The 72,089-nt window shown below is 33.1% G+C and overlaps 3 protein-coding genes and 2 pseudogenes across 3 annotated transcripts; 1 reads left to right on the top strand and 4 right to left on the bottom strand.

The window, feature by feature from the left end:
- Positions 1 to 18,940: 18,940 nt before the first annotated feature.
- On the bottom strand, positions 18,941 to 22,369 carry LOC120122108 (LAG1 longevity assurance homolog 2-like). Its single transcript, XM_039141347.1, has 6 exons — positions 22,247 to 22,369; positions 21,340 to 21,548; positions 20,324 to 20,479; positions 19,526 to 19,711; positions 19,255 to 19,433; positions 18,941 to 19,024 (listed from the first exon to the last, which is right to left on the bottom strand). Exons 1-6 carry the CDS (start codon positions 22,367 to 22,369, stop codon positions 19,002 to 19,004), a joined length of 876 nt encoding a protein of 291 aa, XP_038997278.1. The 3' UTR covers positions 18,941 to 19,001.
- A 2,187-nt stretch (positions 22,370 to 24,556) lies between these two features.
- On the bottom strand, positions 24,557 to 31,857 carry LOC120122112 (glycoprotein 3-alpha-L-fucosyltransferase A-like). Its single transcript, XM_039141350.1, has 7 exons — positions 31,380 to 31,857; positions 30,828 to 30,988; positions 26,886 to 27,127; positions 26,153 to 26,257; positions 25,756 to 25,912; positions 25,375 to 25,602; positions 24,557 to 25,127 (listed from the first exon to the last, which is right to left on the bottom strand). Exons 1-7 carry the CDS (start codon positions 31,767 to 31,769, stop codon positions 24,872 to 24,874), a joined length of 1,539 nt encoding a protein of 512 aa, XP_038997281.1. The 5' UTR covers positions 31,770 to 31,857; the 3' UTR covers positions 24,557 to 24,871.
- An 11,328-nt stretch (positions 31,858 to 43,185) lies between these two features.
- LOC120122147 (cold-regulated protein 27-like) lies at positions 43,186 to 43,759 on the bottom strand. The gene is made up of 2 exons (XM_039141376.1): positions 43,583 to 43,759; positions 43,186 to 43,488 (listed from the first exon to the last, which is right to left on the bottom strand). The coding sequence occupies exons 1-2, from the start codon at positions 43,751 to 43,753 to the stop codon at positions 43,186 to 43,188; spliced, it is 474 nt and encodes a 157-aa protein (XP_038997307.1). The 5' UTR covers positions 43,754 to 43,759.
- A 6,651-nt stretch (positions 43,760 to 50,410) lies between these two features.
- On the top strand, positions 50,411 to 53,902 carry LOC120121951 (annotated as a pseudogene).
- Positions 53,903 to 54,415: 513 nt separating this feature from the next.
- On the bottom strand, positions 54,416 to 58,922 carry LOC120121950 (annotated as a pseudogene).
- Between the last annotated feature and the right edge of the window lie 13,167 nt (positions 58,923 to 72,089).

The following is a 72,089-nucleotide window of genomic DNA, read 5'->3' on the forward strand; positions in this document are numbered from 1 at the left end:
AGTGTGAAATCAATTAATAAAACAGCTTGGAGCGTGGGGGGAATCGATACCCCATCATGGGGAATCGGTTCCCTAAATGTAAAATTCAAATATTTCGACCGTTAAATAGGGGGAATCGGTACCCCCTTGGGGGGAATCGGTTCCCTCCGAGCATTCTGTTTTTCTCGAAGCCAAACCATTCAGAGGGGAATCGGTACCCCTTGGGGGGGAATCGGTTCCCTCTGAGCAATCTGGAATTTTAGCTTTGAAATGGTTCGAAATATTTTGTAAAATATTTTTGAAATTATTTTAAGATTAAAACTAATTTTACACTTGAGTAAGGATTAAAAATGACATTTGAAAGATTTGGAGTAATATTTTGATATTCGAATAACTATATCGAATATACTTAGAAAATCTTTTGGAAAATATTAAAATTCATTTAACTTAATTTGTTATATCGAAATATCAAAATGTTTTCAAAGAAACATTAGAAGGTACAAGATCGGTAATTGAAATATTAGAACCTTATCTTGACACTCAAGTCAAAATGTTTAATCAGGTTAGATTCAAATATTATTATTTGTAACTTAGTTACATAATTTAAAAATGTTTTTTCTTCATTTTTTTCTTTATTTTTTATTTATGCAATTGTTATTATTTCAAGATAAACATGAGATATTCAGTACTCCACAAGCACAGAAAGCTTAGAGGCAAATGAATTTGGGTAAATAGTTAACTAAATTATTTAATTTATATTATTTAGTTATATTGTACATTTTTAAGTTATTTTTAAATTTAAATATTATTTTGCAACTGAGTGGTGGATAATATATGGAACATATGTTCCTGAGTTACAAATGTTAGCAATTAAAGTGCTTAGTCAAACAACTTCTGCATCAAATTGCAAACAAAATTGGAGCACATTTAGTTATATTCACACCAAGGCAAGAAATAGGTTGAAGTATAAAAGACTAGAGAAATTAGTGTTCACCTACTACAATGTGAGGCTTCATATTAGACATTAGAGAAAAATGAGCATCGATGATATAAACACTAGTTTTAATCCTATCAACCTTGATCATATCTTTGAAAATATTGATTCATTATCATAATGGCTTCAAGAGAAAGAGAATTCATTGTTAGATAGTGAAATTGCCGGTGTGTTGCCTGTGGATACCTCATATTATGAAACGAATGTTGATGAATATTAACAAAAAAAAATTGGCTTATTCAAGTTCTAGTGCAACACCAAGTCAAAGTGGTGATGGATTTAATGTTGGTAGTTTAAGTCCAATTGATGATGATGATAGTGGTGGTGGTGGTAGAGATGAAATTAGGTCTTTTAGTTGACATGAAAGAGAATATGGGGTTGGTACCACTAGTGGACATTTCCGTGATAGATTAGAATTTGGTGGAAATATATCTCCGGAATCTAGAAGATATAGAAGTGAACCTAAAGCTCCATCAAAAGGAAAGTGCAAGAAGCATACTTCTGTAAGCTTTTCATCTGGTAGAAGATCAAGTTCTAGTAACCATGGGCAGGGAAATTCATCTACTAGCACAAAAGGTTTTTATCCACCAGAACAATTTTCATATTTCCAACCTCCACATGGTTATCCACAACTATATGGCTATTATCCATCACTTTCTAATTATGGTGTGTCATATCAACCTAAAATTCATCCTCCGCCACCAATGTATCACCACTTCCACCTATCATGTATCCTTCTCAGATATATCCTCCATGTCAATTATATGAAAATCAATGTGAAAATGTTATTTTTTATATGTTTTTGGAAAAAGTCCAAGAGAATCAAGTCATGAAGGCTCTAAAAATGAAGGTGAAGGATTTGAACCTCCTCTTCATTCCACTAATTGGTGAAAATTAAATTCTTCTTCTACTATCTTTTGAAAGGTATTTTTTAAATAATTTTTGGGCAATGTTTTTAATTTTAATGATACTAAAACATTTATATATTCCTTCTCAATTTTAATGTTTGATGTACTATTGTCATTGTTGCAGTGAATTAGATTCTCTCATATATATTCTCAAATTATTGTACTTCAATAAGTACAAAGCCAAATTGATTCTATGCAATTCATTGAAATAATGTCACTCAATTTCCCAAATGTATCCAAAGACAGGTAAGTAATTTGTTCTTTTGTAGTTTTTAGATTACAATAAACATTTATTTCTTTAGTAACATCCAATTGTTGCATTGAAAACTTTCTGCAGTCCTACTCCATGTTGAACTCAATTTTAGAAACTATGAAACAAAATCAATAGTAGAAGAATCGAAAATTTGTATGGACATTTTGTAAAAAAGTGTTCTTTAACATTGATCTTAGCTTCAGATTAATTTTGTTGAGCTGATGTGCTCTTTTTTAAAAAATAAATTGCTCATGTTGGAGATAAAGTTTTTTATATGATTGGGAAGTTGTTGAGGTTTTATGTTGATTTCAGGCTAGCTTTGAAAAGAAAAGTATGATTAAGGATCAATGAATTAAATTAGTCATAATTTAAGGTTTCTTTACAAAAATGTATCTCAACATCAAGGTGGATTTTTGGTACACGACATCAAATCTAAGGTTTCTTAAAAGGAAGCGTTTAAGGTTCTCCAAGTTAATATGTACCTTTTTTAGGTATGAATTTTAATTATTTTAGTAATATTTTATTGATAGAAACTTACAAACTTATTAAGTATGATGTATTTTTAATATTTTCTATTTTTTATTTGTTATGACTTATGAGTTAATATAATATTCATAAGAAATTTATAAATAAATACAAAAATAATTAATTATGGTAAAAATTGTGTTTACGTACTAATAAAAGTCTATAAGTGTTAGAAAATACTCTAAAAATCATTAAAAGTGATTTTCTATATTATAATTATAATTATTATGTTTATAATAAGTTGTGCGAATTTCAAAAAAAAATTCACGTCCGCGATACCCGCAATGACCGCGATAGCATCCGTTATATACGATCACGATAAACGCAAAGCGACCGTAAACACGGCCACAACCGCAATTTGAATCCCTGATCGATACCATACACTCTCAGTATCGATACTAGAGGGGAAATATCGATAATCCTCCTCTTAGTATCAATACTCCATGCTAAAATTACCCATAGATCATCCCAGTTCATCCAATATTGATAATGTTCATCTAGTATCAATACTAAAACCCAAAACTACCTTATTTAAACTAGGAAAACACTCAAGAATCGTCCCAATGTTATTAGTTTAATCCCAAATCATGCTCCAAAGCTTAGAAAATTTACTTAGGGTCATAAAGTACCATAAAAATACGTTTACACAAAAATGTTATCTAGTTATAAAATTAAGAAAAACCCCCAAATATGTCATCACCCCAATCCCCAACAAAACATCATAATTATGAAAGCCTTAACACCATGAAGGATTAAAAATATACTACCTATTCTAGAATATGAAGCTCCTTTCTTAGCCACACTTACTACCTCTAGGATTTAGTTACTCAAGCCCCACAAAACCCCCCAAATATTGTCATCACCCAAATCCCCAACAAAACATCATGATTATGAAAGCCTTAATACCATAAAAGATTAGAAATATACTACCTTGATGCTACAATCTCGAAATAAAGCTCCTTTCTTAACCACACTTCATCTAAGATTTAGTTAGTCAACCACCACAAAACCCCCCAAATATTCTCATCACCCAAATTCCCAACAAAACAACATGATTATGAAAGCCTTAATACCATAAAAGATTAGAAATATACTACCTTGATGCTACAATCTCGAAATGAAGCTCCTTTCTTAACCACACTTACTTAATCTAGGATTTGGTTACTCAACCCTCACTTTCTCTGGCAATAAAGAACGCAGAGCTTTGAAACATAAAAAAAGTTGCTGAATGGATTAAGAATGAATTTGAAGCTTAAAAAAACATTAAAGATGCTTAAGAACTTACCTTTGAGCTATGACACTATGAGAGAAATAATGGAGAAGAACATGGGAGGAATGAAGAAGAAATAAGAAAGAGAATGTAGGGATGGGAAAACCCACGCCCAACTTGATATAAAACCATAAAGATCATCCTTGTTTTTAATAATTACACTTTTGGTTTCTCATATTTTATCTTATATGCAAAAATCTCATTTTTATGGCAAATCGGGCCCAATTCACATCTAATTAAGCCATAACTCGACCAAACGATTTTAATTACGAACTTCATGTGGTATACATACCTATCGGGTAAACCTATAACTACTAGGCCAAAATTTAGGGTGTTATAACTCTCTCTTCCTTAAAAGAAATTTCATTCTCAAAATTTACTTGGATCTAAAAGTGACCTATCCTTAGGTCAAACACTTAGGAGCCTCAAGGCTTCTAAACCCATATCAAGTTTGATTCTTAGGGAAAAAGTCCCCGTAACATGACATACAACTCAAAAACTTACAAAATTGGTCTAGGATTTTCCAAAGGACACTACCTGTATCAAACCTTAAGCAACAATCTTCGAGAGGCACAAAGCTAAAGAATCTTATTCTTGTTGTCTAACACTAAATGCTCAAAACGTTTCATAAGTACAAACACTTATGCACAACTCATCTACATCTGCTAAACCTTTCACTCGTTAACTCTACGCAATTGAGCTAACATAATGCACCACTCTATAGCCTTTTTTAGTTACCGAACATAGGTAACTCGCCATACTACGCGTCGAGATCCTATGAACACTTGTCATACATTGTCTCGATGTTGTATACTGAAGTTATGATGACAATTCCTTGTATTTTACATATCAGTCTAAAATGTTTTCGCTATACAACTCTGATTCAATATTCATTCATACTACTTAAATATTTCTCATTTTCTTGCAATTTACATATGCACTACTCACTCGGTCTTACATTTAAGGTAATTACAGCTGAAAATTGGCTACTTACTTAGCAAATCTAGCAACATCTACTTGCTCTCCTAGAGAGCACGTATCACATAGTGGACATCCCTCATAAATGTACTTTGACATAAATACTCTATGAATCTACGTCTTGTACCAAGGATCGCTTACTACCACAGTGTTATTTGATGATGGTTATCGATAGTCAATTGAAATTTAATGTACTTCATATACTATAGCCTCAAGCACTAAAATCCATGGTATTACACAATATTGCATACTATTAAGTATTCTATATTGCTCATTTTCATATTCCAACATCAAGACATCAATGATAAGGCTTGGTTCATATAGTTGAATTACTTAATGTTCCTACAAGAAGGCACATGGTGTAGTCAGAGGGTTCACTGCACCTCGAGACTCATACCCCTATATCAGCAACTAAAATGCCTTGATACTAGTTGAGATATATATTGATATTTCTGGCAAAAAAGATGGCATTCATATTGGCTAGAATAACTTGGGTATTTTTAACACTCTTATGGAGATATGTACCTCCAAGGCTAAACTTGGGAATTTGTAAATATCTATGGGATTGGTCACACGAACCCTCAACTAATAATGCATAATCATCTTTATAGTCTCATATCTAACTTTGATAACCAACAAGGATGCTCCCTTAGGAAACACAAGGGTGGAGGATTATGCAGCTAAATATTGTCTTAGAGTTGACCTTCATCTCAACAAGGAACAATCACTTATTCTCATACTTCTAGACCCACAACCCTGACATTAAAGCAAATCTTGAGCTAACAATTTCCCTTAGGTCAACTACTGAGCCTAACCTAAGCCCTCAAAAAATATTTAAGGTAAACATTGTCTATTTTACTAAGGCCCACCAACTAGGCACTTGGATCTTCTCGTTAGGTCATCTATATGAATACATATCCTACATAGTTTGCTTGACTCCAATAAGGAATATGCAAACTTGTGACTACTAACACAATATAAATAACTAGAATTGTTAAAAATATCTGACATCTCATCTGTATCATCAATATCCTTTCTACGTCTCGTGGAAATTTGAAAAACCAGATTGTGCGCAGTTAATTAAAAAATGGGTCGATTTCCTCCTCTTTTCTCCTGCCCGAGCATAGTACTGACACCTCTCTATGTTGAATATCTTCCATGCTAAACTATTAGGATCACTCCCCTAGGTCGAGTTATACATGCTCTAAGGATCCACATCTATAACACTTCCTAGAGAGTTTAAAGAACCTCCCTCGATGCTTCTTGCCATAATACCTACACTTTAAACATCCTAATACCCTATTGAGCTTCCAAAGCCTGACACATATGGTGGATCTCAAATTCTCCTACCAGACCCTGCATTTGACCTCTAACTTGACTAAAGTGATTGAGCTAACGTCACTCTACTCTATTCACTAGAATCTCAATCCTTCTTGGCCACTTGTTGAGATAATTCTACTGATACTGAGTTCATCATGCTCTAAGTGCCAATCTCATCTAATAAGCCCATCATCATGTTTTGCACCTTTTCCATAACCTTAGCCTACAGTGTTAACTTTAAAAACACTCTATGTAGGTTTACTGCCAACTACGTATAGATATTAATATGAAGACCCTCGAGGAGCTTTTGTACCTCAATGACTTAGTCGTAACCAGCTCTAGAGCATAATGACTCAATCAAATAAAATATTTAGCATACTCATACACAGAGCAATCTCCTTAAACTAGCTGGGAAAACTACACTCTTAATCCATCTATATATGCCTTACTAATATACTTGACTCTAAACTCACTTAGGAAATAATCCCATATAGGTACCTTTTGCTATAGAGCCATCTCTATAGTCTTCCACTAGTCGATAATATCACCTTGAGCAAAGCGGTGATGCACTCTAACCACTAATAAGCTAAAATCATATCATCATCGCATAAACCATAGAAGTCGATTGTTTTATACCTCCTCAGTCTCTCTACTAGGACTCTACCGGTACTAAAGTACTCTAGATGACTGATTGAACGATTTTTTTCTATGAATAACGTCCAATATCTCCATAAGAGTGGAACTTAAACCTTTAAAGAATGTCACCTTTACGACTTTCACGCCTAACAGAACCCCCTAATCATCTACCCAGGTAAAAACTCATCATCGACGTTATTTGAATGAGAGACATGACTCTCTAACCTATCTTTAAGACTATGCTCGGAACTATCAACAATTGCAAATTTTTACAACATAGACACAGAAATGAAACCCATTAGGATTCCATACTTATATAACTATTTTCTATACCTAGGGCATGTGTTAATTGAAACCTTATTATAACCAAGCCTTAGGTCCTAAGACCAACTCAAATTGACACTCTGATACCATTAAATGTAATATCATAATCCTGATTTAGCCTAAAGTGTCACATTGGGCTACCCAAGTAATCACTAAAATTTAAAACATGTTTATTTTAAAAAATATATATTAGTGGTACCAAAATAGACATACTAGACAATTATAAAACACTTTTATAAATAAAAACTCTGTGACACATAGTTTAAATCAAATAATACAACTCAAGTTTGATAATCCAAAAACATAAGTAAGGTTATATGAATACACATACCCACTAAACCTACAGTACAATACTCTAAAAGAGATGTTGAATATCCTATTGATGATAATGCTCCACAAATAAGTCAAGCTAATAACATATGAAACAAAATATATGAACCATGGGATTATAAAGCCTAGAAGTATAATCGCTAATCTAGAGCAAAATTACAAGTCTAATAAACACAAGCATGCTAGAAGAGATAGTACTAAGTAGTAGATACATGAATTGTCAAACTCAAGTGCTACCTACATAAGTTTAAACTATTTTATCGCTAAAATATGAGTCTCATTTTTCTCTTAATCCTATGCTAAAAGCCTCACAATGAGTACACCTTTATTGTGTCCCTAACCATAGTGATTATAACTGTTGCGTATTCTCTAAATATAACACATGACATACTGGTAGTATTTGGTCTCACCTAGCATTAGATACTAGACAATTGAGTGAATCCTGATATCATATAGCATTAGTAAATTTCTCACTAAGTTGTTAAATGATCTCTTGCCTCACATAACACCATGTAGATCATGGAGGGAGAACTTGGTATCACATAACATCGGCATAATTCTCGTTCCGCTAAAGCATTGGCTTAGTCTCATATAGCATCAAGCCAAGCTTTAAGGATATCTCTTGTAATATACTGATGTAACTATACATGCATGACTGAGGGCCCAAAGGCCACATACCACTAACAGTGCCCCACTAAGGAAACTAAAGTAGCCTAGCTCAACACACTAAAGTAGGGTTATCCTTTAACTAGTTACTATCTTGTTGATTCTACCATCTAGAACCTTATGTAAGGGTTTATTAGTCCATTACATATGTTAGTTGATTAAGCTGCTCAGTTCTTGTCATTTAACACTCGAAGAATTTTAGTCATTTCTATCTCTAAGGAGGTCTCTATGTGTTCCATGATTTTATGCCAATTATTATTTCTACTGTTCACTTGCTAAAGTATTTAGCTAGCCTTATACATGATTCCAGTGTATTCCTTGGTAGTTATACTCTAGTAACTCTCATCATGATTTCCCCAATTCACCCTTGAATTGGAGTGACAGTTGTACGTTCTCAGTTCATTGACTTTCTTGTAGTACATGATTCCTCTATTGAATAATGTAATTAGTTTGTCATACATTTCTCTGTACATCCTCTACAACGATTCTTCGTTCTTAGTTACTCGAAATGTGCTCGATTGAAGATACTTGGGAATATTACGTCTAATATGGTTACTTCGGTCATAACTTAATTCTAAGAGTGTTTCTATGCACCTTTAGCCATTTACGTCCCTCACGGACTAAGTCTCATCATTAGGGTCATCTATAATTGTTACGTACCTCAATAAGTTAACTTTAACCATCCAAAATAAGTATCATCGATACCTTTCTTGTAATATCAAAACCCTATAGTCAAGTATCAATACCCCCATGAGTATTGATACCAAAACATCTTCTATATGCCAATAATTAGCCCAATATCTATATGAGACACCCTCGTTATTGATACCAAAGGGACAATATAGATACTCTTCCCCTCATATCGGTACTCCATGCTAAAACTACCTAGAAATCATATAGTTCATCTAATATGGATAATGTTAATCCAATAGCGATATTAAACCCATAACTACCTTATTTAAGCTCAAGAAATACTCAAGAATCATCCCAAAGGTCTTAGTTTGATACCAAATCATGTTTTAAAGCTTAGGTAAGCTACTTAGGGTTATAAAGTATCATAAAAACACATGTTTTACACACAAAAAATGTCATCTAATCATGAAATCAAGTAAAACCCCTATATATGCACATCACCCAAATCCCCAACAAAACATCATGATTATGATATCCTTAACACTACAAAGGATTATAAATACACCATCTTGATGCTAGAATCTCAAAATGAAGCTCATTTTTTACCCACACTTACTTCATCTAGGATTTGGTTGTTCAACCCCACTTTCTCTAGCAAACAAAAAACCCAGAGCTTTGAATCATCAAAACAAAGTTGTTGGCGATATTAGAGATGAATTTGAAGCTTAAAATAAGCATGAAAAATATTTCATATCTTACCTTTGAGCTATGACACTTGGAGAAAAAGAATGGAGAAGAACATGAGAGGAATGAAGAAGAAATAAGGAAGAGAATGTAGAGATAGGAGAACCACATGTACAACTTTATATAAAACCCTAACATTATCCTTTGTAATACCCTAAACCTCGATTTAATAGTTTCGAGTTAACCCAAGTGGGCCATGGAATAAATACATTAGCATTGTAGAAAGTTTTGTACCAGAAGAACTTTGGTTTGGGCTTGAATTGGGCCCAATTGATGAAAAAGTACATTTTTATGCTATGACCAAAATTAGAAACGCCAAAAGAGAAATTATACCATTTATAATTTCAAAAAAATGAAATCCTTAATTGATTGATGAGTCACATCTGGGCATCCTTCACCTTTTTCCTCATCTTCTTTATTTTCTTCTTATCCCAAAGCTTTCACCTTTATCCTTAGTAAGCTATACAATAGTGACAACTTGTTGGACTTAAAATCCTAGTTTGACATTTTTAAAGGTAATAATTATAACCTCCATCTTCAAAGCTTCAATTCAAACCTCCAACCTCCTCATTCCATAAAGGTGTCCAAAATATGGGTTTAGTGCAGGTTTTAGAAATCTAGAGAAACCAAGTTGTTTTTAAAGGGATTAAAACCTCAATAAATGTTATAAACCTTTTTCTAAGCTTCCCAACAGCGTTAGTAACATTTGTGTTGATTTCTTGCTTAGTGAGATAAGTTGGAGAAAGCTCCAAAGCTAAAAGGAATGAGAAGCTTACTCTTGGTTGAACCTTAGGTGTTTCTAGCAATCTATACTTTCAAGGTAACACACTTCTAACTCTACTCTACCACATGTAGATCATTAGGTATGTTTTGGTAGGTTACATGAGTTATGAAGCATGTTCATGGTAGCTTGCATCTTTTGATGTTTTAACATGTTAAAAAGGTATTTTATGATCCCTTTAATCATAAATAAAGCTTAAATACTAGTTGGGAATCTCAGTATGGACTTTGGGGGTAGAAAGATAGCATTTTTTATGCCCAAAATAGGATATTTTTTGGCACAAGTATCGATATTGGAATAACAGTACCGATATTGTTCTTCAACTAGGGTAAAAATAAGAGAATTTGGGGAAGGGAGTATCGATACTCATTTAGAGAGTATCGATACTCATTTAGAGAGTATCGATATTGTAGGTCCAATTTCGATACGCACATTGTGGTATCGATACGGGGTACAAATCAGATTCCAAATATATTTTTGGTATTGGTACTTAAGAGAGTATCGATACCAAGGGTAGAGTATCGATACTCCCCGTAGTAGTATTGATTCTGAGGTATTTTTTAAAATATCAAACTTAATTTTGGTATCGATACTCATGTTAATATTGATACCCCAATGTTAGAATATCAATACTCAGCCAGGAGTATCGATATCACCCTATCTTATCAGTGTAGTATAGGCAGTCAGTATCGCTACCAAGAGGTGGGTATCGATACTCAAGGATCATTATTGATATTGAAGGGTCAATATCAATACCATCAGTCAGTTTTAGATAAATAATCCAATGATTAAGAGATTAGACTTGAGGGGCCCAATAACATCAAAATATCAATAGATAAAACTATAAGTGAGAATAATAATTAACTTTAAAATAACTAAAAACAATAGCAGTTAGGAATACATAAAACTAGCCTTTTTTTACACTCGAAAAATAGCTAGGACACTCGAGTCTCTTTAGCAAATACGATACTTAATTGGATATCCTAGTCAGTGCCAAGGCACTTTAGAAGTCGACTGGGCGCAGATGTCCCAAGACTTGATAGAGTAAGTTGGTCGAGTGTACATTTCCGATGCATTTTCAAATCTCACCTCAGATGCCCGAGGATATTTCAAAAAGGATAGAGGGGTACGTAAGCTCTGAGATACATAACCCTCACCTGCACCATGATGCCTACTAGTAGTTCATACAGTAGTTCCCATATTCATATACTTATGCCACTTGCATGTTCATCTAGTGAATGCCTATACTATAGTGCAGTTATTGGTGTGGCACTGAGCTCATAAATTAGCATTCAAAATGTGTTTTCGTGTGTAGGTTCCTAGGTGACCAGTAGCAGAGCATTATCGTCGACATCAGTTCAAGATCAACCGAGGCATTTAGAGTACGTCTTGAGTTATCCTTAGAGGGCATGTACAATTTATGGAACCTTTTGTATTCAGTCGTAATTATTTTTTATTTAAACTCAATATCATATTATTTTGGATATTTTGGGAGTTCCTCCATTCTTGTAAACTTATTACTATGTTTTATTTTATTTACCATAGATGGATTTTTATCAGATGATTTCGATAATTTATAACCAGATTTTAAAAGAAAATTTTTGGTTTAGCCACTTTGATGGTATTGTGTGACATTTTAATCCATTGATCTTTAGGTCATATTGGATTAAGGCATTACAACCTTAATTACACTTTTGGTCCCTCATATTTTACCTTATATGCAAAAATCTCATTTTTATGGCCAATCGGGCCCAATTCACATTCAATTAAGCCTCCACTGGGCCAAACGACTTTAATTACGAACTACACGTGGTCCACATACCTCTCAGGTAAACTTGAAATTACTAGCCCAAAATTTATGGTGTTACAGTTAAAATGATACTAAAGTATTATATTAATATTAAATATATAAAATAATATTATTTTGAGTATTTAAGCTTTAAAGTGAAACGTTCGAAAAATGACTTTCGACAAACCAGATTGTGAGTCATTTTCCAGAAAATATAAATGAAATTATGTTGACCAGAAAAATATTTTACATTGACCAACCCGCATTCTTCCAACCAAACATTGAAAAATGAGAAAAATGTTTTTCGAAAAAAAAATTACATGAAACAAGAAGACCCTAAATTTTTGTTTGTGATGATTAATTTGATAGCGGCCTATAATCAATATATATCAAAAGATACCTCTAATATTATATATATAAAAGTATGGTTACAACAAATAGAAATATAAAATATGAGATGCAAATTTCAAAAAAAAAATATGAGATGCATTGCTATTTGGATTCAAATCATTTAATTTCTTACCAAATTTATTCGGATCATAAAATTAATAAATGTTTGCTTTTTTGTGAATATAAATCAATTAAAGTAAGTTTGAATTTTATCGGACGTGAGATAATCTTACATGTGTAGTTTGATGGTTATTTTTCTAACAAATCTAGTAAGGGTGTTTTTCAAAAAACAATTAATGTGGATTTTTAATATAAAAATACCATAAATAAGAGCATGCTACAACACCAATGAGGCCAAGGATTTTGTGAAGCATGGGGAAGCTTGTCATGTTGTTACTTAATAGTCCAATTTCCACAGGCCCGTGAATAAAGCCCACAAAAATCCTACATCAATCCAAAATAATATATATATATATATATTGAATAGATAAAAATATATTTATATTGAAAAATCTATCAAATAAGCCCATCAAACCCAATTACGTTTTAAAATTTTATACTAGGAGGTCCAACAACGTCAATTATCCAAATTACTTACCCAACCCAATTATAACATACTCAATTATCCAAACCCATTTACCTATCAGCCAACTCACTAATCTACTCATACTCGATTATAACTTAACCCAAAAATTAGTGTTGATTTTTCATTTAAGGCAAAATAATAATAATAATAATAATAAGAATAAATTACATCATTCCTTACTTAATTTTATTATATCTCATATTATATTTATTTTACTTTTTTTTAATTTATTCACTGAACTTTTAAATAGTTCTTGTTTTGATCACTCTAAATATTTTATTATTATTTTTGTATGACAATATATTTTATTATTATTAAATATAAAATAATTTAAAATATAAAATAAAAACATAAGATAGTCGGACGCAACTGTTAGCTGTCGTCGATCGCCATAGGTGGTGATCCTTTGATCCTAAATTTCATGGTCGTTTCGTCTCGACGCCCTGAGTCTAAATCTGATCTCCATTTTGTCAGAACTTGCTCTAAGGTCCATGAATTGAATATCTAAAGTGAGAAAATCAAAATATTTCAATTTAGATTCACGAGTTTTGAGATATTTTTCAATGAAATAAACACTGGAGTCAAATTCAGGGGTTGAAGCGAACTGACCGATGAAATTTGTGATTGAACGATCATAATCTACGACGGTCGACAATGACCTACATGGCTTTCGGCCACCTTTCTATTTTATTTTATATTTTAAATTATTTTTATATTAAATAATAATAAAAACATATCATCTCATGTAAAAATAATTAATAATATAATTCAAAATGATCAAAATAGAAAATTCAAAAAAATAAATTTTAAAAAATAAAAATACAACAAATAAAATAAGAGAAATAGTAAAATTTATTGGGAAACGGTGTATTTTACCTTAATAATAATTTGACTTGAAATTTGAGTTGATGTGTACATAATTAAGTTTAGGGTAAAGTATAGTAATGATCACTGAACTTTTCTAAAGCTTGCAATATAGTCCTCCAACATTTAGTTCATTTGCAAGTACGTTTGCAATATGGTCATTGAACTTTTCAGGCGCCTGCATTTAGGTCCCCCAACTTTTAAAACTTGCATCATATTCCTCAATTTTATTTTAAACCCTAAATTCCTTTTCGATCTGGAATTTCCTTTTTCGCTTCTCTCTTCTCATTTCAGCGTAACTTTTCAGTCGGAGATACATTGGAAATTCTAATCTTACTTTGAATTTTGTGGAGGTGTTGACTTGAATAAGGGTTCATTGAGAGAAGACCCGACCAAGGGACTATCGGGACCATCAACGATTCAAGGTGTAATGTTAGATACAGGTCATCTCAGGTGAAGCATAGATGTTCGATGAAATGCTTGTGAGAAAAAATGGGGTTAGAAATAGAGTTGACAAATACTACTAAGATGAACTAAGTATCATTGTTGAAAGTGCTGGAATTATTTTGTATAAATAACATATAATAATTTATTCGTTTAATCCTTGTGGTTAAAGATTTTTCAACAGATGGTCAAATATAATGAAATCCCAAACAGTGCCTTCACCTCTCAGTCTTTTTCGCTCACATGCACTTTCTTTTGGTTTTTGTTCTTCAGTTTTCCGCCATGTAAAATTGTAAAGTCAAGTAGTGCTCTTTCTTTCAGCTTTTTATTTACAAAGAAAAAATGGAGGAAGAATTACTGGAATGCAACACCGATTGCGTTTATTTCTTAGCCTCTTCCCTTACTTGCAAGAAGGTATTTATTTTCTCTTTTGGGCTATCTAGAAGTAAGTTTTTCGTCTTTCGCACTTTCCCATTTTCATCTCGCATTGTGTGTTTTTTGTTGAAATTTTTATTTTTCTGAAACTGCATGTCAAGGATCTGGATATTCAGTGTTAGTTTTGAACCAAAACCATCTAATTTTCTTTCTTTCTTCTTAATCAAAACTTTTAGTACTCCTTATAAAAGATATTCATTCCATCATAATAGAAGTGAAAAAGGGTCCTAGTTGCAGAAACAAAAACTGAGCTGAATAGTAGACTGGCTACCTGGAAGACTGCTTTGGAAGAAAAAGGTCTAAGGATCAATATTGAAACAACAGAGTATTTATGTTCAAACTTCAGTGGGAACCAAAACAATGAAGATGTAGAAGTATGCATAGAATGACACGTTCTCCTCTCAAAGGATTATTTCAAGTACCTAGGGTATGATACATAAAGATGGGGGTGTAGATGATGACGTTACACACCGTATAAAGCGGGATGGCTAAAGTGGAGGGCTGCTACTGGAGTTTTTTGTGACAAAAGGTGCCTCTAAAACTTAAGGGAAAATTTTATAAATGCCAATAAGACCAGCGCTGTTGTATGGATAGAATGTTTGGCAATCAAGAAGTATCACGTAAGGATGATGGAGGCCGCATAAATGAATATACTTCGATGGGTATGTGGTAGGACTCTGTGGGACATGACACCAAACTCTGCTATTAGGATGTCCTTGGGGGTGGTGCATGTATCCGAAAAATTGAAGGAATGAAGACTACGGTGGTTTGGGCATGTCCTTAGGCGACAACCATCGGATGCGGTCAGGAAGGTAGAGTCGATTACAGTTGACGGTGCCAGAAGGAGAGGATGACCAAGGCGGAAGTGGGAAGACTGTTTGAGTTCTGATTTGATGGATTAGTCTTTACCGAAGACATGACCTCTGATAAGAAAGTATGGAGACTTAAGACCAGGGTAGCCGAGTAGTGCAGGTCACATCCATAGGGTGTATCATATATGTCTTCTTTTAATGCCTTTGTAGTAATTTCCATGACTTCTACTTTTTATACGTTTCTGACATTGGAATTTATGAAGGCTTAGAACTAGGGTAGCAGAGTAGGGTTGCCTTAGTAGAGGTTTTAACCCATTTGGCTTTGTTCCTTCTCGTAGCTTGCTATCGTTGACTTCTGTGTATCCTTCTCTTCATGTTTCCTCCTTTAAATTTAGACGGGTCTTACGTTTCTATCTACATGCAGAGATTTTTACGTAGAGATTTATTTGCAGGGATTACTTCCCATTACAGACGCGCATATGATGACTGCATATGAAGACTGTTCAACTATGTATTTATTTTATTTATACATGCATTTCATTTTATCTATATTTTAATTTTTTGACTGTCGGAGGTCTTCCAATGAAGCTGCTCTCAACTTGGCGTTGGGGGCAGCCTACTACCCTACCTCTCCCTTACCCCATTGTATATGGGAATAGGGTTTTATTGTTGTTGTTTTGTTTGGTTTTTCTTTAAATCAGGAATTGGTTGTGAGTATCGATATAGTGAAATCGCCAGGCTCAATCCGAGAGACTGTTGGTACTAGTTTATTGGGAATTGTATTGATCCGACCTGTGGTTTTCGGCGTCTGTGAGCTCGTATTCTTTTTAATAAGTTCATGTTGATTATGAGACTGATATATCGTGAACAAATTGGATTTTTTTACATGTTTTGAAAATTTTACAGTTGAATCTGTATTGAATTATAGCTTAGAAGACAACTATGCATGCACGCAACTCAAAAGGCATCATGACAGGGTAGTATATTTGGAGCAGTTACTTGATATGTTGCCCGGTCATTGCACATTTGCACCTTCATTTCTGGCATATATATGTTTGTTGCAACGTCCTCTATGTTTTACAATGTCTTTTATTGCTGACATGCCATAAATTTACAAGAATTATGGGGTCCTATGATTTTAGTTCCGCTATCTGATTTAGATTCTCATCATGTTTGGCTATTGAGGAACATTAAACATGGAGCATTAGAAGCAATTATATGTTAAAAGGGCAGGTCATTAATGCATTTGCAACTGGTAACGTTGTATTTGGCATCTAATGTCTATCTTAAACAACCCATTTGACGCCTTAGCTTTTGGAGTGACTATGACCGAACCTCTTTCCCTTTATTTATTAAGTCCTCCTTTTGAATGAGTTATTAATTGATATTCTTGGTTTATTTTAGTTATTGTTTGGATGTATGTTGTAGTCATATGAACTAAAACTCTTTACTATTTTCGCAACCATTGGATGTGCATACTCAAGTTCCATCCAAACCTATTAGATTGTCATACCAAAGTGCGACAGCTATGAACAAGACATTGGCCTTGTTACTTTTACTTCAATGGTTTATGCAATAAACGTGATAGGTGCACTTTTCATATTCAAAGTGCGACAACCGTTGGATGTGCATGCAATAAACCTCAAATTTATATTGAAGTAAACATTGTCAAATAACAAATTCATGTTCAAAATTCCAAAATACTTCAATTACATTCTAAACCCCAAATTCCAAAATATTTTAATTACATTCTAAACCCTAAATTAAAGTATTTTAGAATTTAGGGTTTAAAATATAATTGAATTATTTTGGAATTTAGGGTTTATAATAAAATTGGGGTATGTGTTGCAAGTTTTAAAAGTTAGGGGACCTAAATACAAGCGCCTGAAAAGTTCAGTGACCATATTGCAAACGTACAAACGGCAGTGTAACGTCGGGGGACCATATTGCAAACAGACTAAATGTTGGATAACTGTATTATAAGTTTTAAAAGTTGAGAACTAAATATAAATTTAAAAAGTTCAGTGATCATTATTATACTTTACACTAAACTTAAAATCAAAATTATCCTCAAAATGCGTGGTGGTGGGGCCTGAGGGTGCGTATTATCCAACGTGGCAGATGGCATCTCCCCTCCTTCGTTATGACAAATTCACAATGGTTCTTAAGTTGCCTGAGAATTGGATTTGCATAATACCATGATGGGCGGCGGAAGTGTGTATTGGGGAAGGAAAGAAGACAGCAAAGAAGATAAAGGAATAGCTGTGATGTTTGTTTGGGTTTCCATTCACGACAAACAAGTTCAAAATTATGTCGATTTGTATTCCTCGGTTGGAATTTCCTCGTTTCTCGTGGCGATTTTCTCAACCTGCAAGTATCTTTCAGTTTCATGTTTGGTTTCTCAGAAAAGTAAATTAGAGTGTCCAGCGGTTTCCATTGTCTAAAATACTATCCTTTTTTATGTATTTCTTTTCTTTTATTTCATCTTCCTTTGTTTTTTTATTTCTTCTATTTTTTTAATATTTTATCATTGAGTTCGAAATTCTAAAACTTAGAAATTAAAGTCTTGAATTTCAAATTCAAATATATTGATTCAGTCAAGAATGGTAGCTGCAAAATTTAATAATTTATGACTTTTTTTAGAGTATAAAATAGTTATATTTTATTTTAAATTGATAAATATATAGGAATGAGTTTTTAAACACTAAATTTCTTTTGATTTAAATCGGTTGATTTTTTTGTTTATTTTATTTTGAATGAACCCTAATCCTAATTGTTGGATTTTACGTGATTTTAGGGAGGATTCTTGATGGTCAGATCTGGCTGGGTTGAATTCTGCTTTAAAAATTGAATCGAGTTTAAGTTAGTGAAATCTTTCCAAAGTCGGTTCAGTTCGGGTTTCAGGTGAAGGAGTATAGTATTCGGGTCGGATTTGGTTGGCCAAAAATTTGACCCGAGTCGACCCATGCCCATCCCTAAATATAATGTTTTATCTTAATAAATTAACTGATTGTTGGTACAAATTAAAATTTATATATCACATTACACATTTAACCAAAATACATGAAATTTTTTTATATTATCTTAATTTAATAATACAAAATTTTATTTAATTATATTACTTCAAACACCGAGTATAACGCATAAAAAACAATACTCCATGCAACTTTATGTTTATACGAGTACAAAATAGTATTTGTTTAAATACTCAACCATTTTTTTAAAGAATCAATCAAAAATTGAAATCAATGGAGTTTGTAGAGACAAACCTACAACAACCAATCTCCTCACGACTTGACATGGGCGCCACAATGAGCAAAATTTTTATGACATATTCAGTTTAGTCACCCTCATCCTCGGAATCTGCATTTCAAAAAATATAAGTAACATCAAACTGGTGGACACCATAGCAAAATAAATTATCAAAATAAATTTGGATTTCAGGTGGATAACGTTCGTCACTGATTCCAAGATTCTAATTTTTATGTTACAATCCTAAACATATAAACACTAAAATCAACTCTACATCATTATATTTACTAGTTTAAATTAATAAACTTCATTTACAAAAACAATAGATAAAAGATGCTTACCGGATCTAATGTCTTCACCTAATTTTCCTCTATTTTGCCATTGTCTAATGATCATGGAGCATATGAGAACCCACCAGTAGACGTGGAACACAAGTAGCATCAACAACATAGTATTCAGGAAATAGTACAAGAATTTGGGATATGGATCTGAAGGACGTAAGAACTCCATAAGATCAATGCTGTTAGAGGCCACACACACCATAGTAGACAAAATGATCAGTCAGTCTGCAGATCATGCAGTGAAAACCAAGTCATGAACATAAAGGCAAACCTTGAACTTTTGATGACCCAAAATGGAAAGATTATTAAACGTAGCACCAGCCAAGAGATTGCAAACAATCCAAAGCACACGCTAGCACAGAGCTCCCTTCCCGAATATTTGAAAATTTTAGCTGCTTCCAGAAACACATCACTTGCATCATGTAGGGCAAGGACAATTGAACCAATGCGGAAAAAGCTGTAAACAAGCCAATTATAATCTTCTTCATGCTTGGATATCTATAAGTTCATAGAATTTATCAAACCAAGAATTATAAGGAAAAGTTTAAAATCCTTAAATACTATGTTCTTCCCTCACAAGAGTTCTATTAATATCCTCAATTATGATGTTTGAAAGAAGGCATAAACTTTCTTCTTCAAATATCAGTTAGCAGAACTTCCAGGTTAATTTTCAGCAAAAAACTATAAATGATCCAAAGGACATCAATAAATTACAACTTTTAAAACCATCAGATTATACAGTGGCGTGTTGCTTATAGAGGCTTGCTGAAAGTAAATTCAAAGAACTGCAAATGGTGTAGCACATTTAACTAGGATACCATATATGCATACAGAAAGCAAATGCACTTTAGTATGTATAGACTAAAAGAAACAATAATATTTTGAAGAATGAAATACAAACAACACAAACAGAATACTAAAACCGCTTTACGATCTAGAGATAAATGGTCCAATGATGAGATACCAAAAGACGCCAAGAGATAAGTAACAATGATTACCAAAAGAATAATTGCCTCTTATATATGGTAACAACAGGATAGATGTGCTTCCACATAAAAGGGTAAGTTACCTTATAACATACGAGTACCCAATCAGGATAGCAGTAATTACATGATGAGACATCATCACTGCAAAATCCTTCCTTCGAGTCTCCCAAGTAAGGAGTGCAACGATGCTGTAGATGTAGAACCCACATTGGCACATGTAGAAAAGGCTTATGGAAAGCCTGAACAAAAGAGAGAACACAAGTTAAATGTTGAGTTATGTATCCAGGGAAAACCATATGAAAGGTGGCATGATACTTCACAGATAGATAATATATTCACCTGAAAGAGGGCATGAGAACACTTATACAACCTCCAATTCAAAATAAAAGATCAAATGAAATTACAATAAAGCAAGTGATCGAACTTGTCTACGGATGACAAGTCCAAGTTTAACTTAGGCTTTTCTGCTAGCAGCGAAGGTTGAGATTAGTAATTTAGTATCATTAGATGAGAGGTCAAGGGAACTAAAACAGAAAACAAGAACAGTGACAACATCAATACTCAGATATTTGATGCAAATTTGCTTCAAATACAATAATATGAGCAAACATTCACCATAGGTTCACAAAGAGGGTGCACAGGAAAGAGTACCATTCTTTATACAAACTTGTTTTCAATTAATTTCAAGTAAAAAAGGGAAATTGAGAAATAAAATGAACAGTTCACAATTTTTTTAAAGGAACGGAAAGAAAATTGTTTTCTTGAATTAAGGCAAAAGGAAAATAAGACAAGAAACAGCTGTTTTCACTTGAGCGCAGATGCATCCCTTCATCTAATGGTAGGAGAGTAGTTTCAAAGCATTTCAATCACTAAATAAATGAAAAGTAATAGCTTTGGCCATTATCTCTTACAGAATAATCATATAGAAGAGAACATGAAATGTCAATTTAGAGATCAGAAGCATAGAGCACTAGAACTGAAGAGGAACATCAACTTTCTGTCAGTTATTGACAAAGACAATTACAATCTGGAAAAGTGGTACATGAGATCGGTAAACACAACAGTTTGGATATGTATCAAGGTATATAGGTTCACTCACTTCAACTCTTGATTTGGCCAACCCCTAAAGTACCCTTTTTCATCTCCAAGCCATGACTCGTAGTAGGTGATTTTGAGGACCCAGGTTTCAACAGTGGTAAAGTATGTCAGCTTCCACATAGATTCTGAGCATTTTGCAATTATTGCCTGTGTAGCCTTAATATCCATCCTCAAAGGAGCAGATCCACGCAATAACCAGACAGACAACCTCTAAAGGAACATCAATAAAAATTGAAATGTTGTATTAACAAAAGATAGTGTTTTCTATACATCGTTTATATTTTGCACTTGCACTTGAATGTTATAGTAGTTATGAAATGAAACTACTAAGTGGAGAAATTTCAAATATCAAGACTACAGAACAACAAACATAACACGGAAGCATGCTTATTGACTATTAGCTAATAAAAGCCAGTGACAAGGCTTTCATTCACTACAGTTGCCACTTTAAATTGATTTTTTTTTTGGTAGTTTCACATGGAAAGCAAAACCACCTTAATTCAGTTTTTACAAGCTGGCAAAAGCAAGAAGAATTCTAAAATTTCTTAAAATAAACCACACCAAGATTCAAAGCTATTCATTTCTTCTTCGTCGTCTATTACCATGTACATTTGCAAGAAATTATATTAAAAAAATTGAAATTGCTTCAAATATAGGAAAAGCTGGTAAAACATTTTTTTCTCCTTGACTTCACCTCAAAACCACTTAGTCCAATTAGTAGCATGTTTTGTTGTTATGATGAATTTCTTTGGGATTATAAAATGTCCTATTCTTCATTAAGCTTAATAAATGCCAAACAAAATATTATAAAACCAAGAGAGCAATAAAATATTTGAAACAATAAGCAAAGGTAGGAATCAAAATTCAAAGAAAGAAAGAAAGAATCAAAAGAAAAAAGAAAAACTTACACGAAAAATGAGTTTGTCAAGCAATAACCTGGCGACAGGGAAACAGAGGGCGAAGTAAAACGAAACGAGTAAATGCAAAGCGTCTGGCTTGGCATTGGTGGACCAGATGTTACATGACTCCATGATCGCACACCAGTTTCAAACAGCATCCATCAAAATCTCACCCTGCAAACAATACAAATCATTGAAGAGATCTCTCTTCTATCCCCTTTTTTTTAGATAAAATAAGAATAAAACAAATGCTAAAAGAAATTGAACCCTTGGTTTATGCAACGCGAAAATGAAAAGGTAATATTTTGGTTTTAACAAATGTTTAGAAGGAAATGAGAGAGACTGACGCGGTGGAGGTTAAGATCTCGCGCGCTTTATTTAACCACCACCATGGATTACTTATTATTTATTTTATGCGTACATTACACAATGAACAGCTAATCTTTCTTGTCACTCCTATTTTAGTTACTTTACTTTAAACATTTTCAATTTAATCATTAAATTTTATATATTCAATTCTTTAATCACTTGACCTTTTTCTCTTTAATTGTGTGATAAAATGATATTTTTATTACTTTATTTTTAACTACCACATAGGCATTCATTAATATTTTATTAATATTATATTTTTATATTTTTCACTCATATATTCTTTGGTCAGTTTCGCGCAGCTTTTTAAAAGTTACTTTTAAAAGTGTTGTAAAAACAAACTTTTAAGAGTGGTGAGAAAATACAGTTTAAAATTTAATTGTTTGGGATTGTTGTTAAAAAGTGAGTTTGAAAAGATAAAATGTTCATATAACATTATGTTGTAAATTTAAAATATAGCATTTAAATTATATTTGCACTTATTAATATTATGATATATAAAATATTTTCAATTTAAACTATAATAAAAATATTTTAAGATAACTCATTAATAATATTTTTATATATGAAATCTTTTATTAAGAAAAAATATATTATCAATACTTTTTAACATGTGAATATAAAATTATTATAAAAATAATAATTTAAATACTTGTTTTGTCAAAAAGAATATTACAAAAAATCATTAGTAATTAAAATAAATTATTAAGTAATAAATTATTTTTTAAGGATGATAGTATCAAAATATTAAAATAAAATGCAATTCATAATTAAGTGGAGCTCATGCATTAGTAAGGATAAAATTATAATTTGTTTCTACATGCAAAGTTGAAATTGAAAAAGCTAAAAAATTAGCTTTGTGCCCTAAAACAATTGTTTCTACCGTAATTTTTTTTTATTTTTACCCGTTTGACAATAATTTTGCAATTGAAACAATTTTTTTTACCTAAAAATGATTTTAGAAATTCACGTCAAACAAGACTTTGTTATGCTCCTTTCAAAATGAAGCTTTGATGAGGGCAGACCACATATGAAATGACAATGAGAAATTGGGCATAGGATAAGGATAGAAGGATTCATGATGAAGAAATGATAGGAATCGTAGAGGCATCCTCTCTTTTTCTATTTTCATTTTTATCTGGTTCAACCCCACGAACTTGGATGGAGACTTTTTTTAATATTTGACCTCCAATTTCCTCCGTTCACCGTCAGATTGAGCTCAAACGGAAGTATGATAATCCCCTTGTCATTGAGCGTCTCCTCGCCGTCCGGATCTAAAAGACAACCCTTTGAGCGTTGATGACTATCTCTAGCCGAATGTGGATAGTCTTCTTCCTTCTCTCTTTTTTTTCATTTTTTGTTGTTATTATTCTTTGTTTGGGTTTGGTTGTTTGAATTAGAGAAAGTCTAAGGAAAAGGTTTTCAAATTGGAGTGTTTTGGTGGCTTCGGGATGATGATGGTTGTGTTGGACGTATGAAGAGGGTCGAAAGCTTTGTTGACCGAGAGGTGGGGCTTCACTTGGTTGCTATGGGTGATAATGATAGGATCTGTGTCACTTATTTCTTTGTTAAAGGAAATGGTGATTTTGGAGGTTATTTGGGTTTATGGTAATATGGCAGTATGACACCGGGTATGAATATGGTGATTTATGTGAGTGTATTTAAGGTGAAGATGACGAAAATTGATGGCAATTAGGGTGAAGGTACCATAGGTGGTAGAGAGAGGACTTGAGATGATGGACAGTGGGAATGTAATGGGATCCTTGAGAGCCCATTTTTCTTCTCTTCTTGCTTGGCGGTTAGAATGGCGACCAACGGTGGTCGAAACTATGGCCGACTTGGTGGCTCCTCCCACTTCACTAAAACAAACATGCACAGATCATAAGCATTCACAATAGGGAGAGATTCCCGGGCAACTTATACACAATGATTCTTCAACATACCTAAATCAAACTCAACTATCCAATATTTTCATTAATGCTTTGAAGTTCCGAAGCAAAACTTCCAAGGGTCGGATCAGATGCAAAGTGGAGCCAAAAACTAACTGAGCCATAGGTAAAACTGTACCCATCCCCACCCTATCAGCTCATCAATGATTCCATATGTGTGTGTGTGTGTGTGTGTGTGTGTGTGTGTGTGTGATATTCTTACAAGAGCATGTAATTTAAGTCTGCATGAGGTTGCCTTGATCTTCCGGGAAATATTTTCCGCAAGAAAAGTGCGGAAACCCGGGATTCTGTAAAGTGAGAATATGGGACCTTCAATCTAGACAAATATGACTTCAAACTTTGGACAAGGGTTGTTTTCAATGTGACTCCGGATATCAGAATCCCCTTTGAACTTGAAGGAATATAAAGCTTGTCTCTGTGTCAAGCCAACAGGATATATTCTGTATACTTTTAGTTCATCTCCTCCTCTTATGCTTTCGGGTCTCTCCGGCTTCCAAACCGGCATGTGTTTCAGAGACTTGAACTTTGTAAGCGCTGCAGCCTCCAAGGCCTCAAGAGTCAAATTGCCAGACCTGATCATCAATGTCAGATATTAAGGATTTTCCTCCAGTTTCTACTTAAAAAAACAGTAAAATTAACCTCCACATTTGTGGAGATCGAATTACTACCTATCAACACATTGACAACTTGGCTCATGCTTAAGAATCTAACACCTAGAAGATTTTAACTACTTTCCCATTGAAGAAAATTAAACTGGGTCCGGATAAAAAAGGATCAATAAGAATGTGGTAAAAAAGGATCAAAGTGTAAGGTGGCTACCTCAAGAAAATAGAATCCATCTTAAACCTCCCTCTCTCTCTTACATATATATGATAAACGGTTTCTGAACCTCTTGTACACTTGCAAGGACGTTTCTTGAAGATGGAGCTCTTTTCTTCTTTCTCTTGGATGATTGTTGCCAAATGAATGCAAAGACGGCATGACGAATGAACCGCAGCCATATCCACGAGGGCCTTGAAAGAATCAGACGGTCCTTCGTACTTCCACCTAAATAATGCATATTGCATTGTCAACAAGATTCTAAACGAAGAACCAATATTGAACTCAAACCGTCAACAAACGTTATAAGAAGGGGAGAGGGGTGTGTTTAACTAGTCAACAATGAGAAAAATCTTTCTGATAAATTAGCATACCACACACCTGAGTGACTGATTATAAGCAACCGGGTTCTTTGAGAGGTACTTGATTCTGTTGGCAACTGATGGAACATCCTCCAATTCCTTGATATGTAAAAATGAATCTGGAGACGGTGCAAAGTCTTCGATATTTGGAGCGCCAACCACAACAGGTATGGTCCCTATAAAATTTTACCGGTTCCATTGATCAAATGGTGAAACCAAAAACAGTGGAGTTGAAACATTCAGATCCCAAATGAAAACACATATGAATTCCTTGCCACCTGGACCGCAATTTTCTGGATCCAAATCTTCCAAATTTTGTCAGAACAGTTTCCAATTTTTGGTAGAACTTATTTCTGGATTTTTATTCCAAAACCAGGGTATGATGTTTAAAGTGCCATTAGAAGTAATGTTCATACCTGCAACAAGAGACTGAAAAAACTTTTCGGTCACGTAATCCTCCTCGTTGGAGTTCTCAAAAGCCAAACTAAACTTGTAGCGTTTCAGAGCTTCAACTTTGTCCACTGCAAAATTTGCATGCAATATACTTGTTAACTACTTCAAGCAACTAGTTGACGAAATTTGAGCCCCAATCCACTTTTTAAGCATCTCATTTGACCAAAAAAAAACACATCCAGAATCTTTTGCTGAAGGGCCTATAACTTATGTATACGAATTAAAATAACAAGCTAGCATTGATGTCCAAAGCAACTAATACGTATAGCTACAGATACAGCATGTGTACAGTGCTGAATGTATGCATAGAATATTACTAATGATATCGGTAAACCACAACTGATTCATGTCTATGATTTCTTTTAGTTAATTACTTCCTGCATGTCTGAGGTTAACGGTTCTCTACCCCTCAGGTGGAACCTTCGGCATTTCTTATTCTTACCCAAGTAAATCAACCCGAAACTCCTCAGTTCACAATGTTTATAATAATTATGGTTTCTCAAAAATAGAGAGATATTAAAAAATATTTACAAGTCATACAACCCTAGCCAACTCAGCATTTTTCTCAGCCATTCCGGTTTGACTTGAACTGTTTCCCCAAATTAGGAACTACAACATTTAACAGTTTAATATCAGAGCTTATGTCCATATATGCTTGGTTTAAATATAAAAAAGCATAAGAAAACAAAAACTCACCATTTCCATTACGATTTCTATGGCAACTACCATAAGAATCTATCTTGATATTTGCCTTTTCAAGTCCGACAAGTGCTTCCAGACGAAAGTTGCGGGCACCACAGTTGGAAATGAAAGCAGCTGCATGGGCCTTTTCAGTCTTTGGCATCACTGGTGCCATGATATCATACTCAGCCCAAGAAAAATATCCAACAGGAACATCCGATGAGAGGCTAGTTGTCATTACAATATCATAACCCCCCCTAATTTAAAAGGAAAACAAAATAAAACAATTAATATTACAGAAACTTCCCCATTAGCTAGAATCCACTTTAAGTCTAGCTATGTAGGAACACTTATCCAGTGAAACAATTGGCATACTCCAAAAAATTTCCCCAGGGAAAAAAAAGGGGGGGGGCAATAGTCGAGTTCACGTATGTCCAACATTTTCAGAAGTGTTGCAGCTTGATTACAAAAGGAAGCTAGAAAATTTACTGAATGTTTTTTGGTGCAGAACTCAGACTTTTATCAATTATATAAACACATTAGAAGTATGTGCTACATATTATGGAAAACATAAGGACACACTAATAGCTTTCCTTCAGAATACTAAGGACTACCTCTGGGAGCACAAAGAAATTCTTCTGCCCTATGGGATCCAGTGGTTCATAGTTTCAACAAGAAGTTGGCAGGTTGGAAGGCATCCTCTCTTTCTATGGCAGGGAGGTTAGTTTTAATTAATTCAGTCTTATGCTCGCTTCCTACATACTATTTGTCATTGTTTAAAGTTTCGGCTTCGGTGTACAAGTCAATCAATTCGATCATGTACAACTTCTTATGGGGCGGAGGAAATGGTCAGAACAAGATTCATTGGGTGGGTTGGCCCAATGTGTGCAAACCGAAATTCGAAGGTGGATTGGGGGTTCCAAACATTGACAAGGTAAACAGAGCTTTATTAGAAAAATGGTCTTGGAGGTTTGCTAATGAAAGAAATGCGGAATGGAGGAGATTGATTTGTTCTAAATACAATTTAGACTCTTCTTTACTGCTATTTGACAATAAGGTTACACCCAAATTTTCATGGATTTGGAGATCCGTGGTGAACAATCATTACAGAATAGACCCTACTGGCTGTAAAATTAGAAGCAATTATTCTGTTCAAGTTGGCGATGGGGATAGCATTCGATTTTGGCAAGATGTTTGGGCAATGGATCAACCATTAAAGATCATTTTTCCGAGATTGTTTTCCATTTCCTTAAACAAAACTGGAAAATTATCTGAGTTTGGTGATTTTAGCTCAGGCAGCTGGGTTTGGGATATACATTTAAGAAGGGAATTGAATGATTGGGAATATGAGCAGTGGTCTAATTTGATGACAATTATTTCAAATATTTCCCTTTCGGTTGATTCATCTGACGTACTGGTCTGGAAAGGCACTGGAGATGGGGTATTTACTGTGAAATCTTGTGTTAGTCAGTGTTATTCAGGGACCTCAAGTTCATCAGATGTTAATTTCTGGAAGAATGTTGTTTGGAGTGGATTACTGCCTCCAAGAGTGGAGACATTTGTATGGCAAGTTGTTCTACAGAAGTTGGCAGTGAAGTCAGCTCTTGTTAAAAGAGGTATGATGGGTATAGATGACTTGTTGTGTCCTTTTTGCAAGCAGTTTGATGAGACACCCTCCCATTTATTTTTTACTTGTTCAGTGGTTTGGAGCATTTGGAATAAATTCATTAGGTTCTGGAACATTCAATCTGTCTTTCATGTTGATGCAAAAATATTTCTCCTAGCAAGGGCTGATTTGAGGATTAATTCAACCATATGGTCATTTATTCCAGGGGTTGTCCTATGGACAATTTGGAAATTCAGAAATTATATTGTTTTTGAAGGAGGAAAGGTAGATCAAGCAGAACTCTTCTTTTTAGCTAGATTCAGGCTAGCTTCATGGTACTTAGCTAAGTACAAACAGGTTTCGATCTCTAAGGATTTGCTTATTTCAGATCCTTCCTTAGGGGATTCATGTTCTCCTAGCTCCAAACTGATTGCAACTGTGATTAATTGGTCCCCTCCCCCAAAGGGCTTCATCAAATTAAATGTCGATGCTGCTACTACTACTGACTGGAAGAGAAGTGGGATAGGTGGTGTTTTGAGAGATGATAACGGGACAATCATTGACTCTTACAAGGAATCCGCAGGTCCTGGTCCTCCTACTATGATGGAATTGAAATCTATCCTAAAGGGCTTATCTTTCTTTCACACTATACGACACAGATTAAAGGATCGGTTGATAATTGAGAGTGACTGCAGGGTGGCAGTTGACTGGGTTAGGGATTTCGTTTCATGTCTTGTTGTTTATGCTTACATTGTTAAAGATATTATTGAAAAACTTAGACTGTGTTAAGGTGTTATTAGATGGGTTAATAGGGCAACTAATCTAGAGGCGGACGCTCTAGCTAAGGCTGGAATTGGTTAATATTTATGTTGTTTTTAAGGTTGTAACTATTTAGGTTTTCGATTTCCTTCAAGGAGTTTTAGGTTTTTGTAATATATTGTATTAAGTTTATTATTAATAAATTCCAAGGCACTCTTTTCCTCCTTCCGTTGATTAAGGAACTTTTTCAGAGTTCCATTAATCATGAAGGGGGTTTTTAATGAAGCCTAATATTCCTATCAAAAAAAAATAGCCATGTCCATGAGCATCCTAGATTCTCGAAAATGTAGGCAATAGCTTGTTAAGAAAATATTGTGAATTTTATTGTGATTGATAGTTCAACTCATCAAATGAAGACAGAACTTTCAGCTCACCAAAGGGAGACTGAAATCTTAGGACTCGTAGACGAAGAATTGGATCTCTTTTCACGATATTGGACAAATTCGACTTGCCCCACAACAATACTTCTCCTCCTGAATAGAGGAAGCTAAATAGAAAAAAAAAAAAGAACGTTTGCAGTCAGGATAAAATTCGGGAAAGATGGCCTTCTCAAGAGTGATTGGCATTTGTTCGATGATCCCACATCCATCAATCATCATTGTAGTTGAATAAAAGGTCATTTTATTAGATAAATGATCCCTACCACACCATTCTTCATTCCTATTACTAACAGTTGAAACTAATAGGGATTGTGGACCTACACGAATTTATTCTCATTTATCAGCCCCATTGATTAAATCTCTCCAAACTTCTTACCAGCATTCAGAATTTTCCGATATAGAGTTTAAGGTTTTTAATATCATATGTAAAAGAAAAAATGGACTGTTGGATGAATTCTGGAGTTAATGAATAAAATAATAAAGTGAGATTAGTAGAAGCCACAGTGGTATGGTTTTGTTCAATTAGAGGGTCTACCCTTATTAGCATATTTGGATTAAAAAAATTAGAAACAGAATTTCAAGATTGGAATTTGATAAAATAATTATAATTTAGAAATAATATTTTTAAAAATAAATTAAGCAAATTTGTAATAGGGATGTCATTAGATTTGTAAAAAAGAACAAATATCTAGTCGCATTAAGAAAAATTAAAAGATTATGTTTTGAAATGAATTCTATAATCAGAACAGAAAAGATAATAATAATCACATAGGAAAGGGGAAAAAATGTAATCTCTTAATAAAAGTAAAGAAATTTCACAAATTCCACTCCTACAGAGAGAATTTGTTTGAAAATTCTAATTCTTGTTTTTCCAAATAATAGAATTGCACCTTATAATTTTGAAAATCTTTCTAGAAATAAATCCAACCTTGTAATCCCTTATCCAAGCATACCCTAAAGAGAGCAAATTAAGTCCTACCGAGCACAACTTCTACTTTTCCTAAAACAAATTTATTCTAAGACCCCTACCTGAAAACTACTACACGTCCACGAAATAAAGTACTTAACAGAGCATCATAAAAGTCCCAAAATAATGAGGGCAAAATCTTTGTTTCAAATGCAACCAAGTCATAATGGATTGAGCTTACCCACCGTCGTGCCTGAGCAATATTATTCTCGAAATAGTACGAAGCCGATTCCATTGAGCGCAGTACACTAGCTACTCCAGGTTGTTGAGGCAAACCAAAGGCAGCATCAGGTTTCTTACCGGAATCAAATCCAAACGTACAACTCACATCACAAGTTTTCCACTCCTACATACGATGAAGAGTAAGTTAGCAACACACAACGAAACATAATTGAACCTAAAACCACTTAGCCGGTTTACTAAACTCTCCCAAAGCCAACTAAGAAACTCCACTTATACACAACACTGAAGCCATGAATATTAATAATATGCAAAAAAAAAAAATTAGAATGGACTAGCATCTCTTATATTATAGATAAGGGGGGAAATGGAGGGAATATATATATATATATGTTTCTGTCGAGTTTGTGTCAAATTCTGCAAACGACCATTACCAATAACCTCACACATTCACGGACAAATCAATATGAGAAATTCAAAATCTCAAAAACTGAAGGTTCAAAATTGAAACAGCACATTATTATTATCATTTTGCCTCGGAAAAAGAAAAAAAAAACCTGGTCAGCACCAGAAACCCAGATGGGATCCTTGGCAAAATCTCTTGAATAAGTCAAGGCATCTTCTCTTTCAAGCCACTCCTCACAGCTCTCCTTGACCAAGTTCTGACCCCCACCCAAAGCTTCAATAGCGAACTTTTCACCATCAAATCCACCAGGAGAGTGTGATTTGTAGAACATCTCAGGCAATGAATCGAAAAAGGCAGCGTTTTTGGCCATGTCAAGACGACCCAGAAACGAGATTTCAGCTATGACCACAAGGGCCACAACTGAAGGCATCAAGATTGAGCATTTCCTTTTGTTGGAAGCTGAAGGAGAAGAAGAAGAAGAGGGTGGGGAAGTATGGGAGGAGGGCAAGCCCGGTCTACTAAGATTTGAGATGATACCCATCTATCAAAAAACAGAGCCCCTTGACTTGTATCTCTCAATCTAAGGGAACAAAATAGTAAACCTTGGTAAGATGCTTGTGCATTATTACCCGAACTAATTTTTATTTTTCCCCTTTCTCTTTCGATTTTATTTGTCCGATCCAAGCAGAAGTTGTCTTAATAAATAAATTAACAATAATGGTTAGAGAGATTAGGGCCAAGACTTCTCTCCTTCAAAATGTCTACTGGCGGCGTTGATCATAGGCCGGGCTGTGTTAGGTCGTTTTGACCTTTATTTTCTTATTTAGATCGAAATTTAATTATTTCAGTGTAAATTCGTTAGGTTTGAGTGGATTTAAACAAATTCAATTAATTTTAAAATTTTATAAATTTTAAATTTAATGATTAATTGAATTAAAATTATAACTCTCAAATGAATTCATGTACTAAGGAAATTAATTTGGTGTTAATTTAAATAAAAATCAAATTAAAATGTTTAATTAAACCAAAATATTAAACAAAAACCAAGAAATTAAAGGTAAATTCATATACTAAAATATATATTTATTCTTCTTTATTCATGTGATGTAAAATATAAAATAGTTAAAATTTCAACTAAACAACTTGAAAAAAAAATATACTAAGGTTTAAATAACCACCAAAATTATCTCTAAATGATAAATACCGTCAATACAATGAATATAATAATGATATGTTAAAAATTGATTTTATCACAACTCAAACTTAATCTATCTAGTATGATTTTGAGTATTTTTCAATACGATAGAATCAATATGATAATCTAAATTATAAGTAAATCAATAAAATAATCAAATAAATGCTAATTTCAGAGATAATATTAAATCCAATCTTAAAAATAATAAAAATATTTTGCAAGAGTGAAAAAAAATATACCACGAGAACAAAAATATCCATATTTTTATTATAAAAAGAAAATTTTATTAAATAAAATAACACATAAACAAAATTAGATAAAAACTAAAAGATAGAAAATAGATGATAAAAGATAACACAATAAGAAGTATGATCAATAACTCTTCACTTTTTTTATATTTTAGTTTTCAATAATTCCGCTTTTATGAAACGTATTTCTCTACTTATATAGCACGTTTTATTTATATATTTTAATTTTTTTATCGATCGTTTGATTGTTCTTTTCTTTTAATTTTTTAATATTAGATTTGACATCCAATTAGTTCTTATTTAGAGATTTAAATTAGAAACAATTTTAATATTGTATTAACATTCGTAAAATAATTCATGGTTAAGTTTGTTTTCTGTTTTTTGTACCAAGTATTTTATTTCAGTGTTCAGAATTTGATTTTTTTAATAAAAAATAATCAAATTTAAATCTTCAATGAATACATGGGTTAGTTATATGATATATTGGTAATGAGTTTTTTTGTTTTTCTCTACAATTATTTGTTATCTATCTTTAGTTATTTATTTAATGCTAATTAAGAACAAGTAATAATCGACTTAGATATCTTATTGGTTGATCGGCAGCAGTGTCAATTTTATTGTTGAATGTTGACTGTCGCTATTTTTATTATCATTTTTTTTTCTTATAATGCATCTCTATTTTCTTTTATTTTTTTTTTTCAATAAATCTGTTTTTTGGCATGTTTTTCGATTATTTGATTATTTTTTCATTTATTTTTTTAAGGGTTGATTTGACATCTCCACAACTGATCAAGTTGACGTTTATCTGATATCTTGTGATCTTCCTTGCTTTGGACGCTCGTATTGGATTTGGATACACGATTTGCGTTTGTGGATAGTTTTTCACGTTGTTTGAGTCTGATTTGTGGTTTTTCGGTGGTCTTTTAATAGTTTGATTTCCTTTTGTGGTTCGTTAGTCGATGCGATCAGATTTGTTTGTATATATCTTTGTTCGAGTTTCTTGGTTATATTTTTAATCTTTCATTGTATGGTACTTATGTGATTGTTTCAATCAGGATTGTGAATGAGCCGAGTCGAGCTCGAGTATTGCTGAGCTTGACTTGACTCAAAAAGTTGCGAGCCTAAAATTTTCAAGCTCGACTCGAGCTCGAAATCATGAACTGAAGCTCGTAAAAGCTCGAAAGGCTCGAAATGAAAAAAAAATATCTTAAACTTAACTCGATTGAAGCCTCTAACTCAAACTCGAACATGAACCTTAAATACATGAAAACCTTATACTGCATTTTCTTGGAAAAAAATCCAAGTAGCCCATTTTTGAGTCGAGCTGCTCATGAGCTTTTTGAGTCGAGCATCAAGTAGCCCATTTTGGCTCGTTAAGAACTAAAGTCGAGCTTGAGTCGAGTATTTATCGAGCTTTGACCGAGTCGATATCGAGTATCTCACAATCTGTCTCGTCTTATTTATAGCCCTAGTTTCAACGATTATAGGAAATTGTCCTAATTATATGTTTAATTTATGATTATGATTATAAATCTTCATTATAATTTGAGATATTTCTTATTTTGAATAAAATTAATAAAAAATAATCGACTTATATTGTTTGTGAAGGAAAAAAATATTAAGTATATATATTATTTCTTGCTTCTTATCATACACATTGCCAGCACCTAATGCAAAAACAACCATAAGTTAATTACATTAGAGATCCCAAACTATATCCAAATTAATAATTTGTCTTTAAACATCAAAACATTCTAATTCAGTCGTCAAATTACCAATATAGTCTCAATCAACTGCTTTCATTAGTGTTACAGTTTTCTTTTGTATTAAATGTTACTTAAAATACTCGGATTATATTTTAGACACACGCTGCATTAACAAATTGGATTGGACATGTAAATAATTAAAATTTAATAGAATCATTTCTTCTGAACACGTCAAACCCTAAGTGCACTATTTCAGAATTTGATTCATGCATCTTTGAACTCATTATTCATATCCAGGATGATGGCCAAAATAACATCATCGAAATGATATAATAATTTAAAGATTTAATTAAAAATCTTATTGTAAATAACAATTTAAAATCTAAATTATAATTTAAATATATTGAATAAGGAATGGAAGATTCAAAAATGACTTAGATCTCATTAATTATGATGGTCCAAGTTTGTAATTATCAAATATAATTGTTTAAGCTGCATTCAAAATATATAAAAAATTGAATTCAAGTGATTTTAGTGATAAAATAAAATATTGTTCTGAGTTCCTACAGTTACATCTACAAAATATATTAACATTATCGATAGGTTAAATTTTTTTTGAATAGAAATAACTAATAATCACATTAAACTACTAAAAAATATCAATAAAAATTTACGCCCAAACTCAGTTGAGTGTATGGATATTCCCCGAAATCTACAAAAATGTCAATGTTGTACGTAGACTGTAGAAGTCAATTCCTTCTAAAACTGTTGTTTCTTTTTTGGAAAAAAAATATAATAATATTGAAATATATATAATGCCTAAGTTCGACACATTTTCATATATATAGTATAATAATTAGACCTTTGAACTAGGGCTGTAAAAAGCTGACCGACATGTAAAACTGACTGAAACCGACTCGAGTCAAAACTGTTTTTGACTTGCACTGTAGTGATCCGAAACAAACTCTAGTCGGAACTGATGTTGACCTGAACCTGATTTGGACCTGGAAATTGTGGATATGAGCCCGACCTGCATCCGACCTGAACCCGAATTAAACCAAAAATATGATACCCGAACCCGAACTGCATCCGACTGATATGAACCGAACCCAAGATTGACCTGGTAAATAACTGATATTACCCGACTTGTTTTCAACCCGACCTGTTTTCAACCTGACCTGTAAATGATCCGACTTGTTAATGATCTGATCTAATATTTACCTAACTTATATATTACCATGGACAAAATTATAAGATTTTAATAAAATTATAAGTTTTTTAACTTATGATGTAATTAAAATATTAATATGATTAGTTTTTAAATGTTATAATAAAATATTTATTATGATAATTATATTAATAAATAGACCTATTATATAAAATTATTTAATAAAACTATTTAAATATAAATTAGATAAAAATTATTAATAATGCAAAGGAAAATTAATATATTTAATTTATATAAATTATATAGTTTAATTTATATAAATTATATAGTTTAATTTATATAAAGAAAAAATAATATTATATAAAATAACTTGAGCCTCTAAATTAGAAAAATAAAGTAAGAACTATAAGGAAAAGTCCCACAACCCATAACCTAACTTCAACAATGTGAATGAAACTGAGAGACTAAATGACTAACCCAAGTTCATTTTGATTTTAGCTTATCTTGTAAGAGAGAAAGCTGTAAGGAACAAGAGATTGAAGATGAAGAAAAGTGAAAGATTTGAAGGATGATTTATAGTTGGAGAAGTGATGAAAAACAGAGAACACACACCTTTTAATGCCCACTTTTTATATTATCAACTGTGATAATGTAAAAAAAAGTAAATGACATGAATTTTTGATGTAAAACTTTCATCATATTAGAATTATATCAAAGAGTTCTTCTTGTTCTGCCAATTCCTATCTATACAAACAAATATAACATCGAGTCTACCAGTTTTATCCACAAAAAAAGACCTCACAAATTGATGGTGTAACCTAATCAACAGCGAGGTATCAATTAAAAGTTCACATGTGCTCCTTCATAGGGTCATGAAACTTTACAAGTGAACTTATGAAGAAATCCTGTAAATCTGGAATGATGCGATGAATCAAACAGCTACGCCTGCATGTTCACAGCATCAAACGACTTAGAAACATCAACTTTTCAACAATCAAAGTACAGTTTTGGGAATCACATACCAAGGTTTGGCACTTATTCTTTCAAATTACTCTAACATGAAGAGTAGGCAAGCTTCACGTGGTGTGGTAGCATTGAAGGCCTCGGCTAGTTCATACATCAGCATAACATTCTCCTCAGAAATATCCTTTAAAAAACGGATAATTAGAACAGATAAGCATGTAAATCCGTAATATGATCAGTAGAAGAAATATCACAGTAAAACATACACACCTGAGCAATGGTGTATTCGCAAAGGCGCTTAAGATCATCAAGAAGATACTGATCAGCAGCTCTAAGAAGTTCTTGAGCAAGATCGATTTCAACGGTCACTGATCCAGTGTATATATACCTGGCAGCATAATACCATTACAACAAACAAGTGAGGACTTTCCAACACAATTTTACTATATATTTACATGTGAGCATTCAAATGTATACCTCATCATTAGGACAAAAGCATCCCATCTGATATTTGGAATCTCAACATCTTTGGCATCCCTCTCCTGCAAAACAATTTTCATGTCGATCATCCTTCTATTGAAGCATGTATACATATAATTAGCAGTTTGATCATCTTCCATGAATCATATCAAATCAAATTAGCAATCATTCTACATCAAAGTTTGATCATCTTTTATTTTTATCATATAGTGGAAACAGAAACATAGACGACAACAGTTCAAAAGCAAATGAAACTAGTAAAAGTGGGGTTCTGGTAAAAAAGAGAGGAAAAAACAACTCCCAAGAGTTGTCAAGGCAGATTATCTACATCTTTGTTATTGTTAAATAAATAGAATTTTCACATTGAGTAGGGTTCAAGAAATATTTAGAGACCATGTAACAAAATGGAAAACCTGCAGCTCCTAATTTTTGGAACTACATAGTATGAATGGTATCAACTGGATTGCCTAAAATTTCGCAATACGACTAATCCATGAAATAAGAAAAACTACTAGTCGCTGCATTTTATATTTTTGTTATTGCTAAACTGAATAGAAACAAGGATGATATAGGTAATGATCGTATACATACTGTGCCGGCAAGGGCATAGGCAACGACCAATGAAGGTGAAGCAAGATAGTTGGCTCTGGTTAGGGGATGAACACGACCTTCAAAGTTTCTATTCCCAGAAAGAACTGCTGCAGCGATGATATCTGAAACAGTTATCTGCAATCGCACCCAAACTAACATCGCTGATCTTGCAACCATAAAGATTCAGCATTTCTAAAGTCCAACCATGCAAATCAGCCATGATACAGACAACTTTGTCACTCAAATTTTCAAAATGATGCAAAAACCCATAAAGGAAATCGAAACAAAAGCCTAGGTTGAGGGTGAATGAGATTACCATTTGGAAAAAGCACTTCCATCTTTGGCGTGAACAAGAGAGGCTGTAGGAGCGTCGGTTGAAACAGCGTCGACTCTCTTCCTAGGCTTTGGTGGATTGGATTTAGATACGCCTGTCATCTTCTTTGTTCTTCACTGTAATACTGAGAAAACAATGAAAAATAGAAGGTTCCTTCTTGGGAGAGGAGATGAATCGTTGGAGCGATGGGTTGTTTGGAGAGAGATAAACAATTAATAGCAGAAGAAAAAGAAAAATAGGAGGGAAATGATAATTCTGGTTTGGTTATTTGGCGTCACCGCCTTATATAATTTATATTAAAAAAGTATTTATAATTATATATTATAATTAATATTAATTTAATTAATATTAATATTAACTTATATTAATATAATATAGTTTATAATTTGTAATTAATATTAATATAAAATATAGTCTATAAAATTAATATTAATATAAACTATATGTTATAAATTATATAGTATAGTTTATAAACTATAGTTAATATAATTAATATTAATATAGTATAGTTTATAAACTATATATTATATTAATATAAATTATAGTTAAGATAATTAACATTAATATAAACTATAGTTTATAAATTATATACTTAGGTTATAAAGTATAAACTATATAGTACACTAATATAAACTATTGTTTATAAACTATAAATTACATATATAGTTTATATAACATATAAATAGATTGTATATATACATATACTATATGTTATATATATATATAGTTTATATATAGTGTACATAGTTTATACATACATGTACTATAAGTTACATATATAGTTTACATGTATACATATACTACAGGTTACACATATTAACTATTGTTTGTGCATAATGTTTAGGGCTTATAGTTTAGGGTTTATATTTTAAGGTTTATGATTTATGCACATTGTTTAGGGTTTAAGGTTTTAGGGTTTATATAAACTATATATTTTATTACTTTATATAGTTTATGCATAATTTTTCTATAAACTATATAAGTACTTTACTTTATATATAGTTTATATATACTATAGATAGTTTATACATACATGTACTATAAGTTACATATATAGTTTACATGTATACATATACTATAGGTTGCATATATTAACTATTGTTTATATACTATAGGTTAATGTTACATATATAATTTATATAAATTATTGTTTATATAAATATATAAATTATATATAAATTATCAACTGTCTATACATATACAATGTATAAAGTTTAGGGTTTAGGGTTTCTATAAACTATATACTTTATTACTTTATATAGTTTATGCATAGTATTTATATATATATATATATTACTTATATTAGTTCACATACATATATATATACTATATTAATATAAATTATAATTTATAAACTATATATTTTATACATATATAGTTTATATATATATATATATAGAAAATTAAAAGTAATTAGAATGTCTATATGATTAAATTGAATTGAATTGAAAATTCAAGAAGATATTTACAATTAAACCATGACTAAAATGAAAGAAATCAAAAATCAAATATAAGTGGAAAAATGATGATTGTTGGAGGATCATGAGCCTAATTAACCCAAAATATTTTGTTAGACACTATCATTGGCGCCAACTTCCCAAATTTTTATATTCCTCTAAATTTCTCAATTTCCCTCTAAATTTCCAAATAAAATCAAATATTTTTCACACAAAAAATATTTCTTTTACACAAAAAAATATTTCTTCCACCACTCACTTTGAATAATATATATATATATATATATTAATATAAGTTATAGTTTATAAACTATACACTTTTTATAGTTTATACATATATAGTTTATATATATAATTCACATAAACATAATTTTTATACATAGCTTACAATAATTATATAATTTATAATATAAATATAGTTTATATATATATTATATATATATATATATATATATATATATATTATTTTTTTAAATTTTTTAAATGAATTAAATTTACTATTTCATTATTTCTTCACATTTTGCATTTATTTCGATTTAATCCTTTTTTGTTTTTTAATTTATTTCAATTTCAAGTCTTTCACTTTTATATGTATTCAATTTAGTCCTTAAATTTATATTTGCATATTCCAGTTGTTATTTATTTATATTTTTGTAACTGGCCCATAATTTTTAAATGTGTTTATTTAGTCCTTTTTATATTAATTTAAACCTCACATTTTAAATTTATTTCGATTTAGCCCCTTACCTATGTGTGTTGTTTAATTTATATTTTAAGTTTTATTTGTAATTTTACATTTCTTCAATTTTGTTATTAAATTTATATTTTTTTACAAAATTGATCCATGAATATTTATTTTTCTCTTAATTTACTCGAAATCATATAAAATTACAACTTGCAATTCATCAATCACGAAAGATGACAAAATAATTAATCCAAAAAATAAAAACGACCCGACCTGAACTCAATCCATATCCGTAAACATCCGACTGAATTTTATCTGTCCATGATGTGACCCGATCTGAACGAGATTCGACTGAAGTCCACCCGAACCTGAATTAACATGGTCTTTATCTGCTTCGGACCTGAACTGACATCGATCCGAACTGAAAATGACCCGACCTGAACCCGATCTGGATCTGTGTCAAATCAACCTGAGTTGACTTGTACCTGATTTTACCCGACCTACCAAGATCCGACTGAAACCTAACCGATTACCTGATTTTACAGCCCTACTTTGAACAGATAATTCCAAGAATGTTAGGTAAATGCTCAAGTATTTGTTTTCATGAGGAAAGAGTCTATTTGTTTATCTTATTAAAAGGTTACAACAAGACAAACAGTTATTAGCTCAAGTGGATTAGTTAGAACAATAACAAATGCATATACTAATCGCAACGATATCTGCCTTCTCAATCTCAAATACATATCAAATTGCCTGTCATAACTCCATTGGTGGGTACTCGATACTTCGACTTGTTTACAAACACCACATACACAAAGCTTTTCTAAACTCTCCATCTCTCGTATTTTTTACTCACGTCCATACATCTAAAACTAACGGAATATATATATATATATATATATATATATATATATATAGAGAGAGAGAGAGAGAGAGAGAGAGACTAGTTAACCGACTCATTGAATCTTCTAAAAGCTCCCACTTCATCTCTCGTATTTTATCATTGTTTTATCCACACACGTTTGCTCAAGTCGTCGTTCCTACACCTCAAAAGAAAATGCATATTCGATTCATACAAGGAAAATTCTCCATTATTCACCAATAAACACAAGACATGCCTAACAAGTAACACTTTGATATAGCTCAATGATATAGCAATACCACCATGGGAATTTCATTTGCTTCTATAATTTACAGTGTGTTAAAAAAAACTTTGGGAATTTACATTCACTACCAAAAAAAATAAACAAATGGAGCCATTTCACATCTCAGAGAAACATATAGAGCTTAGGCATCAAGAATTAACATCACTAACCATTACAAGTTTAGGAAAATGTCAATTCTAAATTTTTAACGCATATCCCATAACAAAGGGTGACAAAAAAGGGTTCTTACTCAAATCGATGTCAGTGTCAGATCTTATGAGTGCACACAATTGCCCTTCAAGCAAGCAGAGGAAAACTTGCTCAGTCTGTCTCCATATGTTGGGTTAAACATGTATCAGTCCTTCAATTTAACTCTCCCTTAGAAAGTAATGTACGTCGGACTTTGAACCAGTCAAGCTTTCTGGACGATCTGACACTAATTTCCCCCCCCCCTTTCTTCAGACATATAGCTGATCATTGAGTCATCCGTTGTATGTAATTTGCCAACTGGGGCGACCTGAACAAGCATTTCATGAATAATAAATGTGAGATTTCTAAAACATGAAACATCATTGAATAACTCAAATCTTGTTTACACATCTAAGTCACAAAGTTTAACATTACTTGGAAGTTACTTGAAGCATTAAGCACTGTCGACATCTTCAAGCGTTTTGCCCCCGACATACAACCAGTCTTTTCTTCTTGGTATTCATCCACAAAATTCTGATCTGAGGCCTCTATAAAAGACCAAATGCTTCAGTTAAAATAAACACAGAACAACCAATGGCAAAGGAATAGTATAAACGAAATAATACAAACATGATCCTCTCAAGGAACATTCAAAGGAAAAGTATCCAATGGCAAGAAAATCCTCAACTCACAGATACAAAGGAAGTCAACAGGTGGCTACCTTACAAGGAATTAGAGATGCTTAATCACAAACCAATTGGATGATTTTTTATAGTAACCCATTCAGAAACCCCAGACAATACGCAAGAAAGAAAGATCTATGGCTAAAACTGATAAAATATAAAGCTCCAAATCCCTTTTAGTACTTTAACTCATCTTCCCCATATAAACACTTGTTTCACAGAAACATTTTAGGATCCATAAACAGATGACCCAACGTCTAAAAGACTATAGGTAGTTGGTGCTTTTACCAAACATTTACTATGTTCCTGTCATTTCTTGTATAAGCTCAAAACCTTACTACAATTATCGAGATGTTTTAACTGCCCAGCTCTTGTTATATATAGCAGGGTTCCTCTAGCAAGCCATTCATAAAAGTTTCCTTTCAACTTATTACTGCAAAACCTGATCATTTCATTACGTTCCTTTCAGCCTGATCTTACTGAAACAAAAATACCCCACATGGCATCTCTGCAATTTGAGTCTGTTTGGATGAAGTGTGGGGCCACCCCTCCACACCACATGTGCCTCTCAACCCAACAAGTACTTCATCCAGTCTATTCTAATCCAAAAAATAAAATAATATCGTCTGTTGGTCCTCCCTCCTTCAAAATCCATCATTTCTAGTAACAAACAACGCAATTGAGATGCACAGACACAAACAGTACATTCACTGTGAAATTTGGAGGCAGTGCAGACAAAGGTAAGCTCACAAGACTTAAAATATGTAAGATCAAGTTGCTTTCACAAATCATGAAAAGTCTAAATAGAGAGAAAGATAGCCTAAGCATACAAGACTTCACTGGTGTCAAACCATTAAGTCAGAAACAGAACCCATAAAGTTCCATGACCATGAAACATCTCCATCAAAAGCATACTAGGAGAAGAAAACATGCTTGTGTTAGGAAATTTCCAGAAAATTACAGCATGCGCATGAGGAAGTGCAATGGTTAAAAGCATGCGCATGAGGAAGTGCAATAGTTAAAAGCATGCACGACTAGTATGGAATATGGAAACTCAAAATAGATGTGAAGGGGGCGGGGGGAAGAGAAAAATGTGCTATCAGATTGAGGCTTTTAAGTAGATTTACCAGCGGTGTAGCTATCCAGGTTGTGATTGCACGAATCAAAGATGGGATTCTGCTCTGAATTTACCGCTGATTTGCAAGAAAAGTTTGCACTATTTCTCAAGTAGATTCCATCATTGGGAACCACAGTTTCTCTAGGAACAGGAAATGTAATGCTTCTTTTGTCTGCAGACGTAAACTTACCTAACATTGGACTTTCCATGACAGCACCAGATTCAGCTGTGCTTTCCAAGAAATGGTCATGGTTCTTATAGTTCATCTTCTGGCCATAGCCATCTCGTAGTACTGAAAACTGAAACGAAAATGGAAGATAAATATTGAAGCAAGGCAGTTAATTGAAATATAACCCTAACGAGAAGAAGGCACAAGTAGATTAAGTGTTCGACCTGATGAGAAGAATGATGTCCTTCTGGTGGCTGCTGTGGGAATGGACATTGTTCCCACATTCCCATTTGTTGGTGACAGCCACACAAACTTTTAGAATAATGCAACTTCTTAACAAATGATGCTTCTAAGAAATCAAGATAAGAGTTGTGCTTCTCATTTGTCCAAACCATAGTTTTTCCCTGCTACATTAAAAATTAAAATAACATAGGAAAAGATTAAAGTTGAACCACGAAGAAAAGAGAGCTTTAAAATAAAGAGGAAAAGAGAAAAATTGAATACAACATATTGCATGCAGGGGGAAAAAAATCAAACCATTTATACAAGGCTAATCAATAAAGAAAAATGGATTCCTACAATAAGATAAGAGGACAATCTTTAACTTGCCATCAAATCCACAGGGACTCGAATAGCTGAAGTATGATTCTGCCAGTGTGGATATTCGAAGAAGAATGGAAAAGATATTCCAAGAAGATAGAAAGGGAAATTTGAATGAAGAGAAAACCTGAGTTCTGTTCGTATTGCTTACTTGAAAAATGAAAAACCAGCATGCTTTTACAGGGTGAGAATTACAAAAGTAGAATTTAACTAGGTATCTTTCTCTTAACTTTTATCTCCTAAGAAAACTTATCTTCTAAAAAGGTAAAACCTTATACCAAGTAAATTAGAACTTAGAATTTAAGATAAACAAAAACTCATTTTCTACTAGTTTTTTTTAATAAAATAGGGGAGGTCTCATTAAAAACCCCCTTCATAATCGTCGAAATACCGTAAGTTGTCTCAACGGACATTGGAAGGAGGAAAGGAGTACCTCAATTTTATTACCAAACTGCCAAAATTACAAAGGATACACGGATCCTACAACGATAACAAACACCCAACAACATGGTCCAAACCTCCTATAGACAGCCAAAACAACACAATAGACTACAATAGAACTATTAACCAATTCCCAACTTTGCAAGTTCATCAGCCTTCCAATTAATACATCTCTGGATATGTTTGACAATTACATTTCGATCCACCACCTTAGCACAAAGTTCCTTCACTAAAGACACAAACAGGGCTGGGCATGAACCAGGATTTTTTATCCACTCTAATGCCTTAATACAATCACTCTCCAGAATCAGTATTTTTTAAATCACGACAGCTTTACACAACCAGGTTCTACCCAAACCATGCTGACCTTTTCGGATTTATCAGATAGATTTTATTATAGGAAACAGATGAAAAAGGTGCTGACAGATACTTTAACCCTAGGTCAGAAGCACTAGTTGATGACCAGGAGGAAATTGCAATTCAAACTAAGGAATCCAGAAATGCAATGCTAAAAACTACATGAGGAACTTGGAGATGACAGGAGAATAAAAGCTGCTGATGATAAATTTACTGATAGAAAACAACTAATGAACACGACAAATTTGAGGCATTCTACAGGGAACCTAACTACCTCTTGCAGAACACTATCTTATATACGAAATTGAACAAGGAAATGACGGTCTTGTACACAAATAGAGGGCACTAGAGCATGCTAAAACTCTAGAGGGAACTAGATCCCAAGGGTCATAAACAACAAGTAGAAACATTTTCTTCATCAAAAAGGCAAACAAGAGATCTTTATAACAAGCAAGGATCCATAGAAATACCAAAGCGTGGAGGAGGATCAACTAAAACAAGTTTAATAATCACTTAATCCAAGTGAAAAACATCTACTTCCATTTAGGATGTCTTAATACCCCATGTAAATCAAAAGCTTAGCCTCGGACAAAGAGAATGGTGCATAAGTTATTTTCCCAAAATCCTAGCATTAGCTTCATTATCTCATATAAAAAAGAATGAGGATATCCCACATCATCGACCCAACCTTTTGCTTCAATCTACCATTTTATTTGCATACCTGTTTAGAAAGATGAGATGCTTTTCCAATGGTAAATACTTAATATAAACTTCAGATTTTACTTCAATAAAATTTCCTCAAATATAAAAGAACAAGAAAATGTAACCAATGTTAAAATATAATGCCAAAACTACCACTGACCAATCTCGAACAAAAATGTAACCAATTCTATGTTCTAAATAGAACCAGAAAATAGATGTTAAAACCTACATCCAGCCTTCAATTACACTATAAAATTATCAGAAACTAAATCTTCGTTTCGAAAGAACAATAAAAACAAACGCCAAATTAACAAATTAAGACACCTTTATTATCAATATCATCTTGTAGAGGGAACAAAGGGTTGCTATGTTCTCTCAAGTTCATTTGGTACGCTAGAAATCACAGCCAGTTAAAAAAAAAGGAACTGTTTGGAGCTCATCAGCTTTTCTTTGCTGACAATGGTTTGAAATTATATCACATTTTTCATTGATATTGTGGACAAAACTGTCTTAAACCTTTCAGCAGGAACTGCTTCCAATAGTTTTGATACCCGCATATATCTCAAGCAAGTATAGGGTTAATGAGACACCAAAACTTTTGTTCTATGGTTCAGTGCAAAATTTGAACCCATAGAGCATACAGTATACTTTTATAGAACTGCAAGATACTGAATTTCCATGTCTCCACTCCAGAATCGCTAATCATACCCAATAAATAAGATTCGCAAAAACTGGTTTCTCAATTACAATCAGTAATTCAAAACTTAAGCAACTCATCAATATAGTGACAGTGTATTCCCAGAAAAGCACTACTAATTGCTTTTGTTATGATGTTCAAATTTAACAATAAAACTTCTATATTTGAAAAATAAGCAAACTGAAAAAGAATAATATTAATTGCAGCTTCTTTTTCAATGAAAAGATATCTCTCTAGTTTTTCCTAATTAGATTTTCAAACAGAAATTATCATTTAAAATTAAATTTTAAAAATAACAGATTTTCTGCGGTCAAAACAATATTCTAGAATTATTATATAACACTTAAAACTAAGAACTAAACTTTGTGAGGAAGAATAACAAATGCAAAACCATAATTCGAAACATAGAAGGAAAAATGAAAGGTAAAATTAGAAAGAGAAATTACCGGTTGTGCATCAGAAGTAGGATCTCTGACGTTCTGAATGGTAACACCAAGTCGGAGGAATCCGAGTGGGTTCGAGTCAACTCAGGTACACAAGACTGAGGATCCAAAAAGCGCCGACTCGCAAAAGGAAAACTCCGCCGGAGATGATCTCCCATTGTATTTTCTTTGAAAATCGAACAAGAAAACGTGAAAATTTCACTTTACAAAGAGGGAAAGAAATGGGTAATTTAGCAGAGAAAATGGAGGAGAGGCCGGCGATGTCGAGGTGGGGGACGGGAGCCAATAAAGACTCCACATGGCGACGCTTTACACGTGTCAATATCGTCTCTATGCGCCACGTCATCAAGAACGATAATATCTTTGGCCAATGTCAACCAGATATTTATTTTTTCATCCCGGCTCTCCTACGTCTCTGCAAATTGGGATATTCCGTGTTCCGCAACTGGGATTCACGCGCCTTTACGCCTCTGTACTTTATATCCTCTTTGTTGGTGCATTTTTAAGTTCTACGGCATTTTGCAGAATTCCCAATTTTATTTTTTTCGAAATTTCAAATCGTGATATATAGTTTTTAACAAAGGCGTTTAAACTATATCGTTTTTTCACCAATATATAATTAAATTATTTTTTAAATGATCTTGATATTTAATACTATAAATGTTATTAATTTTAATATTTGAATCATCAATGGTGGTAGTTTTTTTCGTTTAAGTATCACGTGTGACAATATGTTAATTTTAAAAATATATTTAAAATAAAAAATAAAATTATATTTTAAAAAAACAAATTTTTTTGAAATGACTCAAAACCTTGATAACCTTCATTTCAATTCGTAAACCCACGTCAGTCATCTCCTTTTGTCGTCAACGTAGCTCTACCGACCCCATCTCCCCCATGCGACTAAAAACCCTATGAAATTGTAATTGATCAACGGGAAATCGACGTTGTATACCTCATGCACCGTAGGATGAAAATTATGATTCAACTTGTTTACAACAACCAATCGCAGTAACTACGACAATGTATGATTAGGATGATGACAGAGACTACGTTGGTGACGGTTGTCATGGTCGAAAAAGACGAAGGTGGTGGGTTAGGGTTATGATTTGAGGATTTTAGAGTTTTTTTTTTGCAATTTAAGAGAAATTAAGGTTTTTTATTTTAATTTTTTTAGTTTTTGACCTAAATTTTAATGTTTATGCATGTAATTTAAAAATGCAAATGATATCTCTCTAACAATTGATATTAAATTTTTTCAAATGCATAACATTTTTGGAAAGCTTTATGCATATGCACTTAATTTCAACAATTGATATTGTATAAAGTATTTTAGACTTCCATATATTTAATTTCATGCGCTAGTCACATGTTTGTTATTCTTTGTTGAAATTCAATTTTGTTTAAGTGTCAAGCATTTAAAGTCAATTTTTTTATTTGGAATGCACTTTTTAAGGGGATCTTTGATTTTTCAAATGATTTTACTTCAAAATTTTCAATTACTCTCTAATGTTATTTTAGAACTTTAAAGTTAAATTATTTTTGATTTAACAAAAAAGGAGAGAAGTATAGTTTGAAAAATTCAATTTCTTAATGAAAAAGGAGAGCTGAAAATTTTTATATTTTTTCCCAACAATTGTTATCATTTTTCATTAAATATTTTATTAAGGGAGAGTTTTGCAAAAAACAAATTTTCAAATATTTTGTTATATAAAAAAGGGGAGACTGTTGAATTATGTTTTGATATAACAATTTATTACAAAATGTTTTTGGACATGAATTGAATTTATCAAAGTTTTCAAAAATAATTTAAAGTCCATTTAACTTGGAATTGAGCACAAAATATTTTTTTGGACAAGTAGTACCGATATTGTTCTTACAGTATCAATACCTCATGAACAGTACCAATATTGTTCATATGGTACCGATACCAAAGATAAGTGAAATATCGATACTCACTAGGTTGTATCGATACTATCAGCTTTGCTCAAATTTTAGAATGCAAAAATGATACCGATACCCAAAGGGGTACCAATACTACTTTACATAGTAGTATCAATATCATAGTCTTAATATTGATACCATCAGGCCCAACGGCTAGTTAACAACTTGTTTCATTTAAAAATATAAAGGAAGTACCGATATTCCCTATATGAGTACTGATACCCTCTGTTCTGGGCAACTTTGTTTTGGAGAAAAAACATCCCCAACGGCTCTGAAAGACTCCCAACGGCTAGAAACGACCACAACGGCTAGAAACGACCACAAATTCATTCCAACATATAAATACAAGTTCAAGACACTTGAGAAGGGTTAGAACACCTATCCAAGCATTCAAACACAAGAGAAGCGTTTTTCATTCCTATTTTACTTTCTCTTGTAAATATTTTGTTCTTGTGAGCTTTATTTTTGTAAACACCATACCTTTAAGAGGTTTTATTGTTTACTTTTTTTTTTACCTTTTGTAAAGGGGATTGATTATAGTATAGCCAAGTGAAAAACTAGGGAGTTTGTAAATGTTACTCTTGATCTTGAAAAAGAAAGAACAAATTAGTGTATTTGTTGGAAAATCCTTAGTGAGAAGCTAAGGTAGTGGAGATAGACTTAGTTGAGAAGCCGAACCACTATAAATCGCTTTGCAAAACTTTCTATCTTTTATTTCTCCTTACTCCCTAAACAATTTTTGTCAATTCACTCCTCTTGCACATTTTTCGGTTGTTCAATTGAGCCTCTTTAATCCTAACAATATCCTTACTTATTTCATAAAATCATCGCTCAATCATCATGTTGGAGTTGTTGGTGTTTGAACCAATGACTTATAAAATATCAACGATTCTTTTAATCACTAAAGTAAGTTGATTCATGCTTCATAAAGTCGTCTTTAAACGATGACAATCAATAAATTTGAGATTTAAATTTCAACTTTTATAAATTATAAATGTACTTAGTTGAGCTGAGCTCATATTGTTAGAAGCTCAATTAAAACTTTTAAAAGTTTTGGAGGCCTAATAATTTTTTTTATAAAGAATATACAAGACATTTAATAAATATTTTCATAAAAACTTGGGGGATAATTATGAAATTTATATAACAATAAATTTTAGAATTTTAATTTTGGTCACTCAAACTTGTATATATTCTTTGAACTTGAGTGATCAAGAATTAATTATTGTATAACATAATATTTTTAGACTATTTTATAATTTTAATTTTTGAATGATATATATATATATATATTACAAATATATGAATTTTTTAAATATATTTTTAATGAATTTATAAAAATATTTTTATATTTTTTAAATTTGAATATTATTTTAATTTTTATTGAGAAAAATCAATCTATATTTTCAAAGTTGACAGTGATTTAATAAGAATATGCATCAATTTGTTAATTGAATTTTAGGTATTCAAATTGTAAAAACTAACTTGATTTAAACTTAAAAATTTACTTAAGTTTATTTGAAAAATTAAATAATTTGATATGATTAATTATTTTTTTAATTTTAAATTAAATCAAATTTCATTCACCCTAATTAAAATTAGATTTAATTAAATTCCACTTTTAAACTTAAGTTCGATTTGAAAAAAAATGAAATCATTCATGAGCTTGATTCAGCTCAATTATTTCGGGGAAAATAGATTCGATTAAAAAAATTCTATTATTATGCTGGATTGAAATTCGAATTCAGAAATTTCTATTTTTTTCTCTGATTTTGGATTCAGTTGGCGGGATCTGAAAAAAAAAATCAACCGCATTTCCATTGATTTCTTGCAACTGAATTGATTTCGTTTCCGTGGTTTTCAACAGACTCAAACCTCTCTTGCTTTCTTCAATGGCTTCTTCTACTTCCATTACTCCCTCTCATTTTGCTTTCACCAGCCGTCACCACTTCCCCTTCAACATCTGCTCTTCAAGGATCTCATTTCCATTGAAAATCGCCTACTATAACCTTCCTAAACGCCCTCCTCTCACTCTCAAACCATTCTCTTCTCGCCAATCCAAAGGTAATCTCTTTCTCTTGCTCCACTTTTTCACTACGCTGGGTTTTCATTTGATCTGATTCTTGATTATTTGTGTTGTTGATATGTTATTTAAAATTTCCCGGATTTTATTAAAATCTAGCTTAAAGCCATCAGAAGGGATGCCTGTGTATCCCTTTGTTAAAATATCCAGTTGATCTTAGTTATTCTCACTAGCGGCCAACTTTAGGATATTGTTTGACTTCTAAGATCTGTTTGCCTTCCAATTTGAAACCTCGAATTGATTTACAACTGTGAGAACGTTATGTTGCTTCTCTCAATGTTTGGTGTTTCTGATCGGAAATAAGATGCTGATTTAAGATTAATAAACAATTAAACATGCTTTGTATGAAATTTTTTTCTCGTATGTAGAAGGTGAAGGGAGGGTATCAAATAGCGTTAGCATCGTGTTTATTACGGTGTGCGGTCGTGATTTTTTTAAAATTTTACATAAATTATCTTAAAATATAATAAAAATAATTATAAATAATTATTTTTAATAATTTTTAAAATATTTTCTATGTAAAATTGACATATATATATATATATAATATAGTTTAACCAATAGAAGATTTTAAAAATTTGATGATATAATAAGATAATTAATTAACGATGAATATATTATTATTTAAAAGAAATAAGACTATCAACATAGGAAAAATCTAAGAAATTAAAATAGATAAAAATAAATTTTGTTATAACTATGATAAAAAAATCTAAGAAATTAAAAATCTAAAAAGCTAAAATGGATAAAAATAAAAATCTAAAAAATTTAAAAAAATAATGGATCATGGAACTATGGAAGTGGGACGTGGCCCATTTTCCCCTAATCAAAGTCCCCCGAGTTCACTCTTCCCCTAGTCAAATTAATTAAAATTCGGCCAGCCCATTTCTCTCAAACCCTCTGTTATTCGGTTCTTCCCATCCCCAGTTCACTCTTCTTCACCCTCACGGCCCCACCTATTTCATTCTTCTTCAATATTCACTCATTTCATTTCCAAACATGAGAGAATGGAGGCCAAAGAGGGGAGCAGAGGGTGGACTTCAAAACTTGATTCAAAAACAAAATCCTCTGCCAAAACGATCCATAAACCCACAAGCTGCTCATGGTGGGTCAAGGAAACGGCGACTATCATCTGCTACTCGAAGGACTTTATCCGGCATATCTTCTATCCAAAACTGGTCAGAGTTAAGTCGGGGAATCCAAAGTCCCCAAGTTCGACTCCCGTATTCTCCAAGTCAGGGAATATATTGTTTTTGGCTTTTGCAGACTGTAAATTGTAGGGAATATATTCCTTTTATTTTTGTTTTTGTATACGGTTGATTGCAGGTTTTTGTTTTTGTCTTGGAATCACGGTTGACGGTTGTTGCGTCTCGTTATTGGTGCAATCGACTATTTCCCGTTAAATTACGATCACACTCAATCTAGATTGGTGTGAATCGTGACCCACAGCAAAAAACCAACCAATTTCGGACGCTGTTTGATACGCTAGGCGAAGGGGTTCATAGCAGGAAATGAATAGTTTTCACTTTTACTTTACTGAAGTTCTTTCACAAAATTCCTTAACCAAAAAGAAAACTAAAAGTAAAAGTAGCCCAGTAATATAAGGAGAATTTTTGCATTAATCTCATGGTTAGGAGAGTTTGGCTTAATGTATCAGATATGAAGGTAATTAAAAGGTCATCTCGTTACCTTCATCTTAAATTTAAGTATTTTTTTCTATCCTTTCAGAACATGCAGTGTATTGTTGTTTGTTCATTATTACTAATAATTTGAACATTATAACAATCAATCTCTGTCATTATTCTTATTCAATATTGATGATGTGTAATTCTTGAAACTTTAAATATGCTCCAAAGTATTATGTTTGCATATTTACAACCTATCCCTGTTATATTTTCTTTTCTAATTTCTTTCACAACCTTTTCTTCCATGCTTTGTAGCCTTCCTTCACACTCTCCCTCCACTTGTTGCTGCACTCTATACTTAAGAATTTGCTCCGATCTTCCTCTCTTTCAGCTCCTAGTCCTAGCATGTCTTGTATCACTTATTTGCAATGCCTTTCCCTTTCCTTCCAGATAAGCCCTCTTTAAAGAGCAAGTGTGGAAAATTGGAATAGTGAACTGTTTGGCATTGGATGGGATATTTGATAATCCAAGAATGATTTACTTTTTCTTTGGCACCAGTGATATAGTTTGGGTGTTTAGATGCTTTTCTCTCTCTTTATACTGGTAGATTAGATCCCAGGAAATTTTCACATGCTGTAAAGGTTAATTATATGTGTTCTTTAAGTTTTCACAGGTGATTCCTTTGGTAAAATGGATCTAGCATTGAAAAAATTGTTGTAGTGATGTCCGGCGTCCTGCTAGGCACCAGTTAATCTATAACTACAGTTTAAGTTTGAAATAATGGACTAAAAAGAAGCGAGTATATGGGAAAAGTGAGATGGTCAGTTCTCCTTGTAACCTTATAATTGCATATGTGGTGATCGATATTTTATGACTTTTTCATATATCTTCGGTTGAGATATTACCAGCAGCCTGGAATAGAGCTTTTGTACTTGGGATATCAATTTATTTTGTGAACTTCAGGAGCTTCAGTATTAAACCATAATGAATACTTAAGCATGTCTTTATTGAGTGCATTTCTTCCTCTTGGGTTTTGCTGCACTTTTACCGATGACGGTACAATAGATTTGAAGGCCAAATTGTTTCATTTTATTGATTATATACAGCTGCAGTTGTTACTAAAGACACATGGGAGAAATCAATAGTAGAAAGTGATTTGCCTGTTCTTGTTGAATTTTATGCAAGCTGGTGTGGCCCCTGTAGAATGGTTCACCAGATTATTGATGAGATTGCAGGGGAGCTGCTTTATTTTCAATACCGACAATGACTTCCCAATTGCAGAGGATTATGAAATTAAGGCTGTACCGGTCATGTTGCTGTTCAAAAATGGAGAGAAACGAGAGACCGTTGTTGGTACCATGCCGAAGGACTTCTATATAGCTGCCATAGAGAGGGTTTTGAAGTCATAAACAATGATATAGTGCGTAACTAGAATCTCCGGTGAAGGTTTCAGCTTTTCTCGCCTATATATGTTCTTTTTTTTTTCCGGCCAGATGCCTTTATATGTTGTTAGTTGGATTATCAATGCATAAACTGTACATCCTTTAGTTGTATCTTGCTGGTTGCTGTTAGCTGGAAATGTTTGGTTTGAGCCTTTCTGGTTCAGGGTTGGCCTTCAATTTTTTTTCAAGTGAAATTAGTACCTTAAATCTTAAAACTATTCTATCTATACAATCTTCCCCTTGTGCTTTTGAAGTTCAAAGCTAGAAATGTTCTGTTGAAGATGGGAAGCAGAGTTAGAGTGATTGATAATAAAAGACAAAACGAAGAAAATATTGTTAACTGGAACAGTTGTTTGAGAAGAGAAAGAATCGGATTTTGTTGTGTTTCAATAGTAATGGACTTGTTTTTACAGGAAAATCTTGTACCAATCAGCTTCCTGTCGCAGTAAAAGAAGCTGAATTCAGTAGCAGTGTTCGCATGTACCACGCCATTGCAAGGAACACTTGATATTACTGAACCAGGAATACAATGATTTACTTGTCTATGGAATTTCAAACTGCCTTGATAAAAAATCAGCAGCATTTAGAATGCGATCATCAGTATAAAACAATCCCACCTAGGCATCATCTATTAGTCTTTGAATCAATAAAGAACGATCTCGATGATTGGCTGCAAATCCTCGTCTCTGTATCAATGCTACAAGCAAAATAATGCACGTCTCATTTATCCAAAATATTTAGAGCAGACAAAAACTGAAAAATTATAGGATCATCTCTTTTTGAATCCTTTCGTTTCCCTTTTGTACAAGTAACAAGCCTGATGGCCTTCATTTTGCTCTGCAACAGGAAGATTCTGTATAACAAACACCACGCAAAGAGAGAGCTTAAACGAATCGAGGACGCTGTCTCATATGATTGGCGTCAAAGAGAGAGCATGTTATGAGGAGATTGCGGTGATCCAGTTTCGAGCAAAAAGCTTCTACTACAATATGACCTCGATGTACTCGAGGATGAAGCAAGATACCTTCCATCCCCACAGTGATAATACGGTCCACTCCTAGGAATTTTGCCTCTGCTTGTTCTTTCTCTTCCATCACTACCTTCATAATCTTCGTCTTCAACAGCTTGTATAAACCCATTATGCATTGGATCTGAGCTCTCGTAAAGAAGTCGAAGGACCTGTTTGATTGAAGGTCTAGCCCGCCCTTCCCTCTGGGTGCACCACCTCACAATAGTTACAACTGTATGTAGTTGGTCTAAGTCAAAGGAGTCCTTAATTTGGGGTCCACTAGGTCATGTAGCCTTGACTCCGATGCCATCAGTATCTTCGACGATTCTACTAAGTTCTTGCCATCTTGTACAGCTCGTCTTGCAGACACTATCTCCAAAAGCAACACACCGTAGCTGTATACGTCACTTTTATCCGTGAGCTCATGAGTGAGCACATATTCGGGATCCATATAACCTGAAAGTCATCTAAAGTTTAGATCTTTAATAAACATGAGACATTGAAACTTCCAGTGGTTTATTGTCTATCCTGGGGTTCCACGGATGTCGGTATTTACAGGTTCAAAGCATATAGAACCATCTTTTGAAGCATGCGCCAGCCCAAAATCCGCAATCTGGAGGACACGGTAAAGAAGAAAGCAGGAATTGTTAGCAATGTCGTTTCATGCTTTCACCAGAAAATAGAAGTTGTTCGAAGTTCTCATACGAAAGGTTTCTTCATGAATTTCTTAAGACATTGTTTCATTTTCCCAAAGTGTTCTCTTAGTTTTACAATGGCCTTTTGTTCTTTCAGCAGCTTTCAGCTTTCTATATCAGCATTCTGGAGGAAACTTATCGAACTTCATACAGGGATGCGTAGTATACATGTGACCCAAATTCAAGGAGTTCAACAAACCGAGCATTTTAACAGATGCAATACCTTTGCAACGAAATTCTCATCCAATAAAATGTTGCTCGATTTGATGTCCCTGTGGCACAGAGGTGGATCGCAATAAAAATGAAGATACTCCTGCAAATGATAACGACAGATGAGTTAAACAAAACTAGTTTAGTGCGATAATTTGTATAAAAAAATACGAAAAACAACGGAATCAACTACTATTACCAAAGCATTAGCCACATCAATGGCAATTTGTATTCTGGTCTGCCAACTCAGTGGGGTTTGTCCGGGGGCTGCACAATACAAGATTATATCCATTTAAACTTGCAATGAACAATGATGAACATAGAAAACAAAACACTGGAAAGCAGTTGATAAAGTGTTCCTTCTACTGTATTTAAGCATACAAATTTGTTATACAATTATCAGAGAAGTTAAAACAGTCTCAAATGGAAGACAGATTCTTTTTTCGAACAAAAATAGCGTAACTAACTTCCAACTACTCCTAAGAACCCCTTGACAAACCTATCTATGGATAATATCAAACTTTGGAGAGGTGAATTAAAGGAATGGAGAAGCATACAATGAAGATGATCCTTTAGGCTTCCATTTGGCATGTATTCGTACATTAGAAACCTGCCACGAAGCAAAAGCATTTAGTTTTGTTTGTAGATGGATGAATCACCTGGACATAATACACAAAGAAATCATACCTCTGACGATTCTCGATGCAAAATCCTCTTAGAGAAACTAAATGACGATGGTGTAGTCGAGCAAGAAGTTCTATTTCTCTGCAGAATTCATCTTTTGCCTGCTCTGAAACCTTGTCCATCCGCTTCACAGCTATCACAGAGCCATCGCAAAATTGTGCCCTGTATACCGTCCCAAACCCTCCACGTCCAATGACTGTGTTAAAATTCTCAGTTGCCTTTTTTATTTCCTTGTAGCTATATTTCGGAACGTCGAAGAAGTACCTGCAGTTTAACACCAATCCCCATCAGATTACACAACTGACCTTTGAAAAATGATGTTCAAAACCTGTCATTATCAATGGAGAACAGGTGATACAAACAAACCTTCCTGAAATTTATGCATGGGCCGAGGAGAAGGAAAGAGCTTTGAAGAGTTTTTATCCGTACTCTCAGAATCTTCCAACTCTCTCTTTTTCCTACGAATCAAAACTATCAATACTATAAGCATCATCACAGCAGCTACCGTAACTGCTATGCCGATGCCCGGAATAATCGTTAGGTGGTAAGTATGGCGGTTTTGTTTTTGAGGTACTCCCAACATGAGTTGACTTGGACTAGCAGCAACCAATGGACTAGGAGAAACCTTCGGGGCAGGTGGAGATGGAGATGAATCCGAAACTAGCATCAAAATCGCAACAAATTACTAGCTGATTCAACAGCGTACATAAAAGTTCTTTCAATTACGGAAAATAAGCCATAGAGAACATATTCATATATTTTATAATTTTTTTGAACAAGGCACCAAAGTATTACAATGTTAATTAGCAATCCCCATAAAAGCACTCAATTTAGTTGATGATTGTTCTAGACCACCTATTTCAAATTTTCAGTTACCCGAAAGGGAATGTATCAATGATGCTTCTTGGCTCTAATCATGCATACACCCAGTTCTTGTATGGAATCAAATCACTGATTCGTATGAAACTGTTCATACCTAGTGGGATATTAAATCCCTGAACTTGGAAAAAGCAAGTTGCGAATTTGGCAGCTGAAGTGTTGTCAACTTGGCTTGCTAGTGCAGCAAAGGTTGCATCTCGGCAAGTACTCAATGTCATATTATTTTCAAATCCAACTAGATGATGAAGGTATACAATGCCAGCATTTAAACACTTTCGGCAATCATTTTCATGCGAAAGTGACAGTTTGCAATTATCTGTGACTTCCGAAAATTTTGGAGACTCGAGCATCTGTGTCACAGTTGTTCGCCCCCTGCAGTCATATCTAACAGGAATTTTTGTACCAAACCCACAGAAAATAGTGGCATTCCGTGGCACTCCATGTAGTTCCATGGTTTGCAATATGGACTGGATGCAGATGTCAGACAATTCCGAGGAAACACCTAGTTCACTCGTCACATTTGCATATCGAGCAACAGAAAATGCAACAAAAGCATTCATGTAGCGGCAACACTTTCCTCTGTCATTTTTATTAGAGCATAAAGAAGCCACAAGGGTAAAATTTGATCCACTCAAATTAAGGGGCAATCTGCAGAAGTAGTAAGACCATTGATTAGATGTGACTGTCTCAACCAAGAAAAACATCATCATCTTTGCTTTACAGTAAATCACTGGCAAAATAGATCACCGACAATCGCCATAAACGTGTCTGATGGACGGGGTTTGCACGATAGTTAAATTTGTGCAACCTTTAAAGGACTAATTACCGGGTTATTATAAAGCAAAAGTACCCTGTTCAATTAACTGAATCCAGATAGAAGTACCTAAAATACAGCATACTCTTCGACTGCTCTTATTCGAAAATCTAAATCAATGGAAAATCAAAGCTATACTATTGGAATCACATTGCCACATCATTTGTAAACGGCAAAATCAAACACTGCAAGCCATTAATTCCTAGCATACAGAGCTCTAAGTATCCATTAAGCTAAACTCAGATATTGAATATAAACAGGATTGAACAGGGCACTTTGTTCAAGTTCATTAATCAATAAGCCAAAAGAAATACCCATAGATAATCTGAACCACACTGCAGGGAACAAAGTGCAGGTAACTAGACACTTTGAGTACTAATCACAATAATAAAAAAGAACAATGCATGAACTTATAAAGCACACATTTTTATATGAATGCAAATCAAAATTCCAAAATTTCTGCTTCAAAACCCAAAACCCATTTTCCAGGATTCAACCCTAACCCACACCCAAAACAGCATCTTTTAGCAAAAAAAAAAAAAGGAAAAGGAAGTGATAACAAGCTTACAAAAAAGAGCTGAGCATTAGAAAGAAGAAAGTAATGGAACATAACCTGCCAATATCAAAGGAAACTGGAAACAGAGAAAAGCCAGGAACCTCAACAGTGCATTAGCATAAACCACCATGGTAGAGCAGGGAAAATAACTTTCCTTTTTTACTTCAAGTTTTGCCCTAAGAAACAGGAGAGGGGGAAGAGATATATGAAGAAGGAAAGTGGAAATCTAAGTAATAGAGTAGTGTCAGTACATCTCGGAACCGTAGAGAAGGGAGTTGCAGAGAGCAGTTGCTTTTGACCCCTCTCTCCCCCCCCCCCCCTCGAGTCTTCAAACAGTGCCCTTCAAGTCTTCAAACAGTGCAGTAGATGTTCCGAAATCTCTCAACTTGAAGGGTCAGTCTAGTTTTTATCATAGGAAAATTGAATAAAATGGGAGACTGTGGTCCCAAAGAATCACATTGAAGTGAGCCAGTTTTGAGATTTCGACTCGTTTCATTAAATGTGTAACAATATTTATCTCCCAAGGTATTTTTGGTTCAAAAACAGAAAGAAAGATTACATCATGTTTGGGTTCAAACCATGTCTGATTCATTGTTGTTGGTTTTATTTTTAGTTTAGATGATTACAAAATATTATATATTCTAAATACTTTTAATCATTTGATAATAAATGTTTGATAATCCTGTTGTAATTCTTAATATTTAAACTCGTGACTTCTAAAAAGAAATAACGACTCTTTTAATCATCAAGATAAATTAATTAATATATTATTATGGGTTTCATCTTTCTACGAGACTGTGACTTCATGTATAAAATTTAAGCTATAATAGTTACAAATTTAACCCCCACTCTTCAGATAAGAAAAGCATCTGGTAATGAAATTTTGTGAGTTAGCGGCACATGTAATAAAACACTTTCTTTGCAAACAAAACCTTGCTTTGTTTGTTTGTTTAAAGCAACGAACGAAATACGATACCAATTTCTCTATGAAATCTGGAAAAGTTGAATTTATTGCACATGTAACAAACAATTTGGCATCAATTTTAAGAGGACAAAACCTACAGTGAGAGTGACATATGAGGTGCTATGTAATTTATGAAAAGTTGATTACGATATAAATATAAAATAAATTGAATGATACGAAAATTTTTAGTATATGGTAATTGTTGTTAGTTTTATATATTATTATATTAATATTATAGTAATTAATGATAGTTTTCAACAATCAAAAGTTCACATTTATTTAAAAAATTTAGATTTAGAAACTTAATTAGATGCTAAATTTACACTACGATTCTAATAAACTGCATTATTTAATGCATTTGTATTGATATGTACTTTGAGCATTCAAGTTGGGTATATGCATTCATGTCCAGTTTAGGAGTATAAATAAATACAACGATAAATGAATTGTTCAAGAATCATTCGTATAACGTTAGTTTATTAGGATAAATAAATGAGTATGAATAAAATTTTTGTGTTCATTTAATAAACAAAAAACGAACATAAACAAAGACGTGTTCGATTCACTTATGTTCAAAAACAAACTCGCTTATTAACTCGTTTATACGCTCTTTTACCCAATTCTCTTTTTCCTTTTTATTTTTTTTACATTCCAAATACCGGAGAAGGTAACGACTAAACTAAGCACATGATCTTTATAATTCAAACTATGAAAGGTTTTGGGGTTAAGGGTATCTTACTTTTTAATTATTTCCCTTTTTACTTATATTTAAATGATTAAAAATGTTTATTTAAATGATTAAAAATGTTTATTTAATTCATGTCTAACACCGTTAAAAAATTAACAGTAGAGTGACTAAAATAGTTTAATGTATAAAGTTCAGTGCGTAAATTTAAAAAATTAAAAATACGGTAAGTAAAATAAGAGAGAGAGTAAATTTTAGAGAGTAAGCGTGTAATTTACCCTATAAACAAATATGTTGATAAACATTAAATGAAATGAATGTTAAACTAACTAAATACAAATACATATAAAAATAAACAAATAAATGAGACTTTAAAAGTTTACTCAAACCCACAGTACAGTCAGTCAGAATTAGATGATATTATTGATAACGGGAGTTCAGAAAGTGAGCTAATCCAAATTGCAAGAGTGGATTATTTGTGAGGCGTGGGGAAGCAGATAAGACCAAAACCCCAAACAGTGGAATCTTGAGCGTTTGTGGAATCATTAGTTTTCCTCCGAAAACGAAATAAACAAATGTTTTAATCTCAAACAGGTTGAAAAGTAGACATTGAATTTGATGCAGATCGCCTGTTGGTCTGCCTGTCTTTTTAACCTGCAGCTGGTGATGTTATGGGTTTTTAATTTTTTACGACTTTTATGAGCACAACTTAGTGTGTTCATTTTGGAGGGTTTCCCTTTTAAACCCGTGTAGTCCACGATTGCTTTTTCTTTTGCAAGTGTAGTAAGATTCTCATCTCAAACAAGAACCCCTTGTGATCTATTCAAACTTTGTCCAAAACTAAATCCCGTTTCTATGTTCCAACGTTATGAGCTTAATTTTCATATAATCAACAACATTGAAAAAAGTATGATTTTTAATATATAAATTAATTCTAAAAATAAAATATATTTTGTTGATCTATACTATTATTTATATGTATGCAAAAAAAAAAAAAAAATCCAATCCAAATAATCCGATCAAAAAATTTGGATATTTGATATATTTTTTTATTTTCAGATAAATTGAATAAGATATACGAGAAAAAATTAAATAATCGAATATGATACAAATAGCCTAAATTTTAATAAAAATTATCCGAAACTTCAATAAAAATTGGGCCTTTATAGTTTATATAATATTTAACCTGATGAGTTAGTAACACAATAGCCCACTTAAATTTTATCCAATAAAAATTTAGATATTTGATCCATTTATGATTTTTGGATAATTTAAATAAGATATCTGAGCAAAAATTGAATAATCGAATTAGATAAATATAGCCTAAATTTTAATAAAAAATTATCTGAAAATCCAATAAAATTTGGGCTTTTAGAGTTTATATAATATTTTAACCCAATGGATTAGTAACAAACTACCCCACTAAGACTTTATTTATTTATTTTATTAAGCTAAAGTGATTATAAAGTAGTATATGTTCTAAATACTCTAATTTATTTGACAATGAATACTCAATCAGCCTGTTGCAGATGCTGTTACTCGAACCCGTGACCTCTAGGAACAACAACGATTCCTTAAACCATTAAGGTAAGTTGATTATTGCCCCACTAAGACTTTAACACAATACAAATTGGGTTTATTTTTAATTATTTATTGTGTATATATATATATTATGTTGCATAAAGTCACAAAATATAAATTTTAAATATAAAACTTTTGTCAAATTAAATTTTATGTTCGAGTTCATATCTCAAGATGTTTGATTCAAAAAAAATTGCATATCCAATTTTTTGAATCAGATACAATTCGCAATTTTAAAGATTCAAATTTTTAGATATATGAATTTTCAAATCGAATAATATTCGATATTAAAAAATAAACAACCCAAATATTATTAAGCTATTTATTAAGTAGACAAATCGATCAGATGTTGATTTAATTAAAAATTTATAAAATATTTTTATAAATAATAATTAATATTAAAAAAATGTTCTTTGTCCATAAAAAGAGTCTAAAATTGGTATTTGGACACTTAAAATCTTTATTTGCACTCTTAGAGTCTAGGGTTTCTTTCTTGAATTTTTTAGTTTCCAATGAAGTTTCAATTTTCAAATTTTATCTCTCTTAATCTAGTTTTTTCTCTATTTTAATCATTTACTTTAAATGCTTAATTTGTACCTAATCATTTGTAACACCCTAGACCATACAACACACAGTCGACTGATTAGAATGTTACACGAAACCACCAGAGTGGTTGATCAAAAGTTTTTCCATTTATTTTAATTTAAAACGACCATTGTCATAAGAAAAATCATCCATAAAATATAATTGAAACTTTACATCGGGGAGCTCCCAAAACAAATATTTACATCAAAACATACATACCAACTTTTAACTAAATTTACGACTCAACTTTACCACAGGGTTTATAAGTATACATGCCCGTCAAAAACTTGAGACGTACTCTAATATGCTCTTGGTCTGGCCCTCGATCACTCTAAGACTACTCAACTGCTCCACCTAATTTGCGTAAGAAAACAAATTCCAAAAGCTTAGCTAACTAGCTTAGTGCTACACTAACAACTAGATCATACTAAAAGTGTACCAATGATATGCTCAAACTATCAAGTCTACTGCTTTAGTGAGTATACTTGTATACTCACTCTCTACTATATGGTAGATATCATGGTACGACTGAGGGTTCTGCATCTCGGAGCTCCACACACCCCTCCAGTCTACCGATGATGGTGCCCGGAATCTCTGCATCGGTCAACACCCTTGACTAACCCACTCTTCGAGAGTGTTGGGTGTTGGCCCTAGTTAGTCAGCTTAAAGTGCCTTGTGCACTACCTAAGAATAGCTGGACCGATTCTATACATTTGAAACCCTTAACTTTACTAAAGAAAATCGGGTGTTCTGATCGTTTCCCGAGCATCAAGCAAGACTAGTTTTATTGCCACCCTAATTGATCTCATTTCTAAGTGTAATTAAGCATTATTATTGTTTTCATTTGTAATATTATCAGAGATTAATTGTAGAGTTCTTGGAAACCTCATTTACCCTTACAATCCCTTAAAAATTATTACCCAAAATGTAAGTTGGAATCGATATTGGACCCTCATTATCGATACTAGTCCCTTAGTATCGATACCTCCCCTTGGGTATCGATACTAATTCCAGGTTAGATGCTTTAAAAATATACTTGTGTAATCATCATTTTTACTCGACCCTTATTATTATTATTATTATTAAAAATTACTTACATCCAAACCCAACCCAAATACAAAACCAATATACCTATTGACCCTAAGCCCATTAATCATGCATAAAGAAATTAAGGTTTTTCTTTATTGCTTCTAGCCGCATGATGTCTAGACCCTCATATATGGACCCATCCAACGATCTAAATCACTGTAATGCTAGGGTTCCCTAAACCCTAATATGCTTCTTCAGCTACCGCCCATCCATGCACCTTTGCTGATTCCAGGATCTTCTCACCTTTTAGCCGCTTCGATCATCGAAGTCACTATCAAGCCAGAGCCTCCAAACTAAATCTCATCAAATCCAAGGCAATTTAATGTCATCTGGCATGAGCAAGGCACCCATACGTGGCCGATTTCCCTTATCAACCACCATGCACAGTGAATATAAGAAAACAAGTAAGATTAAGTTTTTTTTATTGTAAAATCGTTGTAAAACCCGAAAAGTATTGTAAAGGGATCCTTTTTTCCTTCATTTTCACAAAGCAATAGAAAGAAAAAAGTTTAAAGGTAAAATCTTTTTTTTTCTTGTTGTCCTAGCATATTTCGAATACAAAAAAAGTGTAAACCTTTACCTATATTTGTGGGTCTTCTCGGAGTTGTGGCTTTGCTAGAGTAGGAAGTGTGAGTATAGGGGGTTTATTTTTTAGATATAGGTTTAAAGGGGGTTTTAGGCTTGTTTAAGTGTCGGTAGGCTCCTATTTTAGACTAGGGAAGGTAAATCGAGGAGTTTGGGTTTTATTTTGGGGTGGTCATGAGGTCACCAGACCACCGTAGTTGGTGGTCGACGACAATGAAAGCCATGGTTGGGGTGCCGGTCGAGAGGAGAGAGAAAAATGGTTGAGAGAGTTTAAAAATTTTTTAGGTTTAAGGTTAGAAATGATTTCAAACAAAAAAGGTGTGTTTTATAATAAAAGTTTAGGGGTTAATTTTGCTTAGGTCCCTATAAAGTTGCCGTGTATTTGCATTTTGATCACCCGCAGGGACTGTTTTGATTTTAGTTTGAATCTTGTTGGCATGATCTTGTAATTTTTTTCATTTTTTATTAGTGTATATTTGGCTTATAAAAATGTAAAACCACATTTTAGTCCTCCATATTTTACGTATTTTTGCACTTAGGTCATTGTCATGTTTTTTTTATTTTATTTCAAATTTGGATGTACTAATTGAGTTATTTTGCCTTTTTTATTTTTTATTAATTTTAGGAATAATCATATTTTGGTCCGCTGGTTTTTCGAATTTTTATATTAATCATTTGATTTTTTTATTTATTAATTTTGTCATGCTGTTTGTATTTATTTCAATGCGACACCTTGTTATCCTTTTGCATATGTTGTAATTGGTGTTTGTACTTTTTTTTTTATATTTTTAGTCTTTAATTGATATTAAGAATTAACTTTGTATAGTTTTAGTTTTTTTTAAATCTTAGTTTTTTTAATGCATGTTTGTTTTATGTTTTTGGGATTAATCTTTAAGTTCCTTAGTTAGTTAGTAATTAGATCCTTAGATTTTAGATTTAAACCTTAAGTTTAGATTTCTCACATTTAGACTCTAATTTAGGGAATAATTAGATTTAACTCTCGCATTTAGATGCCCGAGGGCTTATTCCGATTATTTGATTCAATGAAAAGGGTAATTAATTAGGGTTAATAATTAGAGCCTTAACCTTATACTTTTCACACTTTAGTCCTTAAACTCTTAATTAGATATTCATTTGACATAATTAATTAGGTTATTTAGAGCCCCTATTTTAGGCTTAATTTCACATTAGTCCTTAAATTTAGGAAATAATTTGATTTGGCTTAATAATTGGGTAAAATAAATTAGGATTAATATTAAAGACTCCACTTATAGGTTTAGTCTTTTTCAGTTCTTTAATTTTCATAATTTGACAATTTAGGATAGAGGAAGCCTTAATTAATCACTTAGTTTAATTAGGTTCAATAAATGGATTGTTTGATTGCATTCCGATTTCAAAACTAAGGCAATATTGATTTACGAAGGAATTAATGGTATAGTTCCCGCAATCATGCTCTGGGGGTGACTACTAGTAATTCCCAACGTAGATGGACATCCTTTTCAAAACCCTTCATTTTTTAAATTTTGAGGCAATGACCGATTATTGGGCATAATAATTGATCTCACTCTTAACTCAAAATTTTTTATTTTAAATATATGGTAATCAACTAGGTACAAATTTTTGGGCGTTGTGGGGGTGCTAGTCCTACCCCATGCTTAACTTACTACCAAACTTGATTTCTGGTTTCCACAGACAAATTTGGTATTTTTGATAAAATAAAATGTTTTATTAAAAATTATTCAATTTTTGGTGTTCCAAGCGTACCTTAAAAATTGTTGGTGGTGACTCCCAACATTTCACAAATCTTTTAAAAGAAAACCCAAGTCATACTAGTTTTCCCCACCCAAGTAAAAAACAGTGTCAACAGCTTGGCGACTCCATTGGGACATTTTGTTTTCTAAAACAAATATAGAGTCAAGACATGAGTTGATTACCCTATATTTGATCTTTGGAAGTTTTGAGTTCGAATTTATTTAGTTTATGATTCATTATTTTTTTTCAAAATTTTGAAAAAAAGATTTTCTCTCTGGTTAATGCTTTCAATGTTGCATCACATATTCAAGATCTATACTCGATCTTCATCCCGTTTCACCTAAGTAGGGGAAACGTCACACCTCACAGGAGCATTGGGCTTCCTCATGTGAGTTTGACAAATTACCTTTGGAAAGCATCCTAAGTTGCTTGTCTGTATATCAGTTCTGAGATACACAATTAGTGGTGTGATCCCCTAAGATGAATTTGATTCGCAAGTCTATAATGAGCCAAAATCAGAGTCTTTATTAACCTTAGCAGGTTGTAAAGACAGTTTGGGAACCTTTTCTAGAACCAAACCCCATATAGAGAATTTAGTAAACCCACCCCTCTAGGGCCATGCAAATAACCTAAGAGAACTAGCATGCATGCTATTAAGGTTTTGAATTTCCTTGATGTGCTTTGTTTAATAATTTCTTTATATCATTCGAATTAATTTTAATGTTACTAACTTGTTTTTTGTGTTGTGCTTTTCATGTCTCATGACCATTTTATAAACATGACATCACATAGAAGGTATTGATCCCTGAATTATCGATAGTTATTAGAAAGTGCTCTTGATAGTAATATCTTTGAAGGGTTTGAGGATGTATATGTGGTTCAGACATGTACAGAGTACATGCAAGCTCAGTTCAAAGATAATCTTATTGTGGGTGAAGAGTCCAAGATGCTTGAGAAATTTATTGTGGAAGTTAGGTGAGAGTATTGGTTAGAGTTGACACGAATTTGGAAAAGTTGGGATAATACTAAAAATGACTTGTTCAAGGCAACATATGGAGACATAGGGGAATTACTAATGATCCCAATCAACACAGTTGTTGTTTAAGCCTTATTAGAGTGTTGGAATCCTACATATCGTTGTTTTACTTTTGACAAGGTATATATGACCTTAACTGTAGAAGAGTATACCACTCTATTAATGTGCCAAATGTAAAGAAGTATTCAATCTAACTAAAACAATGCCACCCAAAGACTTCACGGCAAAGATGGAGTCACTAACTGGGAATACAAAAGAGTGGGTCACCGAGTACCTTCAAAGTGATGGAATTTCCTGGGCCCAATTAAAAAGTTTAATTTACGAGCAAGCACCATCCAAAAGGAGGAGAGACTTGCTTGTGCTAGTAGTGTACAGATTGGTAATCTTTCCTAGGGATGTGGGCCACTTTGACATTGCCATAGTCGATTTCGTTGAGGTTCTTGAAAGAAAAGTAAATCATGCCCCAACCATTCTGGTTGAAACATTCAGATCTTTAAATGAATGTAGACGTTCTGGTAGAGGACCGTTCATAGGATTTATGTCTATGTTATTAATGTGGTGGTGGAGTCACTCTAAGATAGTTAGAAGAGGGTAGGCTCGAAAACATCAATTTGGTTTCTCTTCCTTAGGAGATTTCTTTGAGAATTGCAAGATTCTAAAGCCTCGTAAAAGGAAGGATTGGATTGGAGCCCTACGAAACATGAAGGACACCGAAGTAGTCTAGAAAACATTTTGGTTACCTAAAGAAGACTTGTTGCATAGATGTGGTAATGATGATTTCATTATGTTGCATGGATTGTGGGGAACAATTGGTTGTACCCCTTTATTGGTCCTCAGGCAGTTAAATGTCCGTCAATTTGTCCTAGCCACCTGAGGATTGAATGAATATAAGTTTACTTTCTCTACCCTGAACTACCAAGATCGAATTTCAAAGATATATAATTCATGGCATAAACCTTATTTCCTCAATTTCAAAATGGTTGAACTAGCCTTTACACCAGCTTATAAGGACCGATGAATAAAGTGGATGAATGATAATATGCATATTCCAAATTTAGAAGATGGATTGACTATGGACGAGCGTTTGAGGAATGTTCCAATCGAAGCTGAGTTATTGAGGGAAAAGATAAAATAAATGACTATCAATAGGGACAAGGAACATCTAAGTTTCTCAAATGAAAAGACAATGTGGGAACTAGAACTAATAAAGAAATATGAGGTCATAAAGAAGTTAACCAAGGAGAAGAAAAAAATTCAGGAAACCTTCAATGCTCTAGATAGATATTATAGGGAGTTATAAAAGAATTTGAAAGCAAACAGCCTTTACCATATGGCTAAGAGATTAAGGATAAAGCTAGATGATGTTGAAGGGCGTGCCAGGAGAAACAAAGAGGAAAAAAGGTAAGCTCTTCAACATGTCTAAGAATTAAGAGAGAAACAAAATGAGATTAACCAAGAGCTAGGTCAAAAGTTGAATAACTTGAAGCACAAACTATTAGCCTGGAAGAAGCCTTCTAGAATCCTCATAGTAGTAATGTATTTTTTATTCTACAAGAGAATGAAGCCTTGAAGAAAATGATAGCTAAGATGGAAGGGAGTGAATTGATCTATGTTTCGGCTAGGGAGTTGACTCAAAATGAGAATGAGATTGTAAATGTTAAGATTTCTGAGCTAGAAAGCATGCTACAGAGTTGTAATGAACGCTTCACTAGATTGAAGGAAGTAGGCCCTTAACAAACCAAGAACTTGGAGCAAAACTTCGTCAAACCAAGAAAAAGGTTGAGATGCAACATGAAGTCATGGAGAAAGCTATGGACCAAGCCAAAGAGATTGCCCGACAAGCCTTCGAGATGTCTAAGGAAACTGCGAGCTTGAGAGTTCATGTCATGCTAGAATCCAAGAAGGAATGACACATCATTTAATTAATGTTAGTACTTGAGAGATTAGAAGATGTAGGTAGATTCTAAATGTAACTTTTTAATCTTCATTTTCCCAAAGTGGTTAGACATTGTGTGTTTTCGAGAACTTTCTTATGAATCGTTTATATTGGGATCAATATCTTTTGTACACAAGCATTTTACATTCTCATTTGCATCATTCAAGTTTTGAGTATTTAATTCATTCATTCATTCATTCGTTTATTTGTTTGTTTGTTTGTTTGTTGTTTTGTTCGTTCATTCGTTCATTCATTCATTCATTTTCATTTAATACAACTTTCCTGGAAAAGTACCATCATGTCATTGACCTAGTACCAGAAAATGAACTCTCCAGAACACGAAGAAAATAGATAATGAGACCTTTAGACAATACACCCGAAGATGGAGAGACGTGGCTGCCCAAGTTTAACCACGCCTACTGGAGAAGGAAGCCACTGTCATCTTCTTGGAAATGCTACCAAAATTTTGCAGACTTAGTTATTTTTGGGTAGCTTATCGAGAATGCCATAAAAAGAGGTAGGATTGAAGGAAAATATGGGTCAAACTCAAAGAAAGTCATATATAATAAGAAGGAGAATGAGGTGAATAACACGAACACCTACAATAATAATGCAACGACGAATGTCACAATTACCCAACCTTAAGTTGAGAAGACAAATACAAGTGAAAACAAAGGACCTAGGAAAGAAGCTGCAAGGATTTCTTTCTCACATGTGCCAATACCATACTCTGAGATATACGCCTCGTTGTTAAAGGTAGATATGGTACGACCTTATAAACTCACCCCTTCAGCCACCATATCCTTATTGGTATGACGCCAATGCCCATTGTGAGTATCATACTGTAATCGCGAGCCATAACATTGAGAACTGTTTAGTATTAAAAAAGGTAGTATAAAATTTGATAAATGTAGGTGATTTGGAGTTCAAAACACAACCCACAACCACTCATTCCTTGCCAAATCATGGAGGGCAAGGAATGAATACGATTTGTGAGGAAAATAACAGGAGGACGAAGAAATATGTGTCATAAATCAAATCTCCTCTTAATTGGGTTTTCAAGCAGCTACGTGAAGCCAAATGGTCAAGTATGATACCAAACCAAGGCCTATTGACTGCAGATTGTATTGTGAGTATCACCAGGAGAAGGGCCATGAGGTTTAGTCATGTTGTGAATTTAGAAGCTTAATTCAAAGCTTAATGGAAAACAAGGAGATATAATTAATCAATAAAGACGAAGACAAAAGAGAAGTGGACGTATGCACGTTAAAGAGCTCCAATAGGACATATGGGGTAAATAAACATGTAATTATCACTATTAAGCCCAGAGCAATGATTCAGTATCAACAAATCCAAGGGTTATAATCACTGCCCTATCACCATTTCCCTTCAAGAATACCCAAAAAGGTTCCTTAGAATTATTTTTCCTGATACATGCATCACAAGGCTCACATCAAAGGAAGAAGTAATAAATCTTCCAAATGATCCACTCGTCCAAGCATTGGAAAAGAAGATCAGAACAGAAGCAGACTTACGACTACTTTTTTAATGGGATCCTGATCTTATTTAGTCAAGATGTCTTTTGTAGATACGAACTTCTGTCTCTTATCTTTTCAACGGTTCTTGAATTGCATCAATCCGATATCGGGAACTCAAGATATGGCTATTTTACTGAAGACGGTGCATGCAGAAAATCCTATACGGGATTAATACGGGATTTTGTAAATATTACAAATTTTCAATATTTTTATTGATTATTTGTAATATAACTTAATATAGGATGATGCATTATCTTTTAGGATTAGATTTATTATTTTATTAGGAATTAAGGTTGGATTAAAAATATTATCTTTAATTATTATTATTTTATTAGGAGTAAAGAGTTTGCATACTTCTTCCTTCTTTGCATTCTCGTTCTCTTGGAGTCTAACCCTTGTTTGGACTCTTAGAACTTTTAAGTTTTTTCTTATCTCCTTTGCTAGTAATCAAACTCCGATATGAACTGTGGAAGACTACTTGGTAAAGTGAGTTTTAAAGAGTACAAGATCGGCTTACTTGCCTCTCGTTGTGTTACTTTCTTGGAGTGACTTGTGAGGTTTCTTACTTTGTTGAATTTTCTTCCTTTTATTTTTATTTTTCTTTAAAATTTTCTTTTGAGTGTTATGATTTCAGGATGGGCGACAATAACAACAAGACACTTACGACTATCTTAGCCACACTTACCCGACTCACGACTCAAGTTGAAAGATTTGATGAAATCATGAGAGAACGACAAAAACCACAACTGGATCTACCAAACCAGAATCCAAGACCAAACAATACTGAACTTTTAGTACCTGGGCAAGAACAACCACATTTTCAAGCACCCGAACTCTTTGCAAAACCAAAGTTCACGATCTCGTCTTTCAAAGGAGACAATGATCCAGACAGGTACATCGAATGGGAAGGAAAAGTTGATCTCATGTTCGCATACCATGACTGCCCCCAAGCTAAACAAGTTCACCTCATCACCACACAATTCTAAGGATATGCTCGAACTTGGTGGATGCAAACAAGGAAAAAGATCCAGAACTTCCAAATTCCAAAATCACTTCTTGGACCGACCTCAAACAAACCATGAGAAAGTGATTCCTACCGACACATTATACACGAGAAGTTAAACTACGACTAGACCGACTTCGACAAGGTAGAAGTTCAGTTGAAGAGTACTATAAGGAGATGCAATCCTTACTCAATAGGGCTAACATAACCGAAAAAGAAGAGGTCACCGTATCAAGATTCATCGTCGGCTTAAACTCAAACATCATTGATCTTCTTGATCTACAAGGGTACAAAAACCTTGAAGACGCACTAAAGAAAGAAATGACAATCGAAGCACAAATCCAAAGGAGATCTCGATTCAGTGAACATTACCAAGGTACTTCATCCTCTTACCAAGGTAATCCTTCAAATCCTTCCTCATCTTCTACTATATCTTCGCTAAAAAAGCCAAGAGATGACAAACCTGACAAGGAGAAATAACGATCAACAAAGAATGACACACTTACAGTCCCTAAAGATCAAATGATAATTTGTGAGGAGGTACGGAAAGCAAAAAAAGAAAAATTGAGAAAGAGGCAAAAGCAAAAGAGGTCACTAGTTATAAAAGCCAAAAGAATAATGACCCATGGGAGGTGAGTGAACTTAAATGTGAGAAGAAAAGAGTGACTCAAAATCTCTATGTGTGAGCACAAAATAATTAAGAGAGAACCTTCTTTACAAATAGCCTTGCATTCTTGTTCGCTTTAGGGAATCAATTGTTTCGATTTCTAACATTAACAAGGATTTTCCTAGTGTG

This window comes from Hibiscus syriacus, unplaced genomic scaffold (assembly GCF_006381635.1).
Source record: "Hibiscus syriacus cultivar Baekdansim isolate YM2019G1 unplaced genomic scaffold, ASM638163v2 tig00110384_pilon, whole genome shotgun sequence".
Taxonomy (NCBI): Eukaryota; Viridiplantae; Streptophyta; class Magnoliopsida; order Malvales; family Malvaceae; genus Hibiscus; species Hibiscus syriacus.

Bases quoted from the DNA above. Each gene is read 5' to 3' on its own strand.
- LOC120122108 (XM_039141347.1), bottom strand. From the start codon at position 22,369: ATGGAGTCATGTAACATCTGGTCCACCAATGCCAAGCCAGACGCTTTG. The intron at 20,480-21,339 runs GTGAGTGAACCT...TCTTTTGTTCAG, and splicing joins TGGCCAAATCAAGAGTTGAA to GCTTTCCATAAGCCTTTTCT. The intron at 19,434-19,525 runs GTTTGCCTTTAT...GGCCTCTAACAG, and splicing joins TGGGTCATCAAAAGTTCAAG to CATTGATCTTATGGAGTTCT.
- LOC120122112 (XM_039141350.1), bottom strand. From the start codon at position 31,769: ATGGGTATCATCTCAAATCTTAGTAGACCGGGCTTGCCCTCCTCCCAT. The intron at 27,128-30,827 runs GTGGGTAAGCTC...CTTTTAAATTAG, and splicing joins AATATTGCTCAGGCACGACG to GGGGGGTTATGATATTGTAA. The intron at 25,128-25,374 runs GTAGCCACCTTA...ATTGATGATCAG, and splicing joins ATGGATTCTATTTTCTTGAG to GTCTGGCAATTTGACTCTTG.
- LOC120122147 (XM_039141376.1), bottom strand. From the start codon at position 43,753: ATGGTTTGGACAAATGAGAAGCACAACTCTTATCTTGATTTCTTAGAA. The intron at 43,489-43,582 runs GTCGAACACTTA...TTTTCGTTTCAG, and splicing joins GACATCATTCTTCTCATCAG to TTTTCAGTACTACGAGATGG.